This window comes from Malaclemys terrapin, chromosome 16 (genome assembly GCF_027887155.1).
Source record: "Malaclemys terrapin pileata isolate rMalTer1 chromosome 16, rMalTer1.hap1, whole genome shotgun sequence".
Classification (NCBI taxonomy): Eukaryota; Metazoa; Chordata; order Testudines; family Emydidae; genus Malaclemys; species Malaclemys terrapin.
The window spans coordinates 15,699,643-15,771,731 of NC_071520.1; the positions used below are offsets into that span (position 1 = coordinate 15,699,643).

A 72,089-nucleotide genomic window follows, 5' to 3' on the forward strand; every position below is an offset into this window, starting at 1 on the left:
CTCCATGTAGATGGACTTGTGTGCACAAGAAAAGTGCGGCTGACTTCAACGGGGCTTCACCCATACAGAGCCCGAGGCAGGATTGGGGCCTTAGATATCCCAGTGACTGATGCCTTACAGTACACCATTAGTAACCATCTGGCAGCAGCCATGAAGAAACCGTCAGTAAATGGGAACAGCAGCAACAAAAGCAGCCCCCTCAACAAGTGCTGACTATTCACCAAACCAGCAGCTTTCTAATGCGACCAGCTTCAATGCTTCTCTTCTCTCTTCCAGTATCATATTTGCTAATCTGTCATTGAGGTTAACATCCTGGTGCTCCTCCCCCCCCCCCCCCCACCACATCTCTGCTACTACCCTACCTGACTCTCGCCTGTCCCCCATTCAGCTTATCCCCACCTCAGCCTCTTCTCCCTCCACCCTCCTGTTTATTAACTCAGTCCCTCATTTTCCCCCCTTCAAGCCCAACAGCTATAAACAAGAAATATTTTTAAATGGAATCACTGCAATGCATAGACAATCTGAAAAACCCAACGTTCTTGTTGCAATCCTTGCCCTGTACTCCTCCACCTTTGCTTGTGATCATCACTTGTCATGTCTACATCTTGACTGACAACTGTTCAGGGGATAAACTACATCTTTTACTATATGTCTGTAAAGTCCCAGACCCTCGGTAGCATTGAGGAAATGAACAACAATAATTAATAATACAGACCTAGAGTTTTTCCTCATTTTTTGTATTATATTGTTTGCTTAACAATGTTACAAGAAATTAAACAGGGTGAGAGGCTGATTTTATACATTATATTATTTTAATGGAGACTTTTTTCCTTTAAAATCTTGCTGCCTTCAAACGTATAACTCCAGTGCAGGAAAACTACACACACATACAAGGTGCTTGGTTACATCAAGAGCCTCTATAGCATTTTACATACATATTGTTATGTTGTTTTTTCTTTGGTCCTGTGTAATTATTTTTATCTGGGATGTTTCAATTCCTTTATCAGTTTCAGCTTGTTTACTGAATTTTCAATCTCTAGATGAAGAAGTCTCATAAGGAGTCAGTTTCCAGAAGTTAGAAGATCTAGATAACATTAAAGACAAGCAAAACCTTCAACGATATTGAAATTACTCAGATGGTGATTGCAGCTGACTGAGACACTGTGTGCTTTGAGGCTGGGAAATTTCCATTACTGAAGTACAGGACAATGCCTGAATGCTGTTGCTGCGACTGTTGTAAAATAAAAGCAGCTTAATTTCATACAGATGGCAGCACAATATCAGCATATTAATTGCAAGGGTGAGACTTATGCAATAAGCTTTTAAGACTGCATTAAAATGGATCTTTTTAATATTTAAAATATAATTGTAAACCACTCACACACAATTAGGAAATGTATCATTGACTTGCTAATGCAACCAAGCTTCCAAGCTGCAGTTTGATGGCTTATTTGTGAGCAGTGAGTCTGACAAAAATATGACTGTACAAGCTTGCTCCTAGAACCAGGAACGAAAGAATGATATACAGAATTCTATTAGGTAATTAAGAGAAGGTGGCTATTGACCATATAGGCCGAGGATTGGTAATCTTTGATGTTTTCCAACTTCTGTTTAGTCATTCAGTGAAAATAAAAAGAAGCCAGAGTTTAGATACACTGCATTAACGTTCAGCTATGATGAATTTAAATATTTACCAAATTAGGTCCTGATCCTGCCTTCCTTGTACAGCCTACACCTCCACTGAAGTCAATGGGCATTTTGGGTGGGCAAGGAAGACCCAAAAAAAAGGGGTATAATTAAATGCTGGGAAAACAGTGTTTGATTTTTGTTTTCAGTTGGCTAGACTGAGTCAAGTTGCACATTGATATTCACTGAATTACTGTATGAGAAGACAGGCTAGCTATGGGGATTGGCTATATAGAGGACCTGAGTCTCATCTACACTTAGGCCATTTTACACTGTCCTCGTGGTGTAAAGTGGCCTCAGTGTAAACGGAAGTCAGACCCTGGGGTTTCAGCTCTAGATTACCAGTTTAAAGCAAGCCTAGTTGAGTAGTCTCTAGAAGTTGTTAGCATCTGATGCTCTTTAAGAGTCTAAGGATAGGTCCCAGTGGACCAGTGTTCACATCTAATGTAGTTAAGATTTAGATCACATTCATCACCATGGTATCTGAGTGCCTTACAAGTTAAAATATATCTTTTTGAAATACTTCGCATTTCTCTCCCTCCACACCCACACACAGATTTGGGGCTTTTTAAAATTACCAGGGGAAGGCGATGTGAAATGTACGATATTTGCATTTCGTTCTGAAGGTGTGGAGGTTCCTGCTCATTCTGATGTGCTCCCGAAGTACCACACTCTTAGACAAACTCTGTCCCATTGGCTCCCATGGAACTAAAACCTCCTTCACAGTGATGGCAGGCTTAGGAGAGATGGCTACGGTTCTGAATGAGCACAGAGATTAAACTACCTTTCCGTGCTTCCAGGCACATATGCATGTTGTTGTTCAAGCTGCACCTGTTCTGTGGCTAAGCAGACAATTTCAATCTCCAGGGCTCACAGGTACTTTCAATAGTACTGCACTGAACACAAAGTGAGCTGTTAAAATGCACGTGTCACACAGGACAAAGTTAAGGCTTTCCAGACCCAGCTTCTAGGATAAACCCATCCATATGAGCTGTGACATGGATATGGGGGAAAAGTTAGTCCAAACCATAGCATGTTTAACTTCACCATTATAATTATTAACCTTTTCCTAGTGTCTTTTTAAAAAAATACAGCATCTTTGTATGGCTTTACGGTTCTTAATGGTACTTTTGCAGCATATTATTGCATCTGTTCAGGGAGGTATTTTTCCTACTTCCACACACCAATGGAGATTTTGCCATAAGTACCCCCTTTAAACATCTGAGCCCACAAAGATTTAGGCATGTACTTAACTTAAAGCACATGAATAGGCCCACTGACTTCATGGGACTATCCATGTGCTTAAAGCACATATGTAAGTCTTTGCAGGGTCATGGCCTTCATGAAAGGAAAGACCCAATATGAACTATTAGGTAATGAAAATAAATATACACATGAAATGCTAATTATCCCATTTATATATATTGGCCTAGACATGCATATGGTCCAGGCTGACCATAGTTGCACCCTGTCAGGGGGCATGGCTGTCGTTCCACAACTTATTGCTCTGCCTTATTGGTATCGTTTTTGATCTGACAAATCCTAGGGAAGGGGGAAATATATTAGATATACACTAGTTTTTAATCAAATTTTGCATTAAAACTGCAATTACTGGTTGTGTGTTAGATTTTTCCATAAGCATTTGTTTTACACTTGCCAATGACAGATTTATTTATGTATATATTCAGAACTGTAAGCATAATTTTGTTTTTTAAAGCTGTTAAGGGAACATTTTAAATCTTATTTTTATTTACTGAAACATTCACATTTACAGATGTCTAACATTTCTGAGAAAAGTAATGCTGGGTTTCTGAAGGGAAAAAATAGTGTGAAAAACAAAGAGTTTTAGATATAAGGAAAAATAACTCATACAAAGCAATGTTAACTGTTCCACTTAAATACACGTACAATAAACCATATGGCTGAATGAGTATTAAACACAGGCTTTTCATCATTAGATTATTCCAGTCACACAAAATGTTTCTCACTGTACTAAGCTGACTGGAGGATTGTATTGCATCTGAAACCGGGACACCTGCTGTGCATTCTGGCATGGAAGGCGATCCACTAGATTGCTGCTGGGGTAGCAGAGTACGTACAGTTGCAACAGGGATATTCTTTTCCTCTTGACAGCTATTCAAACAGGGAGCTGAATGTTTTGCTTTACGATGAAGTGGCATGGCACGTTAGAATCCAAAGGTTCCGCAGCAGTTGAGAGAGGCTGTGGCCGCTGAGAATAACTGTTGGTTTGGGGGAGCTGATACTGGCTAGTCGGAATGAAAGTTGGTTTGGGGCAATTGGTAACAGAAGGGTTGGACTTGGTATATGCAATGGCATGACGATTTAGGCAGTGGTGGGAGAGAGACAGAATTATAAAACAAGTGCAGTGGCAGAAGCAGGGAGTCCCTTGAGGTGGAGAGGAGAGAGACAGCAATAGACAGGGCAGGAATGCCAATAGGAAGCCAGGCAAAGTGGGTCAGAAACACTATCTCAAAGACTATGTAACCAGCTGAGTCTGTGGTAAAGATGAGACTCCAACTCGCCCATGTGCTGGCAAGCCCTGGCTGAAGGGACGCAGGGGTGGGGAGCGGGTCTGGGCATCAATTATTTGGTTTTCGGGTTTGTATTAAAATGTATGGAAAATAGGGAAGATGTATTGTGGAGCTGAAGTCAGAGGGCCCATGCTCCCTGAAGGGACTGTTAATAATAGGACACCAGGTTACATGGGTGGAGTTGGGCTGGAAGCAACTTGGACAGAGCAGTGCACAGAGTTCCATGTGTTCAGCTTACCCTGCATTCAGCTTCACTCTTTGCAAATGAAACCTGGTGGCAGCACTGAAGCTGTGAGTTCTCCGAAGTGCCGCAGCTGGCTGCGTGAGCCAAGGAACTCGATTTGAAGTTCCCCAGAAACCTGGATTTTGCAGACACACGGGTAGCCCAGTGGTACTCCTGATGGACAGACCTGGCCATGCAGGAGGATAACAACAACAGTCAAGTATAACTATTATCATACCTTACTGGGGAACTGGGTCCTCTGATGGTATCTGATGGTGAGGACCCAACCACATCAGCCACACCATCAAGGGCTCATTCACCTGCATATCCACTAATGTGATATATGCCATCATGTGCCAGCAATGCCCCTCTGCCATGTACATTGGCCAAACCAGACAGTCCCTCCGCAAAAGAATAAATGGACACAAATCGGCCATCAGGAATGGTAACATACAAGAAGCATGTCAAGGATTGGCCAACGGAAGGCCCTGTGTGAGATGCACCATCCTGGACACCGTACTCCCTGACAAGGGACCCCAATTTGCCTCAGAAGAATTCAAGGCCCCAACGTGCTGGGGCGGCCCCTCTGGAGATGCAGCCCAGGGGCACGGAGAAGGCGCGCTGAAGGTGGCGCCCCAGAGCAGCGCAGGCACCGGCCCATTGGCAGGCTGTCCTCGGTCACCTGACGCCTAATGGTGCTCTGCAGCAGCGCTTTCCAAGCGCAGCAGGCACACCGGCCACGTGACCTGTCCGGCCCCGCCCCTCTGTGCTGCTGCGGCTCTGAAGTTACCGCAGTCCCCTTAGCCCCGCCCCTCCTGTCCTTCTCGCGCCTGGTTTCCTCGCTCCTCCTCCTGCTGTGTGCGCGAGCCCTCCTCCCCCTCCCGTCTGTGCGCGCGCGCCCCCCTCAGCCTCTGCCTCCTCACAGCAGCGGCGAGCGGGCCTGGGACCGGGCGGCAGCGGGTCCCTCTGAGCGCAGCGGCCGCGCGGGCACCGGAGGCGACCACATCCCCCTTCCATAGCGGTTCCCGGCACGGAGAACATGGCGGCGGTCTCGGGGGCCGGGGCTGCGGGCGGCTCGGCCAACGCCGGGGGTCCGGAGATGGTGCGGGGCCAGGTGTTCGATGTGGGGCCCCGCTACATCAACCTCTCCTACATCGGGGAGGGGGCCTACGGCATGGTCTGGTGAGTACCGGCCGGGGAGCCGCGCCGAGCCGCGCCGCGCCGGGGCAGCGCCCTACCCCGCCCGCCGAGCCTGGCCCGCAATAGCCTCTCCCGGGGGCTGGGGAACAGCCCGCGGCCCCAGCCTCCTGGCGCTCCCGCAGGGGCCGGGGCTTAAGCATCTCTGCCTCCGGCTCCCCTTCCCTGCCTGCTGCTGCCTCTGCTCCGATTGCTGCCCCTGCCCCGTCTCCTGCCGCTTCCCCTGCCCTCCTCTGCCGCCTAGCCCCAGTCGCTGCCCCTTCCTTCTCCAGTCCTGATTCAAGGCTTGGCTATTCTTTTCCGTTTACTGTCTGTTGGGTTGGTTTAACTTTTTTTTTTTCTCTCATTCTTGGTGGTGTGTGATATGTGTTCAAAATGGAAAAGGTAACCAAAATCCTGACTCTGACTGATTATAAGCGCTAGGGCTCACCTTGTATGCCCCAAGACCACACTGGGTAAACAAAAAAAGAGACTCTGTATGTAGGAATTATTACCCCCAATTCTCTCTTCTTTGGTTGTGATTTGCCACCCCTCCCCTCCAGTAATGGCAAGTCACTTTGTCTAGCCTAGTAAATCTCTCATATTGGTGAAATTTTTCTTTGTTGAAACTGTTTTGTATCACAGAGACTTCCAGTGAAACCCATTAAAACACAAACATGTATGCAATGTGAATGTGTGCGCTCAACTATTTGACATTGTCTGTCTTAATCAGGCTATAAGAATGATGGGAAATGCACAGATGTATCTGAGCAAGTTAAGGTGTTTATCTCCTACTAGTGTAGTGAGATTGCCTTGCTCTGTGACCTTGCTTAAATCATTTATCCTATTTGTCTGTCTTTCCATCTGTAAAATGGATTAAAGAAATTTACCCCCTGAATTGATTTCAAGTCTGCAAATGAAACAGGATAACTTTCCTCCAAACCCTATGCTGATTTTCCTTCGGAATGCACTTTGTCTTTCTATGACATTTCATTTTTAAAAGACAAGGTATGTTTTGAAATAAATTTGGTTTATCACGTTTAGTTATATATTTGTTCAAAACATTTTTTTTACAGCTATAACCTTTAATTCAGGGTTGAATTATGCTGACTTTTGATGGCTCCATGAGAGGCAGTCACCTTGTACTCCAGAATTTAAGCTTTCATTTAGGCCTGGATTCACCAAGGAGCTAATCATATGCTTAAGTGCTTTTACTGGATTGTGACATTAGCCCTTTTAGATGTGGTGATAACTCTCAAAATGTGATTTGAGGTCCTGTTTATACTTGTACCAATTTTTTGTACAAATTATTTGTACCAGTGCAGCTACACTGATGTAAATCATCAAGGTGGATGCACTGTACAGATTTTTAATGAGGTTTGTGTTAGTGCAGAGTACCTCAGAAACCAGAATAAGCCTCACCAGTGCAAGCCTAGTTATACACCTCTTCAGCACATCTACACTGAGGGGTTTGCACCAGTGTAGCTGCACTAGTACAAATACCCTTGGTGTAGATAGACTTGACATATGTCTGAGGTTGAAGATAGCCTGAAATAGTACTTCTAAAAGGCGTATACTGCCCCATTTATCTAAGTGGGAATGGTGACATTTAATTTAGCTTCAAATTTATCTATTTCACTACTGATCAAAGGCTGGAAGAAATGTTACAAAGGGTACGCAGTCTACTGGTAATAATGTCCTATTTTGGCTTCACAGGTGAATGGGGGTGTGGTTTGTGGACAGGACTAGGGAGCATATCACTATTTTCCCCCCTCAACTTGGTCTCTGGTTAGTGGCTTGAGATAAAACTATAAGTTTTCCATTTCACCTCAAACAATGTCTGTATAAGGTAGCCTTTTTATCTTAAAACTCAACACATTAATAATTTTATCTACAATTAATGACAGGTGTTTTTGGACTAAAATAAAAATGTTAAACCCTACTGATCCAAAGGCACTATGGTTTGTTGAGCTGCTGTATTCCCCTTATGGAGTTAAGAAGTTAAAGCATTCACTGTATCAGGTATTAATTTCTTAATTGCTGTTGTTCAATACAGTCTCAAGTGTGAAAGGACACGAAACAAACATAAATTTGTATTGCATATTTGATAAGGAAAGTGTTGGATTGCATGTGTCCTAGTGAGATGTCATAGCAACTAATGTTTGTTAGCATGTAGGACACAAACTACTATGATTACATAAGATTACTTACAAGCAACTAGAAGTATATTCATTATGCAGATTGACACTTGATGTTTCATGCTTTGCTTGGCAAGCTGTGTGTGCAATTGTTACAGTGTGGAGGCATTTTCATGGGGGTAGGGAGAAGATGTCTTTTGCAAGCTTCAGAAGTAGATTTACTAATTTTAGCTCATTGAAAAAATTATAAAGCTATGGTACTAAAGTTTTGTGACTCTAGACTAAGTTAATATATAACATTTGAGAGATCATATACATCAGTATATAGTGTCATGGCTTCATAATGCGGAAATGTAAAGGACTGGAGAGTTGTGAAAGCTACCTGGTGTGTTTTTCATAACCTCTCTTATTATATTTGTAAATTATCCAAGCTGTGAGTTCAATTAAACCAGCACTCTCTCATGGCCCACGTTAGTCTCTTATTTGATCCTGTAGCAAAGTTAAATTGAAGCAACAGTCACTTTAACCTTCCATGACAAGACAGTGATATTGTAAACAGATGACTATGACTTCACAGCTGGGTCAAGCAGAGAGTTGAGTATGTTCGGAAGCAAAGCCTTAATCAATAAAAATCTGAAACAATAGTTAAGGAAAGAAAGGAAAATACTGGTCAAGTAAGTTGCTTGTATAAATGTTCTCACGTTCAAACTTTCTCTACTATGAAAAACTCTAGAGATAATAGTTAAATTCTTTCCTTTAACTCAGTCATCCATAGCCAGGTCAGGATTTTGAGTAAAAACAGAGTTATTAGAGCTATATGTCAAATAATATTTTATTGAAAAAGCACACCTATATTTTAGAGAGTAAAGGAGGATAAATTATGTATTGATTTGAGGGGTAATTTTAGAGGAACCTGTGTCTTAATCTTATGCCCCTAAATTTAAACTCTGTAATTTTCAAAGGTTATATTTTTGCCAACATAACACATTCTGTTCCAATTGTCTCCAAGGGCTAGATTCTGTCCTTTTGCCTGTTTGATTCATGTTCAGATTGTGCTATCGGAGAACAGGACCGGAGCTTGACTGGCTCAGCCTGAGCATAGGGGAAATGTTTACCGAAGGATGGTTCTCCTTCCCAACAGTCAACCAGGGAAGTCAAGAGGGGAAGAAAGCTGAAAACTAGTCCAGTTACAGCTCCCTGATTCTCTGCCCTGATCCTGGCACAGGTTACAGGAGACTAGGGGCTGCCTCACTCATGCCTGCTGGCTGTGGTCCCTGAGGGGCTGACTATAAACTACTTGGAGATAACTAGAAACACTCCCACCGCTCCCCCACTGTGGCTCCATGGGGTTTGCTCTCCTTCCTCTGCGTAGTCCTCCATGCTGAGGGAATACTCAGCAGGAAAACTTGCAGGAGTTTTCTGTTCCCTTTGTGCCACCTACGTAGCACACAGGATAGAAGGTGTATCCTAAACAATTGATTGTGGCCCCTTGACTGTTCTGAGATTAGTTTGACCCTCTGGCTGAACAGGATGGACATCATCTGTCACTCTACAGACACTGTCTTATGTCTAAGGCTATGTCTTACAGCAGCACAGCTGCGCTGCTGTAAGGTCTTCTGTGTAGCCACTCTGTGCCGGTGGGAGAGAGCTCTCCCGCCAGCATAATTAAACCACCTCTAATGAACGGCGGTGGCTATGTCAGGTGGGAGACAGAAGCACAAAAGTGCTAGTGTAGACAGAGCCTAAGTTGACTTAAAGCTTCACTCAGTCATAAAAGGAAAAATATACTAGTATCAATCCATTTTCATCTTTTTAGAGAAAATACTTCTAATATAAATCTTAGAAAGTGGGCTCTCTCTAATCTTAAATCCCTTTATGAATCAACTTCTTCAAGAAAGAGGATAGATGTTTTAAATTAAATGTATAACAATTCTTCACATAAAATTTCCCAGTGGGTCAATTCTAGTGGGATTAATAGGAAACATTTGTTCTAAACTGAGATTGTTGATAATAATTACTTCTCAACTAGAATAGCTATGTTTTAAACATTCAACTTAATAGTTGTTCCAACAGTTTATATGGTACTTAGACTATATGGTATCAGCGACTCAAAGATATACATAGCAGTTGCAATCACAACATGCTGTTCCCAAGCTATTTGAACCAACAGATATGGGATTTGGTCATTCTTTTAAATATTTATCTTTTATTCTCAATTACAAATATTTATATTTTAACTGACATAAAATATTTGTGGTTGTGACAATACTTCATGCACACAGATGCTGGGGTAAATTTTGATGAGATGTAGAGGGCTTCCAAAAAACAAAACACACAACCCTACACGCATTGCCACTAAACATTCCTTTCCAAAAATTAAAAAAAAGTTAAACATTCAGTTAAATGATTATCTTGTCAGTTCCCATTGACAAAGTGGATAATGTGTAGTTCATATTCAGAAATTAAAAAAAGATACATTACAGTGATCTGTCTTCACCAGAGTGTCTAGGTGCTTGCAAAATCAGGGCCTATGTGGGTAACAGTGAAACATTATAAATTTGACAATCATTTGTATAAACTAGGAAAGATTTTCAGTAAAACTTTCATTTTCAGTAAACTTAGGTAAAAAGAGTCAGACAAAAGTGTGACTTACATTGACAGTGTCCCTTTATTAAAATTTAAAAGGACTATTAACTGGGGTTGTTTTTTGTTTAAGATGAAGGGAATGAGGGAAAAATGGACATAAAACACTTCCATGTATGTTAATTGAACTAATTAATGGTAACAATCATGAGTATGTATGACTAATATACTCAAGGTTGTTTGAGAGTTACAGTCCTGAGAATTTATTGTATAGAATTTTAGTTAATTGTTGCACTTTGGTGATTTGCACACTGTATTCGTTTGCAATATTATCTTTGATTTTGGACCTTTTAGATATGAAACAGCAAAAAACAAATCAAACAAGAAAATTGAAGTGGTACTCTGTTCTTACAGACCATTTCAAGAGCAGTAGAGTATAACATTTACCAGTATGTGCCATTCTAGAAATATGAGGACAAATTCTGTTGTCCCTGGAGTTCCCTCAGCTTGGCAGGGAAGCAGGCAAAGTTTCTACGAGAACTACTGTCCTCTCTCCCTTGTGTTGCAGCAGATGGACAGTGGGGAGCTGCTAAGGTAGGTGTAGCAGGGAAGGGACAGTAGCTATCTTTATCCACCCCAGCACTCTCTATCCATATCAGTGCTGCCCCCTAATACTGCAGGAGAGGTGGTGGAAAGTAGCACCCCCTTCCACCTGTCCACAGTAAGAGAACAGTTCAAGCTCTTGAGTTTAAAAGTCAGGAGTGCAGCTCAGGGAATATATTCTTGTTTCATAATCAAATATACATTTTCTGAATACACTTGCCCATGAGGGCCACCGGCTATCCTGCTGCTGTAGACAATTGTGCCTTTTTCAAGGTGAGGAAGTGAAGCTTGTATAGAAAGAATTCATACCTCCTACTTATTTGAGTAGGAGTATAATTTTAATGTCAATTGGAAAATAGCGTCTTATCAATTTAGCACATAATGACACTTGTATACTGGTGCGCGGTCTCGGATTCTTCGACTGTGCTTTGTTGCAACTAGAATTCATTGATTATTTTCATAAAATTCTTTGTCACTACATCTTGCGGGTCAGCATTAAAGTTGGATGTTGCTGTCTTTAATTAGAAAATACTTGTTATTGAATATTGTCATTGAAAGGTGTCTTTATATCAAACATATTTGAATGGAGGGTATCTAAAATAACTTATCTAAAAAGATTGTGCTAGTAAATGGTTATAGTGCTATTTATAGCAGCATTGTTCCTTCTAAGCTACTCAGTTAAAGAAAATGGAGAAACAAGATTTTTGTTAGAGAATAAAACTTTTTTTTTTTAAACTCACATCAACTCAAACTTGAACTATACCTGAAATGTAGTAGATGGCCGTTACAGTCCCAGGCAATTTCAACTTAGAATTTATATGAAAGCCACCAGTGAGTAGTAGTAGTCTATTGTTTTATTTGTCAAGAATGGAAGTTTATTATTTGTTTTACCACAATCATTATTGGTGTTTCATTGCTCTCAGTGCTGTATAAATACAGAGTGAAAAGTAAACCCTCTTCCAAAGAGGTTGCCATCTAAATAGACCAGATTCCACCCCAAAGAGAGTAACTGATAGTCAAACAAAACTTAGGTAACATATAACGGATACAGAACTTGTTGGTTATATTTCACACACCCTTTTCTTCTGTAGCTTATTTTGAAGGAGAAATTGAAACTTTTATTGTGAATTCCATTTTTACTCTTCCACTGTGGCCCTTCTATTTGTTGTCCTCCTGTACCATTATTACCTCTGTCTTCCTCTTATAGCTGGCAATGCACTAATTACCTTTGCCCAAGTGAGCATTGTGTAGTATTTTTTTATATCAGTGAGCTGCCTTATGGGTCAGCCAACAAAGAGCACTTTGCAAGATGTGGCCCACACACCCTTGTTCCCAATTCCTGACTTTTCTTAAGCAAAGACATGCTGTCATTTGTTTCTCCAGTATCACAGCAAGCCAAAGATGTTGAATCAAATGCTTTTTGGTTTCTGCAGTTCTGTGATATTTATTTTTCTGGTTATTTTAAAAATCAATTTCAGTGCAAGTTTTTTTGTTAACTATTGATAGGTAACTTTCTCAGTATATACTTGATCTTTTTTACATTCCATGGTCCAATTTGCAAGCATTTTGTCTTTTTGCTTATCAAGTCATACAGCAAGTCATACACATTAACATATGTACTTAATGGATATTGCTGATAGTAGAACTAAAATTGGAAGATGTTTGCTGGTGCAGGTTGTATTTTAAAGACAGAATCCAACATGTATGTTGTAGACAGCTTTGTAAAAACCTAGCCGTTGTGTAGTTTGGGTATTAGTATTTGCTATTTCTGAAATACCATTATAGTTCTGGGCACAGCTTGAGTTTTAGATTTAAAAAATAAAAAACCTCCCAAAAGACTATGTCAGGTATGCTACCTTGCATTCCCATATAATCTACAGTAAGCTTGGGAAAACCTAGCCAGTAGGTCAAATGGGAGGAGAGTGCAGAAACTACACCTGGTGGAAAAATTAGATGCATGTATCTATCACCTTCTTCTAAATGAGGTCAAGTTCAGGCTCAGGTGTATCTTTTACTGGACTGAATCCCAGGGTCAAGTGCTTTCTATTGAGAATTACCTGCCTCCAGATCTTGTTTGATAGAGCAACAGAGGGTCCTGTGGCACCTTTGAGACTAACAGAAGTTAGTCTCTGTTAGTCTCAAAGGTGCCACAGGACCCTCTGTTGCTTTTTACAGATTCAGACTAACATGGCTACCCCTCTGATGTTTGATAGAGGTGAAACTTACAACTAAAGTGGTGTAGTCATTGTGGCTAGATATAGGAAAGATTAAGGTTTGTAGATGTTGTTGTAGAAGATGGTAATGTGCTCTGTTAGCTGAAACTTCTGAGTGATAGTCAAGATTATCTCTGGGTTCATTGCAGTATTCTGGCCTAAAGATAATGGGCGTGAAAGAATGTGTGAATACAACATCTGACAGTAGAGTATGTTTTGGGGGTTTGGGCTGATATTTAGTGTGTTTTAGTCACTGCATATGTTTACAGTCTAGTAGCAGCCAGGAATCTCTCTCTAAGATACAGCTACTCTCAGTAGTAGGTAGGGCCGTATTTAAGAGAATAGTCATGGACCCTTAAATTCTCAAAATGCTTCCTCTTCTGCTCAGCTTCACTTCTATTATCCAAGGTGAGCATAAGCCAACTGTCTTTCATTCAGGTTTCTATCTCTGACATCCAAAGAGCAAGGGAACCGCTTAGTGTGGTTGAGGTGAAAAGAAGATATAGAGCTGAGCCATCAGCATATTGATCCTCTTACATCTCTCAAGCTCTAGTTATATACAGGTTTCAGAGTAGCAGCCGTAGTCTCTAAGGTGTCACAAGTACTCCTGTTCTTTCTCTTAGTTATATACAAGCATTGTAGAAAGGAGGTTTCAAGACTGATTCTTGAGGTACATCATAACTTTCAGCCTTCAGGCAGGAAGGCCAGTTTTCCGCTCAGCAGTCGCTGGTATGAATGGAACAACTTTTAAAGCTGTTCTGTCCTTTGTCTCCTCCCCCGTACACCTCCCCCTCCCCCCCCCCCCCCGACGGTCTCATGGTCGTCAGTGAATCTCATGTTCAATGATAAAGGTAGGCTTGGCAGAATTTGTGAGGTTGATTTTGTTGTTGTTTTGTTGTTTTTTGGGGGGGTGTTTTTTGTAATTTCAATGGTTGATATCAATGTTTGTTTGTTTATATCAATTCAAATTTTTACAGTTGAAGGAAATTATGGTAGACACTGAGATTCAAAAAATTAAAGCATTAAAACACACATTAACGTCACATGTTAAAATACACAAACTCCTAAATTCTCAAGCAGCATTTTTCTTACTTCACCAATCTGTAAATTTCTATTATCATCGATGGAAATATTTTTTTCATCAGTTTGTTTTTGTATGGTGAAATCAACATTTACCAATAAAAATCTAATCCTTCCAAATGTCTAAGTGACATAGGTGAGTAAGTCTCATTGTAAGTCAGCATGACTTGTGTTTCTGCATCACTTAGGCCCTTTTGAAAATCCCATCAATAAAAAGCAGCTGAAAGATCTAGTGGGATGTGTAAAGAAGCCTGTTGTTTGCCACTAAAACTGATGCTGTTTCTGTGCTGTAGCCAGATCTAAAGCCTGTCTAGGATCCAAAAGCTTGGAAGATTAAGATCTGTTGGATTTGGTCTGCCATCGCTTTTTCAGTGACCAATTCCAGAAAGAATAGGTCAGATCTTTGGTGATAATTGGTAAGAACATTAATATCAAAGAATAGTTCTTTGAGTACATGCCAGATGAAAGCATGTTTATTCACTGGAAACTTTATCTCCCCTAGGGAGACCATAATTATCCCCCACAATAATAAGTTCAAACGTTCTTCACTGGCTTTCTCTGGCCTAGCAGGCTATATCTCTAACTCAAATGTCTGGGTGGACTTTAGTGCCTCCACAATTTCAAAGTTGGATGATAGTACGGGATGGAAAGTGGTTTGTTTTTGTTTCCCTTTCCTTTGACATCGTTTCCCAGCTGTGGAGAGACTGTCCTTAAACAAATTGTTCTTGTTTCTGAGATATATTCAAAGCCCCTTGCTGTGAGATACTTTCAACTTGGACCTGGTGAAGACAATTGGAGTTAATCAGACTAATCACATGGAATAGTTTCTTTTGACAAGAATTTGTGGATGCTGTAATGGAGAAGCAAGACATCTTGTTCCTTGCAGCTCTGGCATAAGAATGTTCTGTTTCAGTTATTCATATTCCATGTGTGTACATCTGTCTACAACATTCCAGCGTCCTCCCCTCTTATTTCTGTCTCAAGCTGCTGGTTAATAATGGTGGCCTGTGAGGCAGATGCGGAGAGAGGAGGTGCCTAAAGAATAAGAGCATGGATGGTTTTGTGCAATAGATGCTTGTAGTGCTCTACTATGCTGTTCCTACTGATCTAGAGGCAGTGTCATAAAACAGTTGCTGGTTCCTCCTTAGAGCTTGCTGCACTTCAATGGCAGACAAAATTATTTGTGTGTGTAGGTATAGCTTGTAATAGGACATTACTAGAACTTTCTTTTAGCAGATTTCAGATAGCTTAAGATTATCTTCTTGTTCATTTGGAAACAAATAAAAAACTTACTCAGGTTTCTAAACTCAGCTGTTCAGTAGTACCTAAATCATATACAAATAATGCTTTTTCTAGAATTTGTTAAATTCAGTCGACTTATTTTGATATTTTTCACAAAATATTGAAATTTACTTTGTTGCTGGTAAAGTAAATAGAATTGAGTTAGAATCTCTGCTGCATGGTAAAGTAATTCATCTGGGGTTTTTTTGTGGGTATATTTTAAGTACTGGCAACTTGTAATTAGATTTGCAGTGTATAATATGTAATTAGTTCATCTCCCAGTTTTCCCTTTTCTCTAAATTAGCAGCTGTCATTGCAGCACCTTGCTTCCTGCTTAGTTGGGGGTAAATAGCTCCCTTTATGGCAGATACTGATGTAGTATCCTGAATTAAGCGCCATGAAGTAGATTGGGCATGCTGATTTGCAGTACTCAGTCTTCTCTGGAATTTAACAGCCCTGAATGTACCATATGACACAGTAAAACATTTCTTAAATATTGTATTTTGAATGTCTCTGCATATATGACTGCTTTGAAACGGTGAAATATATAGTAAAAGGAAATAAGTTTTCTGCCAAAGATGAATGCTGAGATACATTTTAAATACTGAAGACATTCTTGATTTTTGCAGGTGGAAGATTAGTGGCAGTTATTTCACAGTTAATTCAGTAATGCACGGTTTTCTTTCTTGTCAGTGTGAATATGGCAGACTCATTCTTAGGCTGCACTCACTGATGTCTGGCCTCTTACTCTGCAATAATGATAATGGGGTGAGGGGAAAGCCCAAGTACTCTTGTAAATTAAATTACTGAATGGAATTTTTTCATTATTCACGCAACACATATACTTGTGCTATTATGTCATTTTGTACTGAATTGCTGTGAATATTTTTACACATAAATGTAAAAAGATTGTGTAATTATATAATTTTAAAAATTGCTATAGTAAGACTTTCTTGGATTTTAAATAGCACAATTCAGTTACGAGACCTAAATAAAATAGAATATACAAATTAATTTTGTCCCCTTTTTCTTTTGGAAGCTCCAAAATGCTACCCCAAGGAGATGTTACAGTTGAAAAGTTTAGTAGACATATCAGCTGAAGAACTTTGCCTGCTAGCTGAAGGTAGATAGAAAAGATGATGGGGATTGTGCAAGAGGTGAAGAGCTCTACTACTCTAACCCTTTTGAAGTGTGTGATCATCCTTCAAGTAACTTCAGTGCCTGCTGTTGATTCTGCTCGCAGCTTTCCTATGCAGCTTTTCCAAGAGTATGGAATCACTGTTATGAAACTGATCAGTGTCTTGATATCACTTTGCTGCTATTTGGCCGATCTAAGAAAAGCAGCAGAGGACTGGAACAATCTTTCTGCAGACTGAGGAAGTCAGCACTGCATTTCACATTTGGAAGGTTGTCTTCACAACCGTAATGGTTAGAAACTTAATTTCATTTGTTTTAAATGGAAGCTTAATTTCTGCAGAAACTGATCGGCTTTCATTGAGGGATGAAATATAGTATGGTTATGTTTAACTTAATAAAGGGGACTTAAAAAAGAGGAAGCTAGGCAAAAGGCCCTAAAATCAAATGTAAAGAAGTTGAAATCCTTAGGTTTGGCATAGATACTACTCTAAGGAAACAGTAATAGTGTCAGAAGGCATGTAAACCTCTAAACAAGAAAGGGAATCAGAAAGCAGTAAGTAAATCAGTATGACTAAATAGAAAGGTTCAGAAAGTTAAAGCCAGATATCCTTCAGAAAATGGAAAGCCTAATGAAGTCAATTAAAAGGAGTATAAGCTACAGCAGGCAAAAAGTAAGAAGGAACTTGGGAGAGTAAAGATGGAATTTTAATAGCAAATAGCTAAAGGTATAGAAACAAATAAGAAATTATTTATGTATGATGCTGGAAGTTTGCATGAGAATTTGATAGGTCTCCTGGAGAAAGGAGATCAACTAAGAAAGGCAAACATTCTAGAGAAGCTAACTGATTTCTTTGCATCAGTCTTCATCACAGAATGGTGAGGTGATGTAACTCTTTTCTGGTAGCACTGATAAGGCACATTCAGAGATTGAGATCAAAAAAGGAGTTTCTGGAACAAATAAACTGAAAGCAACGAGTCACCTGGTCCCAACCACCCAATGTTAAGAAGGAAATTAAGAAGTAAATGCTTGAGCTACTAGTAAAAATGACTTCTCATTGAAATGAACTGCTATCTCGGATGGTAGCCAGTATTGCACTTCTATTTTTAAAAAGTGCTAGGGGCAGTCTGAGGAATTAGACCAGTATGCTTTTCTTCTGTACTTGATAAATTGGTTAAAATAATCATAAATAGAATTATAACAGCTAGAAGAGCCAGCTCTGATGGAGCCCAACAAGCACAGCGTCTGTAAAGGAAAACCTTGTCTCCTGAATTTAGAATTCTTAGACTTCTTTGAACAGGACAATAAAATAGTGGATAAAAGACAACTTACTGACCCAACTTATATGGACTTTCAAAGGGGTTTTAATAAAATCCCTCACAAGAGGGTAAAGCAACTAAGTAGACATGGTGTGAAAGACAATATACAATAACGAATCAGAAACTGCCTAAGAGATCGAAAACGGAGTAAGGATAATTGGTCAATTTTATCATGAGAAAATGTCAGCAGAAGGGTGTCAGAAGTTTCTGTACTAGAATTGGTGTTTAATGATCTGAAAAAAGGGATGACCAATGAGGTGGCAAAATTTGCAGATTATTTAGGTTAGTCCAGACTGAGAGAATACTGTGGAACTTCAGAAGGACCTAACAGAGCTAGATGAATGATCAGCATAATGGCAGATGATATTCAAAGTTGAGAAATTCAGGGTAATGCCCATTGGGGGGAAACTATATTTGAACTGCTCACCTTAGTGGATTCTGAATTATGTGCATCAGCTCGGAGGAAAAACAGGAATCATGCATCATCAGTAATCAATAAAATGAACAAAATGTTAGAATGTATAAGGAATGGGACTAAGAATAATACAAAAATATTATAATGCTGTTCTACAATTCAGGGGTAAATCACCTGGAATACTGTGTTCAGTTCTGGTCACCCCACCTCAAAAAGGATGTTTCAGAAATTGAGGGGTTTTAGAGATGAACAACAAAAAGAATTAGAGGTATGGGAAAACTCATGTGAAGAGAGTAAAAAATATTGGTACTGTTCTTGAGGAGACAAGAGGGGACATGCTAAAAGGATACAAAATAATGAATGGTATAGAGAAGGTTTATCTGGGAACTTCTGTTTACCCTTTCTCCCTGTATAGGAACAGGTGGGCATCAATGAAATTAGAAAGTGGCAAATTCAAAACTGATAAAAGGAAATACTGTTGCACATAATGCACAATCAGACTGGAATTCCTTGCTTCAAGAAATCATTGAGGCCAAGAGCTTAGCGGATTTCTTTTTAAAGGATTAGACATTTTTATAGATAATTCTAGTTATTGCTGTTGTAAGAGTAAATATTAAAGAGAGATCTTTGGAAGGGATATAAGCCCTCAAGCTTTGGGGAGTAACCCAATCTCTAATTATCGGCAATAACTCTCCCTGGGGGCAGGTTATCACATAACAGCCTGCTTCAGAGTTTCTTCCTCTGAAGAAGTTGATACTGGTCACTGTTGGAGATAAAATATTTGAATACATAGGCCACTTGTCTGATCCAGCATGGTAACTCCTACGCTCTCCATTGCCAGGGAAAGCTTCACATTCACCACTGGCAAGTATCTTACAGTAGGTGACAACTGGATGCCATAAGTGGATGAAAGAAACTGAGGGGAGGACAGGTGAGGGGCAAGGTAACAGTAAAACAACCATATCTTAGCACAGCGAACATCAGTTATGGCTTGCCACCTACCTAGCCATTGTCAGCTAGTACTGTTTTGTCCAGACAAATCCAGGGTAGAAGACACCTTTTCCTCAAAGGCGCCTAAGTTGTCTTTGGCAAAGACCTTGCCTACTCTGGAGGTAGGAGAGGAATCTTCTACTGAGTCATATATTTCTTCTTTCTCTTAATTTTGTAGGGATGCCTTATGGCAAAAGACTGCACCAACTTTCAGATCTGAGCTGTCTCTGGGGAAAGCAGAGAGGCATGCCCAGAATTTGACAGCTGAGACCAACTACCCTAATGCCTCAAGAGGCAGGTCTCTTCCTACTCAGTCTGACTGTGACACCTGGTGCAGAGGTTATGGGGGATGCTTGACAAACACTGCTGTGGGAGTAGTAGGCCCCACTACCTGCCTAAAATCACAGTAGTTTTGGAGCTTGGAAGAGGGGTGAGAAGGGCCTGGTCACTCTCTCCTAAACTCCAGGTCAGAATTCAGCAACTGAGTCAGGGTTAAGTCAGGCGCAAAGTGTGACTATACCTCTACCCCGTTATAATGCGACCTGATATAACACGAATTTGGATATAACGTGGTAAAGCAGTGCTCCGGGCGGGGGAGGGGGGGCTGCACACTCCGGTGGATCAAAGCAAGTTCAATATAACGTGGTTTCACCTATAACACTGTAAGATTTTTTTTTTTGGCTCCCAAGGACAGCGTTATATCGAGGTAGAGGTGTACTTGTTTCTCCACTCCTCCCTCCCCAAATCTGAGGATACTCTCTTCTTGATCACTTTGCTCAGCCTCTGGTGGTACTTTGTAGGATAGGCTGCTTGTCTGGGGAGAAGGGCTTTTCTTCTGGGCATGTTCCATGATTTTTGAGGCCTGAAAGTTATACGGGACAAGTGGGGCCAGATCTGCTTTGCAGTTATTTTGAAGGTCTGTGTGCTACGGATTTCCTTTGCTGCCATCATTGCAGCCAAAGTTCCTGTTTCACCCTGAGATAGCAGAAGATGAGTGGACCGCTGAATACCCAAAGACTAGAAATCTTCTCTGGGGTAGAGCTACCAGTGTAGTGAGAAACATTGGCCCTAGTTGGACTCCTTGTAGGATGAAAGAGTTAAAATAAATCCTTGGCCCTTATCTTATTAAAATGTAAATAGTTATTGTATTACTTCAAGTAGTGCATGTTAATTTGTATTTGTAGTAATGCAAAATTGCACAAAGACAAATATTTGAATTAATAGATATGCTCAGGAGGGCCCGTGGAATGTGCATTCATGTTTGTGCTGGCTCAGTATTGAAAACTTTACTGCTGCAGGGCAGAAAATCTTACATACTTCATGATTGTGTGATTAAAAGCGAACTTTTTCTTCTCCTCAAACACTCTTTCATTTTAGATATTCAAAAAATATAATCACTCCTGTTAAAAAAGTACGGGGTTTGATCGTAGTCTGAATTTTAAGTACTCTCATGTTTCTAGTGTTTTTTTCCTCCAGTAAGTGCTAGTAAATGTTAAGTATACATTTTTCACTGTAATTACAAAATCCAGTTTATATACTATTGGCTTTCAGTAACCTATGCGGAAGATGGTGGAAGGAGGAGCTGCAATAATTACACACATCAATAGATGATTAAAATATGCTGAATTCTAATTTTTTTGATTTTTGTATCCTCTGGGGGAAAAGTAAAGTTATGTGAGATGTGTGTTCCTATGGCTATGTAATATGTATACGTAATTGGAATAACAACTGGAGCCTCAAGCCTCAGACTTTTTTAGAAGCTAGTACTCTTCAACAGCTCTGTTTTCAGAGTTATTGATACACCTATTAGTATTTCCACGTGGCATGCATAGATCTCAGTTTCAAAGAGAGGAAAAAGCAGAACTGTATCAAATAACCAGTGCTCCAGTGCTAGAATATTTTTGTTTTTATACTTTCATATTTGCAATAAAAACATCAGCTTTGATGGTGCTCTGTTGTTCTGGAGAAGTGACTGGTGCTAATACTAAATATACTATATTAAAAGTTGCTATTTAATACTAGACTGCTAATGTTTTTATCTTTAGTCCGTTTTATTTTTGCTCTATAGTTACACAATTAGATCCTGTTTCACAGGTGCTGAGCACCTGTTGCTCTTCTTGAAGCTAATGAACTGTGAGTGCTTGGCACCTTTGAAAATTATGCTCCAGATATATTTATGAAATAGTCTTGAAAGTTTTTGCATTATTCTGGAAACAAATGTAAATATCTAAAGGTGAACTTTAAACTTTCTTCTCTAAATATGAATTTGCCAACTTTTCTGTGCTGCTGTCTGTTCCTCTCTTCCCTGTCCTTTCCCAACAGCTTTATATAAGGGATGGGTAAAAAAAAAAATTTTTATTATGAATACACTTAATGTCTCACAGCAACAATTCCTTTTACTTTTTAAAGGTAAAATCTAAACAGGATAGATTAATGTTAACTATATAATTTAGCATTAGTCAATTTCTTTCTGAATGCAAAACTACAGTATTTAATTTCAAAGTTCACAAACAAGCGTAAAGGACTGCTTAATAGCGATCTCTAAAAATAGCCTATTAAGTTCGCATTTTAAAAACTTTAAGTGAACACTGTGGTTTGTCTTATAAACTGAATTCCATTTAAATTATACAAATTTATCTTAAATACAAACATTTTCAGACATTCCCTTCTTCTAAAGCAGGCACTGATTCTACAAAGCAATGCTTATAAAATGGTTTAAGTAGTATAATCCTTCATATCAACTTTGAAGATAAAACTTCAACGTGAACAGGTGGGAAATTAACATTAGACATTTAGGGTTGTGGACAAAAAAGCACATTCAGTGATATAACAAAACTTTATTCAATTTTAGATAGAAAGTTTGCAAAGACTTTTTCAGAAGTGTGAAATATTTTTTTCCATGACACTTTTGTCATCTTCCATTTATTACTCTTTGAGGAGAAAATATGTATGCAGACAAATAATAAAAACTAGCTCCTTTTATGCAATGAAACCAACTAATACTAGAAAATAAAATATTTTGAATAAGTGTAAAATGGCTGACAAATCTAAATTAAAAATTGAGTAACTTTTGTAGCAAATCCATGAAACAACTCTGTGTGGTACAATGGGTAGAATGCAGTATTTTTTTCTTACAAGCAAAGTCTTAAGTTTAATCTTTTTACAGTGAAAGTTGGCCTAAATGTCAGTGTTGCAGAGATACCTAGGATTGAGTTAAATGCAGACTGAATCAAAAGGATAAATGTATTTGTTAAAGATCAATTTCCATTTTTTTCTGAGATTGGCTTGACCAGCTGGAATTATTTTCTGTTTTCCTATCATAGTTATTAACAGTGTCATTCTATATTTCAGTAAGTTTCTTATCACTGGACATGCCCTTGGACTCTTGTTGTCAAGGTAACACTAGGTTACAGATAAAACAAATCTTGCTCTAAACTCCCAATCAGTCGTTTATTTAGTTTTCTATATACTTATTTAAATAAATGACAGGCTGATTGGGAGTTTAGAACAGTGAGTGTCACCTGTAGTTTTGTAGATTGTGTATGTATATAACTTCTTAACTGTCAGGCTGCAAAACTCCCTGTGGGGGGTGAATATTCTTCCCACACCATCTTCCCTAAGGATCCATGCTGGCCTGGGCGGCAAGGTGAGGTGAAGAAGAAGCTGGGGAAGGAGGACTGAGGGTGCTGACAGACTAGGCAGTTTATCTCTGGTTGTGTGAGGAAACAGCCTTCTCTATGGGTGAGACCACTGCCAGGAATTGGCTTCCTTCCCAGTGGCAGCTGCAACATGCTCTCACTTGTTCCAGTTCTGCTCCATAAGAAACACGTGAGGAGTAGAAATGGGTGGGTGAACATGCTGCCGCTGCTGGTGGTAGAAGGAGCTAAGTTTTAGTAGTAGGCCCATCCTGTACAGAGGAAGACTTTTCCTTCTTGAGCAGGAGTTAATGAGGAACGGGGTACCCGTCAGAGGCCCAGCTTAGTAGTGAGGATGCATTCTGTCGGCTCCGCACGTGGAGCTGTGTATGCTTTTGCTCAGTACGTTGTCAGAAGGGTGCCCTAAGGCTAGGCTTTTAAACAAGAAGTGAAAGTAAAGGTTGTAAAAGGGAGAAAGTCTGTTTTTAAAAATTGCGTTATAAAACTTCTTGGGTTATAAATATTACTTGTCTAACTGAAACTTACTTGCTCAACTGAGATCAATATAGATTAGATATTTGCAAAATATTTAATAGCTCAACTCTTTAAAAAAATTTAAATATTAAGGAATGTAATGTTAAATATATACAGGTATTCAATCCAAAGCAAATCTCTGTTTAATATAATCACCAGAGCTTGAAATTGGAATAACATTATGTATAAAATTAGGAACTTTGTTCAGTAGTTGCAAAATATCTGCATTTAAAATTATCATGGTACAATTAAAGAGCACTCACAGCCATATGCTTGCATCAACTTGTAAAGCTGAACATTAACGGGAAAAAAGGTTTATCTGTCCTCTTTGAATGTGCTTAAAGTATTAGTAACTAGGTTCATTGCAACTATGAATAATACATACAAACCATTACAGGAAGGGAGTTTGCACTACATGTAATGAAGATGAACTGTATGCCAGTTTACTAACAGAATAAGCTATTTTAAGAACTCAAGGGTATGGACTAGCAGTTTCCGCCTGAGAATCCCAAAAGAACTTTGAACACTGATTATTGCTCACAGAACCCTTGTGAGAATTGGTATGCTAAATATTGCCCCCATTTTGCAGGTAGGCATCCTAATTTTTCCTGTGATGAAAGCTAGTGGTGGTCAACAAGTTCTCTTCTTCAGAAGGCAGTCGCAGTAAATCTAGTCTGGAGAAAATGTAAACAGTTGATGATGGTGGTGCTTTCTCACTGAAGAAGTGAGCTGCTCTATGGAATTTTTTTGTCAATTTAATTAATGCTTGTAGACTGTCATTTCTGGAGATGAAGATCATTATCCACTGAAATAGACAGCATGGGTATCATCAGCATAAGTTTCTTCACCAGTTTATGCCTCAGCAATGATCTGAGAAAGGAATGAGGTAGTTGTGGTGAGGGGTAGAGACCATCTGAAGGACTGAAGAGATGTTTCGGTCCTTGGCCTATTTTCTGAGACTCCTAACAAGAATTCCAACTATGATAATTTTGTAATGTTTATGCTAGTCCACTATGTAGTGGACTGAGACCATCTTTTTTCGCATTAAGTATCCATTTCTACTTGAGCCAACCCAGGCTGTGTTTGAATCAGTTTAGAGGTGAAAGTGGCCGGGTGTTCATTCTAATGCCCCAAGATAGAACTTTGTTTACTAGTATTAAGTTAATAACTTAAGTTGCAAGCTTCTTAAGGTAGGGACACTGTCTTCTGTTGTATATGCTGACAAATATGCTGTTGGTGACAACATTAAGGGACTGGAAAATCCATCTACTTATTTCAACAATTTTAATATTAAAGTCCTTCAGTGTCTTAGAATACATGTCTAGTAAAGAGGTGCTGGTATGTTCCTATGTAAGTTCTGTGACTCTTTTGCAATAATCACTCAAAGGGGCCACATTTCTGTGTAAGAGACGTGGTATTAACTTGGTATTCAACAGATTCTCTGTGTAGCTACATTATTCACATTACTACCAATATGCTGCAGAGGCAAATGTGCACCCACTCATACAACTAGAGTAGTGTTATCCTCGGGTTGCCAATGTAAGAAAAAAAAAAAATAAATAAAAAAATCCTCTATTACACTTAATTGCACAGGGATGAAACAAAGTTTGAGAAAATATAACTGATCACAAGTCAGTTTCCTTTATTGCTAGCTTCCATTTCATTTGTGCTTTTGTGAGCTTACACAGGCTGTGTGGCAATAACAGAAATGCATACATAGTAATTACATTAGTGTGATGAGATACTTTGATATGAAGAGAGAAAAGTGACTATGTGCAAGATGTACACTAAAGAGGAAACTGATTACATCTTTACCACATGTACCCTGCTTTTTCCACCCTGCCTTCATACAGTACATGGTAGTACTGTCTAAAAGGGAGAATTGAGTTTTTACTGTTTTGTTTTTGAATCTAATCTAAACTTTTTGCCCAACTTGCTAGGAAAATGTTTCAAGAAATGTAAATGAAATTCTTGAACTACAGCATATCAAAATTTGATATTTTGAATTGATAAAAATTAGTGATTCTGTGAAAGGAAAGAAGGAATTTCTGCTTTCTGGGAGAATAAATACTGTTATCCCACAAATAACTGACTTTGTGTTCATTTGAAAAAGCAAAGACATCAGTATTGTTTATTAAAACTTGAGAATAAAATGTGTTTCATAAATAGAAAATGTTGTTCTATATTTAAGCAACATCAGTTGCCTAATACTGGTCATGAAATATTCCTATAACAATTTGCTTCCTCTTTCTCTGTCATATATCTGCCATCCATGTGCTATGAAATAAGTGTAGGTTCTTTATTGTGAGAGAACAAATACAGAGGGGGAAGTAGGTGGTCTGTGTACAGTGATGAAATGAACCAGGCTAAGATTTCTTCTGTTCATTCCTAAATAGGCTCATTCAGTCTTCAAAATTTCTGGTTCAGTCTGATGTATACACACAAGAGGGCTGAATGAAGGTTATAGTGGTAACCTAAATTGAGTATCTTGTAAGTGCTTGATTTTTTGCAAATATAATGTTCATTTCATTTAGTGTTTTATATGCAGTAGTACTGTAGTGTCTGAAATGTGCCCTCCACCCTTCCAAGTAATCTCTCTTAGGGTAGGAGAGTGGTTCAAATAGACAGCCATTTTCTTGAATTCCTTTTGAGGTCCTTTCTCCTGAGCATCTCTTCTATGTAGCTCTACTCCACCTGATCAGAAGATATTCAGGCCTCTCAGCAGAGTGGGCCTACTGATGAGAACCTCAAGGAACTTTTTGATTGTTTATGAAAAAATTGTTGGGCCTGTTGATTGAGTGGCCTAAATTTTTAGTAGCTCTATCTGATTTAACACAACTTTTTAAACCCCTAATTGTTTTAATTGGAATTAAAAACAAAACAAAAAACCCTACTGTGGAACCATTTCTGTTTTGTCTTAGGGTTTTCAGAGGTTTTTACAAAATTAATTTTTGACCAAATTATGAATTAACTGTCCCCCTTGATTCACATTTTCTTCACACAAAAATAACAATGTAATGAGACACTTCTGTTCTTTGTCATTTTTAATAATAGGAGCATAGAAAGCATCTTGAAGTTCGTAAATTTATATCTTTTTGCAACATAATATAAAACTGGTTTTTAGAAAATCATTAAAGTTTCATTGAGACTTCTTGTTTGCCATCTCAATACATAAAACATAATTTGTTGACATTAGGCACTTTAAAAAGGAATACGGACACTGCTTTATAGATACATCTCAGAATGAAGCTACGTGCTCTCAAAAGCTCAGGGTGGTGTATTTACATCACTGAACCTGCTTAGAAATATAGGTCACTGAACACATTACCTGGGTTCTGTGCTCCATGCTCTGGCTTTCCGTTGAATGAAGTCCAATTCAAGATCTTCTTCCTCATAATCAGAGCCTTGTTTGGGATTGTATCTTTGTGTGTGAAAACATCTCTCTCCTACAATCAAGACCTTTCATGATAGCTGTATTTCACTGGAACACTGAAAATTTTGATCAATGAAGGAGGCTTGTGGGTTTGGGAGACTTTTAGAAGTTGGACCTATGCTGTGAAACTCGTAACTGCTTCAAAAGAGAATTACCATAGGCCTTTCCATGTTCAGAACTCAATGCAAAGCTCAACTCTTTGACAAACCTTTCTTTCAATAATGTTCACAAAGTAAAATAACCCTAAACCTACTTTTCTTACAGGCTGATAAGAAAGATAGATACTTCCTGGTGTTGAGTATGATTTTAAATACATGGGAATAACTCAGATACTCTGGTCAGAGAACCCAGATTTATCTAATAGTTGCTGCAATACAGCCAAGTATTTGTTGAAAAATTAAAATGCATGTCATATTGACCATCATACACTTCATGAACGTAAAAGGGATGTGCAGACCCTAGATTATGCAGAATTCTCATTCTTGCTTTGTGGACTAAGTGGATTTAATATTCTGTACAATCTGATATTGTGAATTCCTCTTCCAGTTCTGCCTATGATAACGTCAACAAAGTTCGAGTAGCTATAAAGAAAATCAGCCCTTTTGAGCACCAGACGTATTGCCAGAGAACTCTGAGAGAGATCAAAATCCTCCTGCGCTTCAGACATGAGAATATTATCGGAATCAATGACATTATCAGAGCTCCGACTATTGAGCAAATGAAAGATGTGTATCCTTTTAAAGGTGTAAGATGGTATAGATTGCACTTTTTTCTCTTTGATAGTTCTAGTTCTCTGCTTTACATGTTGAGGCAGTTACACTTTATTTTTCATTCATCCTTCATCTTGCTAGTAAACTGATAAGAATTTACCTGCTGTGCTCTGGTAAACTGAAAGGAAAGCTTTGTAACATTAGTAAAACTTGAGTTCTGTTTGCAATCTGTAATGACTATCTTATCTAGATCTTATCTATCACCCTACAACCAATATAAAAGTAATTAAATACCTTCTGCTAGTTGACCTATTTATTCCAGTCTGTAATGTTAGTGTGCCTCTGCCAGCTTAGATTGTTTCAGAAAATGTCAAAATATCCAGCATTGCATTTTATATTTAATACTACGCAGTAAGAAGCCTTCAAATAGTCTCTGGTTTGATTCCTGAGGTGAACACCAGCTTTTACAAGAACAGGCCCAAAAATACTGTTCCTATGTTTTTCCTCTAAATCCTAGATCAAGAGATTCTGGCATTGCCTAGATGTCTTTAGTTTATCTAGCGACTTTATCCTAAAACTAAATTGAATGGTTCAACCCTTATTGATCCTAAAATAAAGCATAGTACTCTGGAACAGTAATGGCAGAGTAGCTGTCCACTTTGGGGTTGGGGAGATATAACTGCCCTGAGTCCCCTGGCTTAAATGATCTAGACTGTTTCAAAGGTGAGCTGAATCTAAATCTGCAAAAATCTAGGTGTACTTGATGTATACGGAAAATTCTGCATCTGTTCACAGGCAATTAAACATGCCTGATATGTGCAACTGGATTTTGTTGTTTATACCCAGTTTGCCTTCCACTGGAAAATTTGGCTTAATAATGTGTTTAGCATGAGGTGAAGCCTCAGTTGGAAGACTTACACATTAGTACAAAGTGTCTTCAGTTCTTCTCTAAGCAGTATAGAATGACAGTACTTTGAGTGCAGGTTGTGTTCCATCTGGGTCTGAGAGTTCAAAGGGACATGTTGATTTAGGGAGGGAAAATTAATTACAAGGGGTTATTGCTATTTGATTTCTACCGTGACTAACATTTGTTGTGTAACAGAAGCCAGTTTTTTGCACTGGGATTTTGTGGCTCTGATCTACAAATCCAAATATTTTTCTCCAAGAGGTACCTTAAGGGGGGATGAATTGGGAGCAGGTGAGATGCAATTCAGGTTGGGATGGAAGAATCTGCTTTGAAAATGCAGGCAAGGGTTTGACCAGTACTAGGTGTAAAAGATGTGGTGTTGGTTGATTGGTCCAGCATGACAAATATACAATAGAAGAGGGAACTTGGTTTCTGGACATGAGAAGCCTAGGTCAGAAATTGGTATCTTCTAAGCTTTATTTCTTTCACATTTATTTAATACTGAATACAAACGTGGTTTTTTCCTCATAGTTTTATCATCTGTTAAACTAGAGTATTCACTTTTTGGCAGAGAGAAGAATCCTCTGAAGACACAGTTTCTCATGTTCAGAGCCAAATAAAATAAACTTCTTATATGAAAGGGTTTTATTATGATTAGCTGACACATTACGTACCAGTCTCTTAATCCTGTAACAACTGAATCATTGAACAGATTGATCTGAACCAAATCTTAAAATCAAAAATATCCAAATAGTTTTGTGATTGTTAAAATGAAAATGAAACAAAATTTGTGGCTTGGCAGTAATTTTAAATTCTGAAAATTAAAAATGGGTAGTTCATATTAGCACATTATGTGGATATCTAAAATGAGGTTATGGATTTGTTTGCTGCCTTACATCCAGTGGCTTACAGATACATTGTGCAAGATCTCATGGAAACAGATCTTTACAAGCTCTTAAAGACTCAACACCTCAGCAACGACCACATTTGTTATTTCCTTTATCAGATCCTGAGAGGGTTAAAATATATTCATTCAGCCAATGTGTTGCATCGTGACCTCAAACCCTCCAACTTGCTGCTTAACACCACTTGTGATCTCAAGGTTAGTTGGAGCCTTCTTGCAAATTAGTCATTTTTCAGCTAAATTAAACTCCCTTGTACAATGACTCAATACAGTGGTTCTCAACGAGGAGTCTGAGGCCCCTGGAGTGCTGCGAGCAGGTTTCAGGGGGTCTGCCAATATGTCCAGCATAAGACTCTTTAGGGACCAGGGCAGAAAGCTGAAGTCCTCCTGCACAGGACTGCACCCTGGGGCCCCAAGTTCCACCACATGGGGCTAAAGCCGAAGCCTCAGCAACTTAGCTTTGTGGTGCTCTCTGAGGTGTGGGGCCCCAAGCAGTTGCCCTGCTTGTTACCCCCTAATGCTGGCCCTGGCTTCTATATGCAGAAAAAGAGTTGTGGCACAGTTGGGTTGTGGAGTTTTTTATTGCATGTTGGGGGGGCCTCAGAAAGAGAGGCTGAGAGCTCTCCTGACTTAATAAACTACTTGCCGTAATCATGAAACCAATTTTTGTTGTGAATGTGAGCTTTTCTTGATAACATTGCTAAACTAGCTTTGGTTAATGAACAGTCTCTATAAACTAGTGCTAGACTTGATTTTTGCATAATAGATCGTAACTTTCTCACCTGTGAATCGACTATCCTTTCCATAAACACATTCATTTTACTTTCAAGTAACCCCTATCAATTAGTGTAATCTTGAATGTATCCTGCAGTATATAGACAGAGATGCACTGATTTTTTTTTCTCACCTCCCCTTAAAATTATCAAATGAAAACTGTGACAGCCACTTTCAGTGAACCAAAGCATAGGATAATATAGAACCACAAGTAATGACTATATAGTTAAGGCCAAAAAACTGTTTCCACCTTGAGGCTGATTTTTGACTCTCCCACTAACTTCCTAAGAAACTCTTGTTTTGGCACCTGAAACTCCTTATGAGTAATCTATGCCTAGAATATAACTTCGCGGAAAGAGTTGAATTTAAAATGCCCTTTCCATCAAGAATTATGGGAGTAGAGAAAAAATTAAGCCTCTATTTTGATGTTAAACTGTCGGTCTAATGTTACAAGCTCTGCTCCACCTAATTAAGCTTTCTTTTAAAAAATGTCTCTAGTTGTCTTCTTATAAAGGCAATCTTCAAAATGTAAGCCCAATAGCTAGGCTTGTAAGTTTGTCACTAGTTTTAAGAAAAATCATTCTGCCATTCAGTTGTGTACTTGCTCATCCCAAACACTGATTTCTGGAATACTTACCTTGAGTTCTTGGTTTTGTTAGCCGCCCCCAGTCCCATAATGCATGGGAGGCAAGTGATAGTGGAATATTGGTCATATGCCAGTGTCTTCTGACCCCCTGCTCTGGGGTTTCAGCAGCCTTTGGGGGCACCTTCTCATTTAAGGAAGGAAACAGGCATTGGTAAAAATCTTCAGCCTCCTATAAGCAAGAGGCTGGCAGCAGTAGAATTTCAGAAGAATCTGTGTGTATGTGTATACCCTCGAGGGATAACAGGTGCCATTTTGACCCTAGACAGAAAGTCACAAAAAAGAAAGTCAATAGGCATGAGGCAAGAGAAATACATGGAATGTGAATTTTGTGAGCACTAATCCTCTTTATTCCGAGTGTTACTTCAGGCACTACAGGACTATTTAAGTATGTTATATGCTCTCCAAACACAAAAGACAGTCCCAGTTCCAAAGAGCATGCTTCTGAACTAGAAGGGTGCTTTGATGTTTACAGTTACTACGTATATGGTTGAACAACAGGACTGTGCTAGTCTGCTGCCAAATAGCTGTTTTCTTTCAATGTTCCTAGATCCTAGCACAAGTGGCATGATTATGGGCATACTGTTCAATAGTTTGGTCCTTGGCCTATTTGTGTCTTTATATCTAAACATCTGTAAAATGATAGCTATAGATGGATTTAAATCATGGCTAAAATGAAATTAAATAATTTTGCCTTTAAAAAAAATCAAACCTTTTTAGAGGAACAGTTCCCTCTAGGGTGGAGGTATAAGGCATATAAGATATCACCTTTGCAGATAGCAGTGTTTGGATATTTTTGAATAGCGAAAGGAGGGAGAGGCATCTTTAGTGGTTTCTCTTGGGAACCCGAGTTCTAACAATGTGAAATGAAGCTGTTAGAGCAGCTACCATTTCTTCAGGTTATGCCAGAAAAATAACTTCATTGAGGCCTTAAATATGGTTTTGCTCATGCCATTGAACTGAACGGGGACTTTTTTCTCTTGGAGATCATCCTATTGATTTATACTGTTTGCTCAAGTGTCTTACCAAAGGCCCTCTAATCAATGAAAGTGAGACTTTCAATTGCTGCAGCCATTTCTTTTTTCCTGACTAGTAACTTTTTTACTTGAAAAACTCCTTTCTATTTTTACTGCTGAGAACTTAGGGTCTGTATTGTGGTGCCACAATGCGTACTTTAATTTTCTTTTTGTAACTGACCATATGTGATTCTCCTGACATACTTCATTATTTACTTCCAAATGTCACCAGCCTATTACAAACATTTGATTTAATACTAAAAGGAAAATTTTGGAGGTGATTAGATTAAGAATTACATTTAAAAAAAACTAAATTGTCAAAAATCAGCCTCCAGCAGAAAATGGAAAAGCAGAATAAAGGATAGAAGAAATACTCTTAGGATTATTGTTGATACTTTGCATCTGATGAGGGAAATGTTTCTCCTTGATGAGGCCTCTTGAGTTTCTATGTGATACTACATAATCTATTTTTGACTACAGGATATATGAAGTAAGGAATTGTCATTTCCTTTTCTTGAATTCACAATTAAGTATACAGCATCATTATCCGTTTATAACCATTCTAGGGAAAAATCCCACTTCGTTGTCTATATTTATCTGTGTTTCATTATCCTACACATTCTGTATCTTGGTAGTTTCTCTGGAAGGAAATAGTCTACCCATAGCCATAGTGGTTTTCTGATGGAGAGAAAGTTCCTCTGTGATAAACTTCTTGTGTAGACTGTTCCATATTGTAAACTGTTCCTCATGAAGGAGAAGTGAAAGCTTTCTCATGTGGCTTAATCTCAAGTCACTCAATGAGCCAGCCACTTGCCCAGTGAGATAATAGACATGAGCAGTTGGCCGGTTTCCCAGAGAACGGTCTCTAAATTTTCCATTCTCTCTTACAAAAACAAAAAGTGGCCTGTTCACCATTTTTTTTCTTCTCCTCCCCTGCCTTGGAAAAGGGAAAGTCTGTAGCAAGCACCATCCTTTTCAAAATGTGCCTAGCTTGACCTCCCTCATTCCTAAGGCTTGCCAGTCCCTCCATCAGTTAGAGTTCAACTTTCTACAGTCTCTTCACCAGAGGATAAACAAAAGCGATTTCCTACTTTCTGCTGAATTTGCCAGTGTGGATAAGAGCTGCTTCTCATGGTTGTGATCTAGGTGTGTCTAATACTTAATATATCATGAAAGAGGTGCCGGGGCTCAAGCAATTTTTTTTTCTTTCATAACTGATGTGGCAAGCCCAAAGGTGCTGGGGCTATGAAATGCCAAGTCTAGAGGTACCGGGGCTCAACCCTGGCAAGCCCTGGCACAAATTAAGCCCTGGTGTGTCTGTCCAAAGGGTTGATAAGCTTTTTGCAGCTCTTCTCTCCCTCATCAGTGTACATTCTCCCCAGTCTACTGTTATCTCATGGCTCAGTAGTATGCCTCTGTTGCATTGACTGCATTGTGGTGGCAATAGCTTCTTAAAATAGAAGTACTGAACTGTGCAGAGGAGGTAGTAGCAGTGTGAAGTAGATAGATCATAGAAAACCATTAATGAGCAAGAAGTGGTTCTGCTGATATTCAACTATTTTCTCTCTCTCTCTCTCTCTCTCTCTCTCCCCACCCAGCTACAAGATAATAATAGACCTGCACCTACAATTCTGGAATTAATCAATTTCTGTTCTACAATTCAGGAATTAATCAATTTCTGTTCTATTTATGGCTTTTCCAAAGACTCATTGTGTGACTTGAGCAAGTAGTAATGAACTTTTGTGCCTTGGTTTCCTCATCTGGGGAATACTTGCCTATCTCGTACAAAAGTTATGAAGCGTAACTCATTCTTGATAAATCACTTTGAAATCTTTGAATGACAGGCAGCATGTGAATGCAAAATATTCATAATTTCTTTGTTTAGATTAGTTAAATTAGGTTTTTAATCTACCATATATATTTTTCTAGATATGGAGAAAACAAATTTACATGTTAAAATTACCCTATCATTGCATGGCTTACAGCCTTACAATGGCTTGAGGGAAGATAGTTTGGGTAGTAACTAAGGTGAATTATAACACTAAAATTTGTATTTCTAATACTATTTTTTAATTTAAAACCAGATTTGCGACTTTGGTTTGGCTCGTGTTGCAGATCCAGATCATGATCACACAGGGTTCCTGACAGAATATGTAGCCACACGTTGGTACAGAGCACCTGAAATTATGTTGAATTCTAAGGTAAGGACTGTAGATGGACCAGCAAGAAAAATATGCTACAAAGATATCCTAGATTTGTATTACAGTAGAGTTCCATTTAAATCATATTGTTCATGTCATTGCTGGCTACTGAGCAACTTAAATGGTGGTTAAGATGTCTTCACCAAGAAGGCTGCCAGAAGCAATAGAAGGTTTTAAATTTAAGGGGTTTGACTTGGTTGTTTGTGCAGGCTAGCAAAAGCCTGCATTAATGTATACAGTACTGCTTTATATATGAAGTGCTTATATCATATGTAGTCTAGTATAATTTTTTTCTAGTTTTCCAAGAGAGGAGGTGGGAGTTTGTTAGAATTTTAGTATATCAGCAGCAAGACCGTAAGACTTCAGTTCCTTTTTGTTTTAAGTTTGAAAACCAAATATTTCAAATTATCACTTACTCCTTTTACTCGTTTTACTGCTAGTAGAGGTTTCCCAGAATTATGTTAGCATGTTTCAGCGAGAACTTCGATTTAACAGCAGGAGGATTACCAGATTCCAATTTAAATATGTGTATAGCACTTTTTCTTGGACCTCTCACGTTCCTCATGGAATTTAATTGCTTAGCACATTAGTTCCTTTACACTGTAGACAGAACCATGTTAAGTGAAACATATCAAAGCCTGGTTAATCTGACAAGGTTACAGCTAACATGATTCAATATGTCTGTGCAGGAGGACTTTTCCTGGCACAACTATGTATTAATTATGGTGTACTGCCCACACCACCTATGCTGCATAGCCATGTAACAGTGTAATCTGGGTAAATCTGGGCTATCTCTTGTTGTCCCAGCTGCTTGTGCCAGAGGCAGAGGGTTGTAGGCGGTCTTTCACATTTTGTGGTGTCCTCCTAAGCAGGCACCTGAGAGTTAGATTTAACGAACCTGGTTACGTCCTATATACACAGCAAAAGAAACATAACACAAGCTGGCAGGAGCCTGGAAATCTGTCCGGATCACTAACAAAGTAAACGAATGGTACTCTTCCCTCGTGACTCATAGCAGAAGTGAAGTAGGGATGTGTGAGTGGAACCTGTTCGGTGCCTTTCCCCCATGAGCTGGGGAGACCATGTCCCATATTACCTCTCCCGCACCAGTACTAGCAGCCATCAAGGGCTGGTATTTCAAAACCCAAAATTCTCCAAGTGGCTCATAGAAGCAGGTAGTTCAACTGTAGCAACTTCAGAGCATCTGGACCCTTGCTGCTCACCCTTCTGATATCAGCACCTCACAGGATACTTCAAGGCAGAACAGCTGTGTCTGATTATCTGTTGCCATATCCTCCCAATTTCCTCTTGCCTCTCATGCCTCACCCTCCCAAAAGCCTGCTAATTAATTTTTAAATTGTGTAAGATATCGCACATGATTTCTTTACAAAATTCTATATACCCAAAACATTTATACATGTTTCTTTGTATATATGTAAATATACTATGGCACTTATCCAGATATATGCTCTAAAGTAACCAGGTAAACTTATTCTTGTAACTTTTGTCCTTCCTTATTCTTTTTACCAACTCACATCCCAAAGACTTGTTACTCTGACTATTTTGTGGCCTAATACTTAGATTGTAGAAGCTTTGGGGAAAGGACCATGTGTGTATTTATTTGAAGTGTGTAACATGCTTCTGGGCACTATGGGTCTTACATTTCGATATGTAATGGATTAACTTGCTTACAATTTTGGTAAAATCAAACTTGGTACAATTTACTGATACAAGGTGTTCTATAACAGCTAAATGTTATTAAAATCTATTATGTAGACAGGCCCTGAAATCAGAGAATTCACAAAAATGCATTCACAGCTCTCGACCTGATTTGGCAACAGCTACTTGGATTAAGAAATATTGTGCATTTCTTCTCCAAGTAAAGCATTACTTTCACTCATATTTTTGAGACACAATGCTTGATTATTCCTCGCTGTGCAAGAATGATTATATAACAGTATGATGTCTTAAGCATGACTCATCTAAATCACTAAATTACACTAGTGCCCTATCTTTCAAAACCACAGTACCTTAGCACATATAACCTGTTACTGTGTTAATTATACAATGAAATATCAAAAGGGCTTCTTTTCTCCTCCTCCCCCAGGGTTATACCAAGTCTATTGATATCTGGTCTGTAGGATGTATTCTGGCAGAGATGCTCTCCAACAGACCCATCTTTCCAGGAAAACATTACCTTGATCAGCTGAACCATATCCTTGGTAAGCTTTTTATAAAAAGTAGTTTCTGTTTCCACAGTTGTCTATTACCTCACTGGTGGATCCCTACCAACACCACCAAGCTTGGCCACCCATTTATCCACCTCTCCAACAGCTGTCTCCATGCTTTCTTCCACTGTGTATTATATGTATGGAATACTCTTCCTGAAGTGTTCTGCAAGACCACTACACTCTCCATCTACATACTTCTGTTGTGATGCCTACTAGAAATGACCACCCTAGTTTGAGGGGCAGTTGAGGATAGCTAAATCTTACTTATATCGGAAAACACTTTTAACTGGTTTAGAACCATAAAGTTCTGCATGTTATAGGCCTATGTGAATGTGGGATATTTTTATTGTTATCCTTGTTCCCTCTCTCCCTTCCCTTCCATTATTTGTTATAATCACATTGTGTATCTAGAGTAATGGGCCTTTAGCCTGATTGAATCCCCTCGATGCTATCACATATATAAATTAGTAATAATAGTAATAATAAAGAAGGGTTCATACAGTATCGCTTTACTAAGTGAACAGTCCAAGCCATTTCTTTAAGTCAAATAACTTTTCTGGAGAATGAAGAGATGATCTCTTCTTTATTGTATTGATGATGATATTAAATTGAATATTACAAAATAAAAATTGAGATTAATTTTTAGTTGTTGAGAATCAAATGTAGTTCATTTCATATTTGATAGTACCTATTTTTCTATAAGCTGATCAAAAATCAATTTTTCCATCAGACTGATACAAGTCTAATATAAAAATATGTCTGTGGGTGAAGATGAAACCTGGTCAGAATTGTTTGTGAAAGCTATTTATATCAAATTACTTCATCTATAACTTTTTCTTAAAAGTAATCTGAGCAGTAATAACAGAGTAAAAGTAGAAATCTTTGAGTCTTATCAAAAGCTTGTAATGTGGCTGTTTCAATGTACTTTCCATATGAATGAAATTATTTTGTATTTTTTAGGTATACTTGGATCTCCTTCTCAAGAAGACTTGAATTGTATAATCAATGTAAAGGCCAGAAACTACTTGCTTTCTCTGCCACACAAAAATAAGGTACCATGGAACAGGCTGTTTCCAAATGCAGACCCCAAAGGTATTTTATATTTTTGCTCTGTTACACTTGTCTTGATTTTTAAAGATGGAAAACACAAAAAGCAACCAATGGTGGGATTTTCAGAACTGCTTAGGGATTTGTACACCAGTTCCTAGTAAAGTTAATGAGCATTTGGCATACGGATTGCTTAAACTGCTTTAAAAAAATCTCATTTTAAAATTATAGATAAGCATGACACTTAGTTTTTTTTTATCAACTTTTACCTCCTTTTTAATCCTGGATTAGCAGCATCTATCCTGGCCCCTCTATTTACATCAGTCTGGGAAAGGGAAAAAGTGCAAGATGAGTGGACCAATGAGGTTATAGTGAAGATACCAAATAAAGGAACTCTCAGTGATTGTAACAACTGGTGTGGTATAACACTTTTATCTGTGCCAAGCAAAGTATTGTGTAAGATCATAGTCCAGTGTATATCAGAGGCAGTTGATAGCATTCTCAGAAAAGAGCAATCTGGTTTTCGGAAAGGGCATGGATGCACAGACCAGATATTCACTCTACGAAACATAATAGAACAGAGCTTAGAATGGCAACGGCAACTCTACATAAATTTCATAGACTTTGAGAAGGCGTTTGATAGCATTCACAGGACCAGCCTATGGCACATTCTGCGGGCATATGGAATTCCTTTCCATGTAATCAACATAATCAAAAGCTTCTATTTCAACTTTCCATGCATTGTTGATCACAGTGAGCTCAGTTTTGAAGTCAAAACAGGAGTAGGTCAGGGGTGTGTCATGTCTGCAGTCCTCTTCAACATTGCCATCAACTGGGTAATGTGGCGTATAACAGAAGACATGCCTAGAGGCATTAAATGGACACTCTTCTCCTTCCTTGAAGACCTGGACTTCGCAGATGATGTCGCTCTCCTATCACATACCCAACACCATATACAAGAAAGAACAACTTGACACAACATATTCAGCCAGCAAATTGGACTGAAAATCAACCACAATAAGACAGATATCATGACCTTAACCTCACCATCACCAGTACGGATAGAGGATTATGTTCTCACCAATGTAGAAACATTCACATACTTGGGCAGTACCATCAGCCAGGACGGTGGAACAAAATTAATAAAGCCAGGAACACCTTCAGGAGCTTAAATACAGTCTGGAAATCATCAAAATACAACACCAAAACCAAACTCAAGATTTATCAGACCTGCGTACTTTCAACACTACTTTATAGTGTAGAATACTGGGGAATGAGAAAGTATGACATGTCCAAACTGTCTTCATTCCATACAACCTGCCTCAGAAAAATCCTCCCTATCTTTTGGCCCAGAACAATATCAAATCAAGATCTATTGACACAGTGCAGCCAAGAGGATCTGAGCACCATCATTCCCAGGAGGCATTGGAGATGGATAGGTCATGTGCTTCAGATGGAAACTGATTCCATCACCTGAGTAGCAATAAGATGGACACCTGAAGACAAGCGAAAACAAGGCCACCTGAAAACAACATGGCGAAGAGCTGTGGAAGCCGAGCTGAAAAACCTGGGGCACAGCTGGGGAACCATTGAAAGATTTGCCAGAAACAGACAGGAGTGGAGGAGCTTCGTCACTGCCCTAAACGCCAGAGGCGTAATAGGAACATGATGATGATGATGCCCTTTTTAAACTCATTGGCTGTAGCAGTCCATATTTCTCAAAATTGGTTTCAATGAATTTGACTTAAATATATAAAATGGAAATCCCAATTTTCCATCATCGAGGAGTTAATATGTTAAAAATTGTTAGTTGTCTTAAGTGTTGGAATTGAATTTGAACCCAGAGACCCCAGTTCAATTTTGAACTTACTGGAGGTCACAAATGAAAAGTAATCTCATCTCTGTTCCTGTTGGATGTTTTTGTATATCACAAAATCATTGTACAGTTGGATAAGATTGGCAGATTTTGTCTGACCTAGAACTGCTTAGTTACCAAAGTGATAGGCATCTTAAAAATACCTCAAATATTGTTTTGTGTTTCAAGATAGAGATGCATTGACAGAATGAAGTTTTCTTCTTAGAGTACTTGCTCATGTCCATTCCATATTAGGTGTGTGTGCTCGCCACATGCACCGATGCCGGAAGTTTTTCCCTCAGCATCCGTTGGTGTTTCTTCACTTGAAAAAAACACATTGGTTCATTTTGACCTTTAGGATCCATCTTAAGAGCATCTGGAAAAAGGAATAGCTGCTTCACTGCCAGTACACTCCTCTTCAGACTGGCCATCAGAGCAGCAGATTATGCAGTTTCCACTCCCAAATCTCAGTGAAGGAAACTGTAACAATGGGTGCTAACCTTGCACACAGTTCAAGAGATGTGAAGCCATCACAAGAACAGTAGAATTAGAAACAGGATGGAGCTACTGGCAGCAAGGCTGTATCATGATTTCAGGCATACTTGACAACTTCAGGTATACAAGTAAACAGACAAGAAGAAGAAGTCAGTTTCTAATCCAGGAAGCAGAAGAAATACTTTGTCCTAAAAGGCAGATTAAACTACAGAGCAGATTAGTAGAGCAGGTAATCCACAAATCAAGGGGACTAGGACCTGAATGAGACCTTACAAAGGATAATATCCATTCTAGAGGACCCCAATTTATACTCATTTTGCATCATCCCAAAACAGCAAAGCAAATAAATATTTACTTTAAATGAGGGAACACAGGCTCGGCAGATCTTGGCATAGCAACTGCTATCCAAGTCTCCACCAGTTTAAGAAGTCTTAAAATGAAGAGATGTTACACTCATCCAACAATGACCAGGCAGAGTAGGTTCTGCTCCAAAAAAGTGTTTAATGGTAAACAACTTGATAGTTGTATTTACCACTGCTGAGCCCAATTTGCCATCCAGACTCATTCTACATAAGTTTAGCAGTCCAGCTACTTTAAAGGTAATATTGGAAAGTCAAGGATTTTTGTTTAGGCAGATAACTGACATGATTCTAAAATTTGGAGGGCAAAGTAGGAAATCATCAGTTGCATCCTTGTGGATGTAGCTTCGATTCAACATAAGTTCACAGAGTGCAGAATGAATCTCCGAACCCTCCAGACCACAGATTTAAATTTCTGTGGGATAGTGTCAGCAGACTGGAAACCGAGTTACTGTGGGTTATGGTTAACAGCTCTGAATACAATAATCAGATGGTACAGGAAAGAGCGTTTTGCAGGCATCTGTGTAGGGCTAGGATCCTAAAATGGAACACAGCGCAATAGCTAGTTGAGGTTGTGTCCATTTTAGAATTTAAGTCTGGGTTTACAAAGTACGCGCTAATCCCCTATTTTAACTATAAAGGTGGATTCTAGCTCCCCTAACTTTTGCCAGAAGGGTGTCTGAGTTAAATATTCTTAGTAGTGGATCAGGTATATTTCACAAAGACAATTATGCACAAAGGAACTCTATAAATGTTCTAGCCCAGTGTCCTAGTACAGGTCAGGTGTCTATACGTTGGTCCTGTTAATCACATCCTCCAAAATTTTGGTAACCCGGTGTAGTATGGGCAATTGAACTTCAGTCTATCCAATTCACTCAGTGTAAAGGAAAGAAAGTAGCTAATGACAAAGTGACCAGTTGAACTACAAACTGTATGTATATGAGAGACATTCAATCAACAAGGAACTATCCTTCTCTAGAGCTCAAAGCATTCTTCATAAGATTGCTGACATGCACTAATTATGGAAATAAGCAAAACTGCTACATATTTCAATCCATATGTTTACCAAATATTAAGCTTGCCTTATCTGACTCATTTGGTAAAAGCCCTAAAATGAGTTTTGTAGAAAGAGTACTTGATTCTTTCCCTCCCTATTGTGGAATCCTGCTAGTTACATCCCACATATACATAATTGCCAGAGCAATTATGAGAAAAATTTGGTCATTACATGTACATTTTTCATTGAACCAATGTTAGTCAATTCCTGGTTCACCCTCAGATCAGGACTCAGAACCATAGTTTTGAGAAGAGAACTGGTTAAGTGGAAAGCACGCTGGGTCTGTGTTACCAAAGGACTAGTATTTAGATTATTAACCAGTTTTTATAGTTTCACCGGCTATTTAAATTAGTCTGAAATACAGTTGGTAGGAATTTCTAATGTTGCCTGCCATATAATTCAGTTCTAATTGCCTTAACATTCCTTCAGGGATAGGACCCACTCGCATACAGAATTCAGATGTACTTTTTTACAGAAGAAATTTATAGTTAAAACCCAGGGTTTTTTATCCCTTTGTTTTGCATGTCCCCCACAGTGGTTGTTCTGTGTTCATTGACTTTGCACTCACTTTGAGTGTGACAGAATGTGCTAGGTTTGTAAAGTCCATAAAACCGTTGATCTACGCTTCTAAGACATTGGTGGGCGGAGAGGGTAAGACTTCAAGAATTCAGTGCTGAATAAAGTTGACTTCCTGAATCCCTAGAGACGCATTCCTTATTCTAGTACTGGCCTGTGGTATTATGAATATTGCAAACCTAATGTATTCTGAGACCTCTCAATATGAACAGGAAATCAGTGATCAGCGAATAGGAACTTGAGGATATGGAATGGGTAATAAAATAAAAATTTTGGCATTCCTGTTAACTACATTTGGCTAGTCTTCTGCTCCTATTATGGGTAAACTGAAACATCTTCACACTACAATTAGCATTTAAAACAAAGGGCAATATTTGTGTTAGACCTCAAATACCAGTGATTGTATTATTTTTAATATAATAGAACTTGCAGCATATGTTGACTTTTTGTTTAAAAAATTATTTCTCCTCTTAGCACTTGATTTGTTGGATAAAATGTTGACCTTTAATCCTCACAAGAGAATTGAAGTGGAGCAAGCTTTGGCCCATCCATACCTGGAGCAGTATTATGATCCAAGTGATGAGGTAAAGGATTTCTTTTAACATAAATATTGTAGATGATTGTACAAGAAATCAGAGAAGCCCTTTTAAGGATACAGTTTGTATAGTTGGATCTTGAAAAATTGCCAGTAGTTAAATTATATAAATCAGTTCTATATTAAAAATTGTTATAATTGTGTGTGTACACTGTGTATCTAAAAAAATCACAATGCTTATACCAGGAAATATTTGAATTGCAGTTCCCTTTGGGACTTTAGAACAATCATATTTGGTTGCAGATAAATGGCGAGTAATGTAGTTAAGCTAAAATTTTACAATGTGGGTACTTTAAATTGAGTATTTGTTTAGGGATTTTAGTATGGATTTAGTAGATTAATTCTGGGAACCTAAATTTGAAAGTTTGTCAGAAATCTTTAAATACTATGTGAGTCTGGTCACACTTTAGGCATGACTTTATTAAACAATGGAAAAACACTGTCTGACGAATCAAACCCTAAACTTAAAATTATATTGGGCTTGTGTTAAAGTATAGTTACAGAAACAGAGCCGTAAATGACACTTAACTAAATTCCTTGCTATTTCATTGTTTAGTTGAGTACTTGCAAATTGAGTTTAAAGTTTCCCCTTCAAGGTAGTGTCTGTATTTCTTTCTATCAAAACAAAACAAAAAATTTAAAAGCAACAAAAGGACTGTTAGATTTTTGTTGTTTTCACTCATTTTACTATGAAAGTCTTATTGGATGGTGCCTTGGTAGTGAGCACATTTCATAGTGTTTGTAGTATATTTGCAGGTTTAATCTTGCTATAATGAAAGCAAATTTGCTTGTATTTAGAGAAATGTATTACTAACTTTTCATTATGGAAGATCTACTTAACTTCAATCCTAATTTAGAATTTATATTTAATGCTTGGAAAAAGTTGGATTAACTCTCTCATTTCTGCTATGACTTTCCCACTTTCATTTATTTTAGATTTTTTTCAGTTGTGTTGTCATGTTCTCTAGATGTAATATGAAAAACATATTGGGTAGACAATAGGAAAAAAAAGACCTAAGACCCCTACTATGAACTATTCTCCCATAATGAACTACCATGCCTCCAAGGCGTGGGGGTGGGAAACAAGGTAGCTGAGATTTGCCTGAGACTTTCCAGAAAAAACTCTACCTTGGCATAAGATCTTGCCAGTGAAATTTCAGAAAGATTAGTTTAGTTTTGGTGATGTAGGGGAGAGTGGAAGTCAAAATTAGGTTTATAATGGAAGGTTAAGTGTCTCTCTGTAATTTGTCTTCAGGTAGCTACTCAGCTACAAGCTTTCACTTACTCAGATATTTCAATGTGGTTTAAGTTTTGAATAGCTGTTCACTAAGAAATTTATTTAAATCTTGGTAGAATCTGATATAAAAAATTAATCATGAGACGCTTGTGCTACCAACTTCAGACTATTTGCTGTCTTAACATTTTCTTGACAATTTTTTGTTTTTAAAAAAATACTAATGTCTGTTTTTTGCTTTTTTTGCTTTAAAGCCTGTAGCTGAAGCACCCTTCAAGTTTGACATGGAATTGGATGACTTGCCGAAGGAAAAACTGAAAGAACTAATTTTTGAGGAAACTGCTAGATTCCAGCCAGGATATCGATCTTAAATTGTGCATAGGTACATAATGAACCATGTAAAAGAGATAAAGAGGAATGATAGAACTCCATGTAGTTATTAACGCAAAACTCATAGCTTGTCATTTCGTTACTATTGTAAAGCAACCCCTTAACATCTAGTCATTGCTTTTAGAGTACTGATTTGACCTCAGCCATACTGTGTTAAAGAAATGGGTTTAATTTTCTCTGCAATGTTAAAATGCCTACTGGGAATTCAAGCAATTTCTGACATGCTTTTTATTTAATTTGTAGATTACATTAGAAGAGTGAAATTGGTGCTTGCTTTAACAAAAGCTGTGGCAACACTGATATTCAAATGTTATTCAAAAGATCTCTTAAAACATATCAGTGTAAACTTAAAATATTTCAAAATCTTGTTCTAGGTTGTTTCTATTTTAAAATAAACATATTACAACAATGAAAACATGAAATAACATAGAGGCGAAATATTGACCTAAACACAAGAAGAATGTTTTATTGATAGTCATCCCAGTTTGTTTGAAAATACCTCCAAAATATTTGAGTATGTAATTCACAAAGGCATCTAAAAGATTTTATATTTTCATTTTGATTAAATTAAGACGGTATAAATCATTAAGATTAAAGTCCAAAGTACTTTTGTGCTGATTGCTATTCACTCTCTCCATTGGCAATTTTTAATAACACATTAACCCCCGCAAAAACAAACACAACTGAAATTTGCAGGAACAATCCACCTCATGTATAACTTGCTTATAAAGTCTTGCCCACTCTCCTTTATCTACATCTTTCCTCGCCTGGACTTATTTTGTAATGATCCTCCTTTTTTTTTTTTTAAATAGGTTTAAAGTATATTAATGTAAAACTTTCTTTTGATACCGTGAAATTTACAAGTCTCAACTTCCTGCAGAATTATTCAGATTTACTCAGAGAATCCTTGACTAAAACTTTTCTGTGATGCTGATAATTTAAAGTACTTTTAAATAGGCCATTGAATGAAGATTTGGATTGTTTCATGGAAGTGGAAATGAAACAAACTTTTACCTCTGGATCAAACATGAATACAGCTCAAACTGTCTGTTCTGTGCTCCTATGTAAAATTGAGTGTATTGATCTGAATCCTGTTCAACAGCTGTCCACCACAACTGGCATCCTTGTTGGTAGCCTCAAAAGAAAGGCCAAGGATTTATTGAGCCTGAGCATTATCCTTATCCATAGAGGGAGTTCCTGCTGGTCAGGATTCAGGCAATGTGTCAGGGAAGCGTGTGGACTGTTGGCCTCTCTGCCACAACCAGTGCTTTACCTGCACTGAAAATAGGATTTCAGTTTCCAGCATGGTTGATCCAGATCATTTTCATGAACAGTGTGTGTGTGTGTGTGTGTGTGTGTGTGTGTGTGTGTATTTAGTGACGAAACTTGTGGAAATGCCGACTGTTATACTCCAAACCAACCTAACTTCCACCACGGTCACTAGCTTGAATAGGCAATTATTTGTGTACATTTGTACAACAGAATTTATTTTGAAATTTGTTCTTTTAATGGCTTCTAGTTTTTGTTTACTATATTAACATAGCTAGCATTTATACCTTTAAAATGGTTAAAATAGCCTTATTTAAACCTAGATTTATGTGTCTTCAGATTAACTTATCCTCAATGGGTTGCAGCTCTTATGAAAAGTCAGGCTTCACCACCAATAAAACTAAAGACTTGTGGCTCCAAGACCTTAATGATGCCAGTCTCCCTTCCACATTCCACAACGTTAGTTCTTCCTGAGAGGTAGTCACAATACAGGTCCCTGCTTCTATGGAAAAAGTTTAATTAAAACATTTTCATAGGAAAAATTTAAGAAAAATATTATTGAGCTTTACTGCAGCCTAATACTGCTGGGCCATTCTGTTTATATGGGCAGAAGAGTCAGGCCAACTAATTAGGCTGTCACTGAGAAGCGTACTGAAATAGAGCCTCTTTCAGAGTGTTGTGCAGAGGAGAGTGCTTTAGTGGTAAATTGGGTAATCTAAACACTGAACCATTGATGCTATGAAAAGTAACTCGGAGGAATGTGGTCTCTTGTTCAACCAGTGTCCTGAAACTTCAGATAATGAGGGTTGTCTTTGCTTCCAGGAAATAGCAAGTAGCAAAAACAGCCCTTGTGTAATTCCTATGATAGGAATTGATTTCTATCAGCAAGTTGGGGGAAGGAGGAACAGTGGGGGTTTGGTCACCAAGAATACCCACTGTTGGGAGGAATGCAACTTGATACTTCCGTGGACCAGAAGCACCTATTGGTGCTGAGGACTTGTCACTTAGTAGAGAAGGAGAATCACCTAAGGCTTGTCTTCACTAAAAAATGTTACTGTTTGAATAGCGTTGTGAAGAATGGAGTTGGCTGACATGATAATGAACATCAGCTAGTTTAGTAATATAATCACAATAAGCTTATATAGTGCTGACTGATCACTCAGACCAGTCAGTCATGATCAGCATTGTCAGCAGGTCCAACTCTTCACCATTCTTTTAACACAAGTTTCTAGTGAAGCTCACCCCCTAGCAGTTGGTTTAAACTTTACGATGATACGCCATTCCCTTGGATGTCTCTTTCCTGTCTTCTCTGCTCTGTCAACCAGATGGATTTCTCCCATTTTTAGAGTTTTTACATCCAACCTTAGCACTAAACTACATATTTTGCAGCAAGTATCTGTGGCAATGAGAGAGGCATCTTTCCCTTACAGTTGTTTCTGTGCATCTGTTGCCAAGTAGTAAGGATGATTCAGAAAGACAAATCCAGTCCCATTGCTGTAATGTATGTGGTCTTGATGAATCTAAATTTCTGTCAAGCCTACAGTACTTTCAGAGATTCAAAATCTACTGTCTTGAGCCTGGTCTCTGGCATTGACAGCCTATATAAAAGTAGCTGATATTCTTCAGTCCACAAAAGAATGTACATAGTTAGTTACCTGAAAAAAGCTTCTTCCTGGGTAGTAGTCATTGTCAACTGTTTTCTCTACTATACATACTAGACTTCCTTGAGGAAGATTTACTCAGGTGACTGTCCTGCAAATGTTAGGACATGCCACCAAGGCAATGGCTTGTTGAAAGAACTCCTCAGAACTATAGTTTCCCCATATTTGCCTTTTAACTGAGTACTGCAAGCTGGATAGCTTTGCCTTCAGTTAGGTGATACATTTTAAGAATGTTGGTTCCTGTTTGAACTTCCTCCCTGTTCTGTTTTTAGTACTGATAGTAAGATTCCATCAGTTTGGATTGGTGGATCTGAGGGTACGGAAATATGATTCTCTTAATCTTTCATTATTCGTAAATATTTTTGCATGTCAGTTACAGCAATCTAGAACATCCTCCTGGTAGTTTAGTATGTTTCCTGTGGGTAATCAATTAATATTAGGAGTTCTGAAAATTTTCTATAGAACACGGCCAAAAATGGGTGGGATTTGAAAATCTTACGACTATATTGGTACTGCTGCCTTTGACTTTTGTAATTAGCTGCAACTTATCAGTCCGAATGCATGTATGTGAGATACAAAAACACTGATAATTTTTCTTATCTTTAAATTACAATTTCCTGTTCAGATCTCCTTCATTAAAACATGTTTTGTTTTTTTGTAGGACAAGGACTTAAAGGACTGGGCATGCTCAAACGTTGCTGTTCCTCTTCCCAGTTCTTGTATCCTTGGTCATATCTTATGGCCTATCTCAGCTTATCCACTAACTCCTTTGAGCCATTCAGGAGGGCAGTTACTGGTAGTTTTGGCTTTTTATGCTTTCAATTAATTCTTTAAGTCTGAAGAATTGTTATTGACAGTCCTATCCGTAATGCCCATTGTTGACCTGTTGCAGTACTGTACTATAAGTGCACCCACTGCTGACCATACTTTAACTGCTTGCTTTCTGGTTTGAAAGATGCAGTAGTTCCTTTCACTCCTGTATCATTAACCAAGCAGATAACTCATTAACCCATAGAAGTTTGCACCATGACCTGTGTTTTTCTGATTTTACTGAAGTCACTGGCATTTTTTAGGGAAAGCTACTATTCAGGGCACTTTAAGTCAGTGACATCCCAATTTTTTTGCACTTCGCCTTTATACAGTAACCGTTTACTCACAATGGGAACTCATTCGTATATACGCCATTACAGATTACAGCATAGGCCACATTTGCATTAATCTTGCTTATGCACTTGTTTAGGTTTCTTATTCTGTACATAAAAAATTCTACAAAGCATATTAGTGAATATCTAGGAATCCAACTTAGTTAACAGAATTCATCTACCCATCTAGAACATTTTTTCCTATGTAGTGAAAAAAATCCTACATTTCCTCTGCCTTTTCTAAAAAGATAGTGGATACTTGTACCATTCTGGAGGTATAGTACTTCCAAAGTTCATGCTATATGTAGTGTTTACGAGATTTATGCAAAAAGAATGAAAGTGGCAGCTCACTAATATATTTATTCACTGTGTGTTGAAAGATTAATAAAGAACACAATGGCATATTTACCTAATTATGAATGTTTTCCTTAGTAGAAGGCATCCATATGCATTAGTAAGCAGAGAAACCAAAATGTGCTGTTACTAAACTCAGTCTACTTACTATATATACCAATGAAACACTTCATATGAGGGTGATTAGTTTATATAACATTTGAATTTAATGAATAACATTCAGGGTTCTTCCTGAGAGAAACACTGCATCTTTAAATGAGAAAGTTTGAATTTACTTTTGCTACTACTGCACGTCAGCATCTCAAGTTAATTTCTTGCAACCTACGTTATAATGATTTGTAATCAAGCCTCCGTGAGCTCGTGACGTGAAGTACTGTTCTCTTGTCAAGTACTATCAAACTTTTCTGATAATGCTGAGTTAGGACAGCCAAACAAAGCTAGCACTAAATCATGTTTAAAACTGTATACCTTTTAATGATATTTTCAAGTATTTGTTACTGAAATTGTATAATGTGGAGTTTCCTAGATGTTCTGTTCCAGTGCAGTGCCTCCTTTTCTTTCCCCACTGCTCTCTGTGGTGAGAAACTTGCCTTGTTTAAAATAATTACTGTGCCCTCGCATGACTGTTAAAGCTTTCTGTGCAAAGATGATTGTCTAAGTGCCACATGCCTATGATTGAAAAAAAATCTATTGTTACCTCTGAATTGTGTTCAGCTGAAATGCTATTCAACAAATAACTTAGGAAAACTAGTTTTATTTTTAGCTTTTCATTTCTCTGCTGTCTTTTCTCATTTTATTTTGGCAGCAGTGAAGAACGGATTGTATAAAGACTGCCTGCTAATATGAACAAAATGCACTTGTAATTCATGGAAATAAATTTAAATCTTATATCTTCACATTAATATTAAGAATTAGTTTTTGGTTTCCTTTTGGATAATGTGTTTGAATGGAAATCAGGTTCCGTTTGTTACTGTAGTGTGTATATAAGGATGCTTGCTGGTATGTTATCCCAGGCTTCCTCATAGCACTTCTCTGTCTGCTTTTCAAGATAATTTAGAAAGCCATTAACTTAGATTCTCAGTTTATAAGGGTGCTTACCAGATATAAAATTCTGAATTTTCATTTGTTGTAGGTGTTAGTCTGCCAAAACTAATTTTTAATAAACAAGGATTCCTCTTCAAAGGGCATTTTCTGCTAGAAAAATCCTGTGGTCCATGAATATCTTTGTTGCATACAATATATATTAAGAGCATTATCAGAACACTGCAAAGTTGATCATTTAATTGCTGGTATAGAGCCTATGCTAACAACTTTTCTACAATACTGCACTTGACTGTTGATACTAGTGTAAAAATCTCTTTTGACGTTTCTACGCATTATATCTTTACCAAAATACTTTCCTTGCTCGGTTTCTAAAACCTAAACTATATCTAGGTGCCTGGACGCTTGCATGATCATGGTCACTACAGGAGTTGATTTGGAAAAATATGGAAAGAAGACTGTTATTGAAACATTTAGTTTGTAACAACTCAACTTTAATTTATTAAGGAAGAGCTTTGGCAGCTTATTTCATGCACCCCTTTTCCCATTCATCTTTTAACCTTTTTCTTTTAAATATTAGATTTTTTAGTATTACGAATTTACTGTCAAGTTGCATCTCTAAAAAAGAGAAGCCATGGGTTTGATTTACTAACATCTGGTGCTTTGGCGCTTTCTTCCTTAGCTATTATTGCTGAATCAGATTGGCATGAAACCACTAACTGCTTTCATCAAAGTGTCATTGGATGATGTTGAGTTGAACTCATTGTCTCAACTGCAAAAGCATGATTTTGTCAGGTTGGAGAATATTTTAAAAGAAGGTGCCTATAATAACAACACTGTTTTGTGAATTATTTCATCACTTCATGCTTGATTTTCCTTGCCTATTCTGTGTATTTGTAGATTATATTTCTGGAAATTCCCATAGACTAGCAGAGAACCGAAAGGCATATTGTTATTGATGTGACACATATGATATGCCTATTAATAGTAAAGACATTTTTCGTATAAGGAATGTAAACGGAACTATCAAAAACATTCCAACCTTTATAGATAAAGAAATGCAAATACATAAACATGTAATACAAGGAAATTCTGTTTTGGTGGCTCTGGTGATAAGCTTTTTGAGCTCTGCTTTCATGACTTTGGCATCAAAATTCCTCATATCAATATTTTAGATCGTATATAAAATTTGGAGTGTGCAATCCACAATACAGGGTGAACAGTGTAATGCACTATTTGCTTTCAGGAATTGGGTATGATTACATGGCCAAATGAAACCGTAGATGAGTTAAGCATGGTTATCCTTAATGAACAAATGAGAGGAAAACCTGTTATTGCTGCCACTGTAATGTGCTACAATATATTTATACCATGTCACACACAATCTGCTGAATAACTATACCGTAGATATAAACTTTTATTAATATATTTGCTTATGTTAGTGCAGTTTATGTAGCCCCCTGATTATTGATAAACTTATTGATTGATTTTACAGCCAGTGATATGGTATAAATATATGTCCCTGCAGACATACAGATACGCACATGATTTGGGTCCCTTGCATAGTACTTTTATATTTGTACAGCAATGTCTTCAAGCAATCCCAAATTTTAGGGGAAATATTTTTGTAAATGCAGTGGCTTAAAAAAGGCACTGAACAATCCTTTTGCGTAAGTTTTGAACACATTGGTCTTTCAAATGGTTTAGTTGGTGATGATTGAAATATATCACACTAAGTGTACATTTAGTAAAATGAAGCTTACAATGATACTTGTAGCATGTGCTGGATCAAAACTATGTGATGCATTGGAAGACATTTAAAAGTTGGAATATCTTTGTAAATCCAGAACAAATTTGTAAAGGTTCGAGGGGATTTACTTATATTGTTGCCTTTTCTTGTGTTGTATCAGTGTGTAGAACACTCTTTTTAAAAAAAAAAAAAAAAAAAATACTCGAACTGCTTTGTATTTGCGTTGTACTGTTGGTGCCTTCTTAGTCATGTACCCCAAAAGTCCTGCATAGCTAACTTAGTTACAATGGTAGGTTTAAAAGACAAAACAAAGGAAAATTTTATAAAAATCATTTTCTGTATGTTCTTATTCATTATATTGTAACAATTAAACATTTATATTGTGACAGAGTTGTGATTTGGTTAATCTGTATAGAACAATTGTAAGTAGCAAAGGTTTATATTTTGTCTTGATTCTTTTGATGTTGTAAAGGTACATAATTTTTTTTCAAAATCAGTTAACTGAATGTTCTGTTTGTTTCTGGCATCTGACTCTTGTAAAAACAAATGCAAAGAAAATCATTAAATTGCGTTCCTGTATTACCAGTGTAGCATAGTATTGTGCATATATAGAATGACTGGAATTTCACTTTTTAATACTAATTGCAACCTTTTTACAAATCACCAATACATATTAGCTTATTACAATTTTATTTAAAAATTGACTTTATCAGTTTAACCTTTTAATTGGTGACTATAACATACATTAATCAAAATATTCTTTAAAAATATACAGGAAACTGATGTTTGGGGTTTTTGGGTCCTCCCTCCCTTCTCCCCCTCTCCCCATACATAAGTACTGTATACCTGGTTGAAATAAGAACTTGTGGTCATCCAAAAGTTGATAGGATAAATTCCCCACCAGTAGGCAGACCTTTGTTTAATGTTTGCAGCAATAACGTTAAAAAGGCATCAGGGGCTTTCAAGTAAATGCTGAATACATTGTAGTGCAAATAAATTCCAATGTATGAGGATTCTTTAGTCCTTTTGATACTTGATATTAATACATGATTTACACTTGTATAAGAAACTCTGAGGAATTCGTTGTTACATTCAACAACTAGCATTTTGGGGTGCTAGTTATTCAAACTAACTTTAGTTACAAGAAAAACAGATGCAAGTTACTTTTGCATCCCACTCTTTGGCTTCCTTGTGGAATTAGAGCCAGGCTTGTAATTCTGCTTGTGATCATGGACATGTTGCAAAGGAGTTGTAATTACATTCCTATTCCATTTGCCTTCGGATCTCTTATCTTTAGCCTTTTTTGGTTAACCTAATGCCTACTGCTTTATTTTTTAATCTTTCTTTGTTAATCATACTGTTTAACTTTATTAACATTAAAAAATATCAATGTTTTGCCTGTGTAAAAGGGAGTTGAGTCAGGGTTATGGTTTGAAATTGGTGAGGGCAGTGTGAACTTAGCTGCTTTTCGTCGACATAACTCTGTAGTGCAGACCTGACCTGCTGTAATGGCACAGTGTATTTTGTGATTACATAGCAAAAGAATCTGCATGGAAGCTGCTCCTGGATCCCAGCTTTCACTTGAACAGTTTCTTGTTTTTTAGTTTGTGCAAATAACTTAGAAAACATGAGTATAAATATGCAGTGGTGCCTGTCAGCAGAGAGCCTGAAACAAGACAATCTCCGTAAGTAGTATTTAGCAGAATTACCGTGCATTCTCCCTGTGCTGTTCCGTGGAGCCAGGGAGCGAGAAGTAAAGTCCCATTTGCAGTCAGGCAATGGGAAGAATTAGAAGTGTAGGCTGGTGAAATAGGCAGTAAATTAATTAAATCAAATCTTAATGTATTGCTCTTTTCTGTATTAGCAAGATAATTAGATGGAAGACCCAAAGAAGTGTTTAAGATTCAGAGGTGCTGTATCTTTTCTGTAAATCTGATGTCTCTAATCAGCACTTCAGATGGTTGAAATACCTAGAAGGGATTTCCTTCAGGACTGTTCAGCTTGCACAAGTTTTACTCATCAGGCATGCAGTAAGTGAGCTAACAAGCTCAGTTATCCTCTGAGGAAGCTTCATTGATTACTTTTTGATATTAGTAGGATCAGGGTCTTCAGTACAGTCGGATTCTGAACTGAAATCAAAGTATTTGAATTTGGTTATTTCCATTAAACCTCAAATTTTCTCTATGGTTGTCCTCTTTATTAAAAATAGTATTTTGAAGTCTTTAGGCCATTTGATGGAGCATTCATTATCCTGATCCATACATACAGAATCTCTTCATTATATGAAAAGGATTATAGACTCATCCTGACACACCCTAATGCGCAGACAAACCCCTCAATGGGAAAGTTTGATGCAAAGAGCCTCCCTGAATTCTAAGTAATTCAGATCCACAGGTCAGTATTGGCATACGTATTGACTCAATAAGTTCAGGTAGGACACTTGGATCCAAAATCCATCTCTGTTCTGATAGAGAAGCCAACTCAACAGATGAAGGTGATGTTTTGTAGGAATATTATGGAATCTTCTAACATTTCTTGAATTCGGAGCAGTTCTTGTATTCAGCACTCCTATTCACTGGGGGATTCCCCCACTGCTCTTGGGAACTTTAGCCTCTGAGGAACTAGTCTCTGGATCAGATTCTGAAAAGGCCTTCTACTTCAAATGCTCCCCTTCTAGGTATTTAAAATCTTTGTCGCCTGTGTGTAATGGACAACTATGTAAATGGTTATGGCTGCTCACTTCCTAACCACTTCCCTGCATTTTCAAGACCCATCTTATCCCCCTTGCTTTTCCCCCTTCCGTGTGAGGTACTGGTATGACAAGTCAATTTACATGCAGTCATTGTAGCTTTGCAAACAGTCCTTGTAGCTTCACATGCCAAGATGTGCAGAATTAGTTCGTGGTCACAAGAAGGTTGTATTTCCTTTTGGGGAAGAGTGTTCTCCCCCCACCCCAAATAAGGTGCCAGTAGCACCTAACAATCATAGTGACTGACATTACATGCATATCTTCATAGCTAAAGCTGTGCTAATAAAAATTAACATATTTATTGGGGCATTTTTACAGCTGCCACCTTACCTACCAAAGGTAGGACTTTTAGATCATTCCAGAACAGGGTGAGCTTTCCCACTGGCATCCATCCAGAGCAAGAACTTCAGTACTGTCATGACAAAGGACAAATCTACTAATTAGGATTTGTGAACATGGCCTTTGTGTCACCTTGGACTAAAGAGGGGAGGATATTTAACTAGTCATCTGGAAAGCCTTAGCATCTTCAGAAGGAAAAGACCATGAAGACCACGTGTAAGAAACTTTTGCTTATGTTCTTCTCACTCAAGCTCTTTCAGATGAAAAAATTCTGAAGAGCTCTCAGCCACCTTTCTGGAGGGGACTTCGGGTTGGGGCAGAACTCCCTTCCCCAAAAGGATTTGGCAGGAGGCTCTTTTACATTTCTCTTAATGTTGGAGCCAGATTGGGGGCATATTTTGGAAGGGTAGTCCTGTTTCTATTCAGTTAAACTCACCAGCTCTTCTTCAAAGGATTTTGAGAGCTTACCAATCTTCTACAGCAGAGGTCAGTAGAGATAATTATATGGAAAAGAAAAGGTTACTTTGCATAACTAGTTCTGAGTTCTCCGCAATGAGTTTTGTGAAGGTTCTCTGCAGAGCCACACTGACCTATCTACTGACCTCCATGCTCTTTCAGCATTTTAAGATTAAGGGTGAAAACCTGTCCTCACTAAAGTAGATGGAAAGACTCTCTGTCTTCAGTGGGACTAGAATTTCACCCTAGACATCAAACAGACAAAGAGAAACTGAGGACGTTTGGGGCCACAGGCTATTATTGCCTCAGAATACTATGATCTGCAGTTAGGACCCACAAGTGTATTGAATGATTCCAAGACTTGAGAGATGGCACTCAATTCCTACAGTGGGGATCTGCAGAGATTTCGCATTCAGAGAACTCTAGCTAGACTGTTGGTAAGTAGTTTTCCTTTCTCTAAGTGCTAGAATAGCCTTCGCTGTAACACTTATAACCCCTGAATAGGGGTGAATTGTTTTCCACTGTTTGTCTATTAAAGATATTTTGATGGATTCCCACTTCTGTTAAAGGGGGAGTTTGTTATTTGATGGTTTGGGACTCATTTTGGTAAAGATGGTGGCTAAAGCTTTTACAAAATAGCTTTTCAGATTCCTGCTACATCAAACACTATGTAGCTGAAGATCATAGTTAAAAACAGCATAACGTTCCTCAAGGTGTTGCAAAGCTCTGAAATGGAGGCTTTGGGAAGCAAAGAATGCTTTGTGATCCATCAATAATGTGAAGAGACACAGCAGCTTGCATGCTGAGTGACATTTGGGAACTTTCTATGTTTGAAATTCTTCACGTGGTTAACATTCAAACTCTTAACATGCCCCACCATGCAAAAAGATACAATTGGCCCCAAGATCACTATTGTGTGTGTTTGTATGTATACAAATACATTTTTAAAAATGTCTCTCCTACACTATTAGTCTGTTTTGATCACTCTTGAGAAATCACAACACTAGCATGGTCCAGGCTGTCTCAGACACACAAAGTAAATTGTTTATCTTGTTTGTATAAATGGTAGATCCTTTGACCACCACACTTGGTGAAGCTAGTCCTGGCAGATGTCAACTGTAGGCTGGGCTGTCAAAGGGCAACTTTTAGTAGATGTGACGCCACTGCAGACCGTGCAATCACAGCTGCTTTAACTGGCACTGTTGTAAAATTATTGTGCAGGTGAAAGTGAATAGCAATAGAAACTTAAACAGCTTAAAGCTACTGCACTGAAAACTTGTCCCAGATAGAGGCAGTTTGATCTAGTGGACAGATCATAGAGATGGGAACATAGAATTTTGATTCTAGCTCTGCTCATAGAACTTGATGTGTGGGTTTGAGCAACTCACCTGCCCTCTGTTCCTCATCTCTAAAATGGAAATAAATATTACTAGTTCCAAGTATTACTGACAGTTATTTCCACTGTACATCTGGTAGGTTGCCCTTTCTTTTGATGGTAGGTAGCTTAGTCTCTGTCTCAGATGGCAGGGGATTCCTTTAGCATAGACATCTAATTGTATCTTATTTACTTGGTAGGGAATATGAACTGCAGTTATCATTAATTTTATTAGAGCTAATGCTAGACTTGAATACAAGTCTGAGAGGAGAAAGGTCAGAGCATTTCCTATCTAGCCACAGTGCTTGTTATAGAACCTTTGAAAACTATACTTCTGCGGTAAAAAGGGAATATAAAAGCATCCAAAATATGTTAAAACTTGAATTTATGATCACTTAAAGATTTGGCATATGCCTTTTTTGGTTCGTTGTGATGTCTTAAGGCCTGAAAGACTTTTTTTCCTACCTTTTTAAAAAAAAAAAAAAATTAGAAAGTCACTCTGTCTAGGCTGGAATACTGACTTGAGAACTAGTGAAATAGACGCATCACAAAAATGAGTTGAACAATCAGGTGAAGGATTTTTAGTCACTGTTTTTAAAACTTTTTTTTTCTGACTCTTGTTTCACTTCAGTGACTGACACGTTTGGTAAAGGAAGTGTTGGTTAAAGCTCTAACTTATTTGCCTCTTCAGTTGAAAGTATTAAAACTAGCAAACATCTCTGAGACCTCTTGGGTGTTCACCAGCAAAACAAAGGAAGACCAAACTTGACACTCCTAATGTTTCTAGGGTTTTTTAAGCAAAAACTTCAGCCTTTTTATTAAAACATAAAAGCCTTTCAGGCCTTCTTTAAATAAAGAAAAACTCATAAGCCAATTTTTTTTAAATCCTTTGTAGGCCACTTTTTAAGCTTAAATATTCGGATGAGTTTTGCTAAATTCTGCTAGTATAAGTGGTATAGCTTTCTGTTTTTACTTCAAGAAACTTGGCTATATGTAGGTTGTTATGGAAAACATTATGAAGCTAAACATGAGGTCACAAGATGCTCCATATGGGGAAAGGGGAACTGTGGTCAAATGTGGGGGAATAGTCAGGTCATAACTTAAATTAAAGTTCAGCTGTAAAAGAGAGGGTTTTTTTTCTGTCATTGAAAATAGTAGCTTGGGGAAGGTGGTATTTTAGGAGAACTGTATTAGACTATTTACAGTTAAATTGCTGACATGTTTCACTGCACATTCCTTCAAGCATAATGTAGTGTTCTAGTGTTCCAAAGGTCTGCATGATTCAAGTGTGATAAACTTAATCACTGGTTTTCTCTTTGTGACAATAAGTGGTATGGTACCAAAAGCAAAAGCACAAAGATATTCTGTATGCAGTTAGTAGTGGAAATAATAATTACTGTGCAAATTCTGTTTTAAAAGTTGCCTTCCCATTGTTTTGTTGGTTGTCACCAGAGCAGACTATGTTGGTTTGACAGTCTCTCCAGGCTATTACAGCTGTGGGAGAGTGTGTCCTGACTGTCATTTTTTGTTTGGTTTTAGGGAGCTGCTACTTCCATTTAATAGCGTTTAACAGCACACAATGGTGGCTTCTGGTGCTATTTTAAATTTGTTTCTCCTGGTATAACTGTCTTAAGGTAGCTACCAAACTTTATTAATGGGTCTGTAGAGTTTCTCCAGACCCGGACCTACCCATCTTTCCTCTGCAAGAAGGCCAGGCCCAGCACTGGTGGGCCTTGGATTTACCTTAAGAGGGGGGGAATCTGCTCTTCTTTGGTTTGGGATTCCACTTGCATTAAACCTAGACTCCAAACTTATAGGTAGTGGGGCTGTAAAAGGTCATGGGACATTGTAACAAGCTGGCAAACAAGCTCAGTTGGACTGATAGTGGAGGAGAATGCACAGGCAATATGGAGTGCCTAGGAATTATCTCATGTTCTGAGAGCCTAGAATTACCCAAAGGAATAATTGTACACAGTAGTTGAGTATTTATTTCAGTGATTAATGCCTGCACTTCTCTTTGTTTGAACCAATAAATAGCCCCTCGCACAAACAGCTTGAGCATCTGGTTTCCTGCTAATATGGAACATGACTCTCCATCACAGAGGTGATGTTCTTTCAGCCAGGTAACTATTTGATTGTGTTTGTGAATTCTCTGTTGCTATATAATTCCACCCCTTTGTTTCCAGTTATTCCTGACTTGCTTCTGGCCATGTAGCAAGGCAGTCCTGTGTAATTTTACTACGTGATGGGTGTTTTTGTTTTCACTTTATGTCCTGCTCTAAAGGGAGAAGAAAAGAGATTGTATCTTCTCCCCACTTCCTACATCTTGTAATTCTGCTGTTTCTATCAAAGGGTCAGTTCATGATAATTTCTTTGCTGTAGCAGTTCCTACTGTGTGGAAATTGCTCCCCCTAGACACCTGCCTCCGCACATCCTTCCTCACTACTTTTAAATGCATCTGAAAACTATTTTTCTAGAGAAATTTTTAGTTTTAACCTGTTAGCTTCCATAGAATCCACCCTGAGCCTACCTCCATCCATCCATCCCTCCTTCCCCCTTTCCACCCCCACTTTTTTCGTATTTGCTGCTAATAGCATTTTAAATAGTGTAGTATTCCAAGTGCCTTGGAGTAGAGTTGTAAACCAAATTACCATGTACTTATCTGGCCAAGTTATCGGTACTGTCAGTGAGACAATAAAGTCTGTAACAAAGTAGAGTGTTTTTTGGGGACCCTGTTCCTATCTGTCATTGCTGGGACACTCCTAGCTCTACACCACACTGTACCCTCTTGTTTGGGACGTGTACCTTGCTCTAAGAGATTTATATGAAGCATGAGGTCTGTGCTCTTACCAAAAAAAAATCTTTCTATGACTGCTGCCTATACAGCAGTCCAGTGCCAGTAATAGATTCCAGGCAGTCATCACACTGAAAACAATCACTCCTGTAGCCAGTAATTTTGTAACGTAATTTGCTAGATGACGATGAAACACATCAACACTAATGTCAAACTGGCCATCGATGTAGCAATTGTACTTCTTTATTATTTATCTCCAGCTTTCTGTATAGAAAGAGAATATACTTCAACGTAATTTATGGATGGAGGCTGGGGTTAGAAATCTGTTGCTGTGGTAGCATTTTGTCCTTGGAACCTGGCAGCTGCAGCAGGGTATTGTTAGTTTTCTACACAGTTGAGGGATCAGCAGAAAAGAGAGAGGGGATGACCTGCGTAAAGAATTCAGAAAAATAAAACACTCCATTTTAGTTCAAATATAGCAGTACTATTTTCCTTGTATCCTCTTCAGGGCTGCTATTGTGTACCCACAAGGGGACCCAGCCAGTGGAAGGTCTGGCTGCTGCTGGAGATACGGTAGCAGGAAAAAAGTTGGGACGTGCAGAGAGATGTCTAAGGTCAAGATCACCTCTAACTCCCGGAAAAAAAAATGCATTAAGTAGTAGCATAAGCCTAAACAAGATTTTAGTCTCTTTGGGGCAGAGACTGCCTTCTGCATGTTTGCATAAGGCCTACTACAATAGCGGCCTTTCAGCACTACCACAATACTAATCATTAATAATTCTAAGTTTCTGAGGCTGGTGCTTTGATGAGGCAGGATTGCCTTGAGGAAGCTATGGAATAGCTTAAATATGGTATTAGGCTAGGCTGAATTGGCTGTAGATTATCCACAGTGATGGGGGAGGGATAAATTGCATCCCATCCAAAGCTACCTGGATCTGGGACTCCATGTGTGCATATATAGGGAGCACACTGACCCTCTGAACAGAAGCAGGTTCTCTTCACCATGGATTCATGAGACCAGGGTGGGGAGGCTGTACTATTCAAAATATGCAGTCCTTAAAACCTGACATAGACACTTGCTAGGGTGGCTTGATAGTCTTCGCCTCCATGCCAATGCCACTACTTCCCATTGGTTTTTGTTTTGATGGGGAAAATTGCATCCTGTTTGACCAGAAGCAATCCCAATCAAAGTGAGATTTTTCTTAAGTCTTGACCCACTACCCACAAATTCCCTTGGAGGTAGCCCCTCCTCCCACTGTAGTTTTCAATTTAGGCTAGACTGGATAGAGGACTATGCAGCGGCAATGAAGTTTGTGACGCTTGTATAAATATATCTGCAAATTGTCATACTCTTCCTTGAAGAAAGATAGCAGCAATTAACGAGTGGTGTCCATTTCAGCCTCTAAGGTGCTTTACTCAAAACATGCCAGTATTGCCTTGGTATTCACTTCCTCTGAAGTTGGATTCATGACTACATTTTTCTGTTAACTGAAAGTTTGAATGTATGTACTTTTTTACTTAAACCTATGAATCTAGGGTTACCATCCGTCCGTATTTCTCCGGACATGTCCGGCTTTTGCATCTCTAAATAGCCATCCGGGAGGAATTGGTAACAAGATTGAAATGTCGGGGGTTTTTTTCTCCCTCGCCTCCCTTCCATGCAGAGTGCGGCTGCTGATTGGGCGGCTTGGCCGATTAAGCTGCTCCCATTGGCCTCCAGCAGCCAGAGCCCTCCCCTGCTCCCCCCCTCCCTCTGTCTGCAGCCCTGTGTAACACACAAACCAACCCACCGGGCAGCGTGTTTTGCAAACACGTGGAGCCAGAATGGTAAAGGGAGTCTGGTGGGGGGGCAGTCAGGGAGTGTTGGATGGGTCCCCGGCCTCCACCTGCCACCCCCCCTCCATGCGTCCTCTCCCCCCATGGGTCCCCCCCATCTGCCTCTCCCTTGTCTGCTGCCCCTGGGTCCTAGTGTCCCCGATCTACTAATGGGAAGACAGGCTGCCCTTACCCTGCCCTTCCACCCTAGCCCTGAGCCTCTCCAACTCCCCAAACCCCTCAGCCCCAGCCCTCATCCCCCCACACCCTAATCCTCTGCTCCATCCCTGAGCCCCCTCCTGCATCATGAACCCCTCATCCTCAAACCCACAGTCCTCACCCCTGCATCCCCTCCTGCCCTCAAACTCCCTCCCGAAGCCTGCAACCTCTCCCTTTGCACCGCCTCCCACCCCCAAACTCCATCCCAGAGCCTGCACCCCTCACCCGCTCCTGCACACCCACACCCTGCCCCAGCCCGGAGCCTGCACCCAGCACCCAACTCTATCCCAGAACCTGCACCCTAATCCCCAGCCCAGGACCTGCACCCCAGACCTCCTCCCCCCACCCAACCCCCCTCCCAGAGCCTTAGGCAGGTGTGTGTGGGGGGAGGGGGTCTGGGCACCACCAAAATTTCTATAACCCTGACACCCATGTGAGTGGATAAGGGTTGGGGCAGTCAGGGGGTGGGAAGTGGGAGGGAGTGGATGGGGGCAGGGCGGGACTAGGGTGGGGCTCCCCCCTCCCGTGTTCTCTCTTTTGATTGTGGAAATATGGTAACCCTAATGAATCACTCGAATAGCTAGTACTTTTCACAGTGAAAAGGAGCATGACTTGGTTTTGGTGAAAGTACTTTGCACCTACTTGCCACCTCTACTTGCACTCTAGAGAAATAGTGTTTAATTAAATTGATTTGCTCATGTTTGCGCTTCTTTTTTTTTTTTTTTTTAAGTTCCCCCTCCAGTGTTCTGGGCACATGTCTTAAGAACAATAGATCTGTCAAATAAACTAATAACAAATGATATTCTCCCCTCCCCAATAGCTTATCAGGTGTAATAAATATCTCTCACCCCTTGAACCCACGTATGTTCTCCATACCCCTTTCCTGTCTCAAAAGCCTGGGAAAATAAGTCTTGCAGTGTGCCTCTAAGGACAACAGTCTTGGTCTCTGTGCTGGACCAAGGAAGGAAGCAGGTTTCAAAATGGAAGAACCTTTCTTGAAAACATCCTGAGAGCCTATTGCAGCTAAACCAAGGGCCTCTCAGCTTGTGTTTTTAAGATGATATCAACAGTAGTATTGCTACATCAAGAGAGAAGCAGTCCTTCATTTTAGCAAGAAGATGATGAAGATCCTTGATTCCAATTTGCTTCTCCACCTCCCACAGGTGGTCTTCAGAGGCCTGAAGCAAAAGGAGCTTGTATGGGAACTGGAGTTTCCTCAGAAACAAGGCAACTGAAAGTCTCAGAAGGTTGGTAATAGGCTCTATTATAGACCCTTTCACTTCACTTCAAGAAAGCCTAGAGCTGCAGTGAGCAAAATTTGTTTCTATATGGTAGCTAATCAGTGGCCGAGGTAGAGTGAATATGGTGGGTTCATTTTAGTTCACATGGACAAATGACCATATAAAAGTAGGCTAGGAAGGATTAGATTTTTGAGTGTCAATAAACATTGATTTTGCCAGACACCCACAAACCAATGAAAAAATATTTCCATCAATGATAAAAATTTAGAGATAGGCAAAATGAGAAAAATGCTGTTTGAATGCTTCATAAAGGTTATCATTAAATAATTGTCTGGCACCCCTATAATACCCTGCAACTATTAAAATATAATAATAATATTAAAATGGGGGGAAATGCATAACACCCAAAATTTCATGCAACTGTGGAAAATGTACATTGATAAAAATAAAAAATGCTTAAAAATAAACTTAAAAAAAAATCCAATTCTGCTAATCCTACATCAAAATCATCATTGCTCATTGGCACTCTGGTTAACAGTCTTGGCAGAGGGCCAGGGCCTGGATGGGCTGGGAGCCTGAACTATTTTCTTCCTTTGTTTTGATCCCTGAACATATTTTCTTCCCTTCTGATTGGTTGTTTTCTCCCACCTTTCCTCACACTTTCTTTGCTGCAACTTCATTCTTGCAGTCCTCCACCCATTCCATCTATCTTGTCATCCCTTCCAACTCTACATTGCCCTTCTCTTTCCTGTGCCCATTGTTCTATTAACTCATCTCCCCTCTTTTCCCCCTCTGCATCTGATCTCCCACTACGTAATCACATTTCTTCTTTTTAATGTGGAACTAACATGATAGTTGCCACCCATCATGCTGATCATTCTGATTACATGTTGTGTCCTCCCCCCTTCTCTCTCACACCCCCTTTCTTTTGTCTGTGCAGATTGTAAGCTTTTGGGGACAAGACTGTATTTTATTGTATGTACAGTGTCTAGAGACAATGGGGCCCTGGTCCCAATGTGAGGCATTTGGGTACAAGTGAAATACAAATACTATATGGTACGTACTCCCATCTGTATAGGTAGTCCCTCAAGGAGTCAAGAATACAGTGGAGAAGCTGACACTGCCTCTGCTTATACTGTAGCTGCTCTGTGGCTAAGAGGATTTTCATTCTTCCAAGATTGTCCATCTACCACCTTTCACAAGCACTAAATTTCACATGCACTATAAAAAGAAACCAAGAAAATATATGAAGACTGAGAGGTGCTTCATGTAGCATTTGCTGTTAGTTAATTTTGCCTGTAGGTGATATTTTTCATCAACCAATTCATGCAGCCCTCCAAGGGCAAAAGAACCCAGATTGGACCAGCTAAGCATATAATGAAGCCTTTTATTTAACCTCCCCCAAAAAATCTGAATAAACCTGTCAAAGGAAGGAAAATACTGTGGCCTACAGCTGTGATCAACAAATCTCTAGTGTATTTCAGTGATGTCAGAACTATTAGGAGAATTCATCTTAGTGTAGGTTGTAGCCTGTTACTATGCCATCTGCTGGTGAAAAGTTATAATTCATGTAATTTATTTAAACAATAAAATGGCTGAATTAACTAATTAACAAAAATCACTTACATTTTTATAGCACATTTCATGGAAATATCTCCCAAAGGGTTTTTCAAAATGTTCTACAAACTAGGGCTCATCACTGAAATGCCACCACAACAATTTAGTGCAGGAAGTGAAGGATGCCATATTGAAACTTCAGGAAAAAGATTTGTTTACATTATTGTACTGAATTTAGGAAGCAGACTAAATGCACTTTGCACGTATGAAGTAGGAGTAGCCAAGCTAGAAAGAAAGAAGAATTGTCCCCAACTTAAGTCTTTGTTGGGTTTGGATTAGTTTCACTATGTGCCCCCTTTCCTTGCCCCAATCACCGTTGCTGAGATCTTAAATGGGTCTTGACAATTCTAATAGTCCCTGAGTACAGCACCCCACATGTTCTTCAAACCTTGCAAATTCACACCGTCTAATAGCATCAGGGGCTACTCTGTGGCAGAGCATGAGATCTGGCACATAGCCAAATTTAACTGCAGAGCTAAATGATTCTATTCTCACCATACCCCTAAATGTATGTGGATCAAAGAGGCTAAATTCAGGACTGAAGAGACTATTTGAACTAGGGGAAAGGAATTAAGTCTCGGGGCGGGGGCAAAGAGAGAGTTGGAGATCAGAGGGAAGAAACATTACTATATCTAACAGCAATGTGAAAGTTGGGGCAAATATTTAAAGAACTCGTAGAAAGTGAATAAAGATGCAGAGCTAACTTTAAATCTCGGAATCTCCCACAGGCAAGTGCATTGACAAAATGAGGAGGTGAAGAAAACAGAGGAGTGAGATAGCAGTTCTAGATGTATAAATATTCTACCACCTACTGTATTCGGGAGAGAACATGATTAGAGCTGGGGAATGTCAGGTAGGAGACCTGGGTTCTGTTCCTGGCTCTACCCCTGACTAGTGGGTTGTTGAGCAAGTTCAGGGCATCAGCTTCCTTATCTGTAAAACAAGGCAGATAATAATGCCAACTCTTTGTGAAGTGCTTTGAGATTGTTGGGTGGAAGTAGTATCGAAGTGTAAAGTATTATTGTGTTCTATACATTCAGACATTTTTGCTTTAACTTTAGCAATATTTAATCATATGACTACTTTAATTTAAAAAAACTGCAAAAATGTATATGCACAGTGGCTGTGTTATGCTCCAAATGTGGACCCATATCTATGGGGAAATATGTATAGGCCTGCCTGAGCCAGCCTGTCATAGAATCCAGGATATGGGCTCTCTTGTGTGATTTCTGCAAATTTGCAGTGACTTCTTCCTTTCCAGGCTGAGATCATGTTTTGGTTTGTGGAGCTTTGGAATAGGAAGGCTGGTGATGGTACTTCTCAGAGTATGTCGGGGGGGGGGGGGGGGGGGAGTTCTACAGCTGAAAGGGTTTTCTTTTTATTCTGTGAAGCTTGATACTTTTCAGCATGATTTATACCTGTTCTATAACTTCCCAGAATTTTGTTTTTAGAGAAACAAATAAGCATTACCAAAATCAACCCTAGATCACTGTTCAGATTTGACAATGTGTGACAATTTTCTTGATGTTAAAGCAGATGCCTTAGGCTCAATTCATTGGTGATATCAAGCCCCAAATTGGAACACTGGGCTTTTTGCAGGTTGGGATTTAGATACATTGACAGATCTGCCTTTGACTGCTTCCCTACACTATGCTCATCTTAGCTTGTTCAGCAATGACGGGGGTGTGATGTGACTGAGGTAAAATTGATAGTGGTGTGTGGGTGATTTGCACTAGGTTTGTCTTTAGCCAGTGTTGTCATCCCTTATTTACCAATAAAAATGCATGCAATTTTTTTTAAAAGCAAGGAATTTTATTTATTTAATATTACTAATGTCTATAGTGACTATAATAAGAATGTAAGGATCAGATCTAGTACTGAAAAGAGATTACAGATTCAGCCACAAGATGGAGCCAGAATAATGTTGGACACACCTTGCTAGAGGTGTTTCATTGACAAAACATTTTACTATTGCATTTCTTTCTCTCTCTCTCTCTGGCATCCTCAAAAGGGATAGGGGTTTTGTGCTGATCACTTGTTTCTCCCTATTTACTAGGTCACATTCCCAAACCTACCTGAGACGAAGTATAGGCTAAAGCACCAAGGACAAAGAAATACAGAGGAAATATACTCTTACATTTGGAAATCCATTTTTCCTACAACTTATGTATATAGATCACACTATCCTACAAATGAAAACCTCTCAGATAATCTGATTGCAAAGCTACTGTCCAGAGATGGTTCTTTCATAGCCTAGTATGTTTAGCTGGGTTGTTGGCTCTGCCCTGCTCACCAAGTTAAAAGTAGGCTGAGTGGTCAAATTTGGAAGCAGAAGGGAAAGAGGAGGAGAGAAAAGAAAAGGGCTAATAATTAGGAAGGTTTGATCAGTCTTAGACTCAAGTGGATCAGTATAAATGGGAGAGAACAGTAAAGAATTTGGTAGCAGTCTCAGAGGACAAAGTCAACAGAAATTATTGCCAGTGTCAAAGTCAAAGAGAAATCTCTCAGGGCACCGGTACAGAGAGGAGTTGCTGTGGTCCCTTCAGATGACAAAATGAAATTTAAAAAACCTGCCATTTGTGGGCTGCCTGAGTATCAAGTCACATTTCTACCATTCAGTGTCTAGACTGCTACAGAGTGCTTATGTGTGTTTTCCTGTTGTGCTTTGCTTAACTCAGAGTAATTGCACAAAGATCTTATTTCTGCCTGTTCCTGCCAAAAGAAGGATCGGGAATGAGGAACTGGCAGAACATTCCACTTGCTAGCACCTTCTCTGGCCATGCCACACCAAGGTGGGAAATGATTATCATTACTATTATTATTTTTAACATAATCCTAGCACAGACAGGGCACATTGTAGTTTTACCTTGATGTAACTGGTCAAGATGAACCCATCAAAGTAAAACTACAATGTGCCTTGTCTGCACTAGTGAATACATTGTAAAATCCTATTCTGTTAGCTATCTCTTTGTAAAACTACCTCTCATCTCTTTTTCCTGGTATAGAAGTTGTCTACAGCTTTGCTAAGGAAACACATGCATAAGCTAGCTCCAGTAAATAAACTACCTTCCTGAAAAGAAATCCACATGACCTGTTGGACATTCGTGGAGGCTTGTCACTCATCGACTGGTTTGAAAAGCCAAAGCTGCTTTTGATGCCTATAGATGATGGATGAGCTTTTGACTGGTGTATTACGCCAGGTGTAGGCATATCTAGTAAGAGAGACATTTTTTGATGGCCAGCCAAATATCTGGTTTTTTTCTTTTCCCTTTATCAAATTCTCAGTAGCAGTCGCCAGGATGAAAGTATTTGTGAATTTAGGAACAGACCAATCACAGCATGTACACTTTTCACTGAGCTGGGAATGTATTCATTCCCTTTTTACATGTAATCTTACTGCATAACTGGTAACACTCAGGAAAAAGAATCGCTAAACCGCTTCTCTGAGGGTGGTTATATCTTTCCAATACAGTTTGTTCCTAATATTATTCAATTAGAAACCATGTAAACACATTTTATTTAAAATAAATACTGCCTGTGGGGTAAGTAGACTAAAGGAAAATAAATTTACTTAAACATTAGTGTCCTTCCAAATCTAACCTTTAATGTTTATGCAGCCAAAGAGAACCTTGTGCATGTTTCATACATGACATCAATAGAGACAGCATAACAATTCTTTAAAAACCTAGCATGGCTTCTCTGACTTAAAAGATATGCTTGAGCCAGGGGAGGCAACTCAGTCTCTCCAAGATTTCATTTTCATCTCCATTAACTTCTTCACAATGCGCTCTCTCGTCTCTCCAATCCTTTAACTTTGGAGGTCTATTTACTCAGACATAAAGGCAGGGAGATGAAAATATTCAACTCCTACAATATGAGTCTCATGTAAAATACTTCAATGTTTCCTCCTGGCCAGGACAGAATGTAGGGAAAGGTTACAAGTGTTTTGTTCTAGGTTTTAAAATGACCAAGAAACACCCCTCTTTCTGAATAACTATTGCACAAAGCTTGACTCCCCTGCCTTTAGCTTGTTGCTGTTTATACCAGATATCTACCTGTACACATATACTTAAGGCATGTTTATACAAGACACATGTCAACAGAAAATGAATACCAGATTTGTTCCATGTCTCTCAAACTACAGGCCTAATTCTTTTAGCAAGCAATGGCAGGCTAACAATAGCCAGGGTCTGACTAAAGCTGGAGAAAGAGAAGAGGAAGTGTAATATTGATTATATAATGTGCATGTGTCTATTGAGTTTTTTCCTTTTGAACTAAAGTGCTTTGTTTCTGCTTTATTATTACTAAATACATTGTTAGTTCTGATACAGTGCATGCTATAATCTACTTGCATGCATTAAATATCATGGTCTTGCTAAGGCCCAATTAGTGTGCATGTGTTGTTGCTCTAGTTAATTGCATGTTATCACTCAGTTGACACACTACAGTGAGGTCCAAATGCTCTTCTATACGGTGAAATCATACACTCTATAAGGGAATAATTGGAAAACTGGTGAGATTTTGTCCATTCTTGTCACGGTGAAGGAAGTCCTGATCCTTGCAGTGCCAGGGTTAGCTCATCATGGGGTTACAGAAAAAAAAATCTCCTTCCTCATTCTGAAGTTACACAGCCACTCCCAGGGCTTCAAAGCAACACTGCAGCTGGGAACATCATCCTTAAGTTCTGTATGAAGCTACTCCTCCAGGCGTGAAGGCACACAACCAGTGCAAGCGAAATTCCCTGAATTGCATGACATGGACTCTAGCTCTGACAGATTAACCAAATCTGCACCTTTCAGTTAGTCCGACTCCTTTAGGAGAGAGGAACTCCATTTTAAGCACAAATTTGCTCCAATTCCAATATTGTACTAACCCACTTTCGCAATCAAAATATTTAGTTCCAAATGCTGAATTCTGAAATTAAGACCACAGAAAATGTGTTAAAAGTGCTTAGCACTTACATGATGCTGTCCATCTTTAATCTACTTTTAAAAAAAAAATCTAATTAATCTTCACAACAATCCTGTAGTTGGTAGATAAATATTTTTATTCTCATTTTATGGAAGGGGAAACCTAGGCAGAGAATGTGAGTGATTTGCCCAAGGATAGTCAGGATTAGAACTCCTGAGTTCCTGACTCCCAGTCCTATGTTCAGACTAGATCTCATGCTAAATCTATAATGCCAATTAAGATTGAAAAGATTGTCAACTCTTAATGATAGCTTTGACAACTATTTTTGTTTCTGTACCTTATTTGCTAGCATTCTGAAGTGTATTAGAACATTTAAACTTATTGCACTATGCTAACTTTAGGCCTTTACCTTTATCATGACTTACATTTTTATCCTAGCTTTTTGTCGTCTATGAAAGTGAATCCTATAGTACACGTGGGTTTTAATCATACAAGGTTATGGGATACATTTGAGACAAGCTGAGTCCCGTCATAGCTTCTCTTCTAGGAAAACAATTGCTGATAGCTTTCTTTTGTAAGTAATGTCTGAATTATTCCTGTGTCCCTCGAAAGAATATCTGGAGTGCCAATGCCAACCACCAGGGAGGGCAGAAAAATGATCAGCTACAGGCCTTCCCCACTTCTTCTGCTCAGCCAGCCAGCTGCTTGTGGCTTCTGCAGCTGTCCCTGATTTTGAGGACAATTAGATCTTTATGTATCCATACTTTCCAAAGATCAGATACTAAAAGAGGCAAGTGCCCACACCTCACAGATGAACTCTAGGAACTAAGGCTGTCACCTGTCCTAATGCTAGTACCCTCTCATTAACGTATTTAGATCAAAAAGACACATGGAGACTATTATTGCTGATATAAAGGTTTGTTTGTTTGCTTAAAGAAAGGCAACTACAGTATGTGTCACAGTTCAGGGTAACTGCACCTGGATTCCTCCTCTGTGATTCTTCAAAGGCACCCACTCTTGATTCCTGGCTCTTTATCCATTACTGCTTTTGGGCAGAGACCACTGTCTCTCTCCCTCTTCACTAGAGGTCTTCCAGGCTGCACAGTTCCTTACTTACACAGTGATATTCTCAGCAAGCCAAACCACCTAAAAGGCAGGCACCTGCACTTTGCTTTCTCTCCAGAGGCTATGAATAGCATAAATATCCCATAGTTAAAAGTTAGCACCTAGTTCTTAACAAGCAAGCACATTTATTCTTAAGGTGAAAGCATTATAGAGAAAACATATTAAAAACATTAGAAAAACCTGTGTGCATGTTAAAAATCTTACCAGAGGTCACTCCACCTCCAACCCTGGGCTCTGGTAGATGTCAGTCCTTCAAAACCTACAAATGGATTTTTACCAAGTTCACAACTATCTCATATTTAGAACCAGAACAAACATGAATAGTTCAGTCTTTCCTTTATACAGCTTGGATCTTTGATCTTAGCCTTGTGATCAGCAGACAAAAGCCCATTCCTCAGGGTGTAGCTTCAAAAAGCTAGGTTTTCATTCATCACCCCCTAGATATATTTCCCACAAAAGCCACTTAACACTTTTTGGGCTCATCTACACTACCACACGTGGTCAATCTAAGATATGCAACTTCAGCTACATGAATAGCATAGCTGAAGTCAAGGTACTTAGATTTACTTACTGCAGTGTCTTCACTGCGGTAAATTGACGGCTGACAGTCTCCCGTTGACTTCGCTTGCGCTCCTCGTTCTGGTGGAGTACCGGAGTTGATGGGAGAGCACTCAGCGGTTGATTTATCACATCTATATTAGATGCAATAAATTGACCCCTGCTGGATCCATCGCTGCCTGCCGATCTGGTCGGTAGTGCAGACAAGCCCTTAGTTCCAAAAGTCCATTCTTAGCTGCTATGTGGTTCAATATAGTCCTTTAAACCCCCAGGTCTCACATCTGTCACATCTTCCACCCTTGGAGGTTACATACAATACCAGCCCACAATAATATATAAACCATTCATTTAATACAATGGACCCCAAAGATACTTAAATTTAATTCACTAAGGTCTCACAAAGATATTGCAGGAAGCTGTCATTTCCCATTGTATATAACAAACATTCAGCTCTAATAAGTTGTTACCGTTATCAGTCAGTGCAATGTCTAGATTTTTCTAGTTAAACTAGACATTTGATAAGTGCTACAAAAACAAATCCAAGAGCCAAATTAGTTGATGTACGAAAAAAAAATATAGCTAATAAGCCTTTAAGCTGTCAACACATCTCTTTGTACAGGGCTGGTTAACTCTGGTGAACTTCTTTGCTTTAGGTGGGACGTTTTCTTTTGCCAAAATTATTTTACGTGTGCATGTATTTGTCAATTTGAATATCAAGAAAATACAGTTTAAAATATGTTCTTGGTACTTTCATAGCCTCAGACAGAGATTAAAAGTAAAGTTACCAAATAGTCACTTCATTGCAATGAAAAGCAAAACATTCAGTCAACATTCAGCAGCATTTTAGTATACATAGTGTGCGTGTAAGGGCAGATGTGTATGTGTGCCCATTTAAAAGTCACCTTACAACATTCATTTGCTAGTTTTATAGCCAGCAAATGGATTTCTCTGCAAATATCTCACTACTCCATTTCAGGATAGCTGTGAGAACCCATCATATTTTCAGGACAAATTAGAATGACATTTAATTTTGCATTATGTTCTAAAAACAGTTGCCCTTTTTCTGGTCATATTCCCGTTATGTAATGGCACCATTGTGTGTGTTGGGGTAAAGTCTTTATTCAGTATTATACAGTGCATTTTAAGATTTCTTCCTGATACACCAAGCTGAGGAAGGACTTGTTAAAAAATCATTGCTATCTAACATGCTAAAATGTTGATCTACTGCGTCACCCTTAACATTACTTTACACACATTTCCAACTGCATAAAATGTGAGAGATGCTACCCTGTTTCCCCGAAAATAAGACAGTGTCTTATATTAATTTTTGCTCCCAAAGATGCGCTAGGTCTTATTTTCAGGGGATGTCTTATTTTTCAGAAATGAAAAATGCCTTATTATCGGTGGATGCCTTATTATCGGGGAGGTCTTATTATCGGGGGGATGCCTTATATTACAACGAGAGGCAAAACTGTAAGTAGGCCTTATTTTCGGAGGATGTCTTATTTTCGGGGAAACAGGGTATTTCAATTCATTTTATCATTTATCCGCTTCAAGGGAGAATAAACAGCTTTACAATGAATGTACAAAGCCATTTTTTCTTTGGGATGTAATAAACAGTTTGATAACTCATTAGCTTCCTTCCCTACATGACCATTACCACTGTGAAGAACCAATTGGTTT

The 72,089-nt window shown here is 38.7% G+C and overlaps 1 protein-coding gene across 1 annotated transcript; it reads left to right on the forward strand.

The window, feature by feature from the left end:
- The first annotated feature begins 5,302 nt into the window (after positions 1-5,302).
- On the forward strand, positions 5,303-51,786 carry MAPK1 (mitogen-activated protein kinase 1). Its single transcript, XM_054006107.1, has 9 exons — positions 5,303-5,643; positions 27,543-27,725; positions 29,526-29,715; positions 34,035-34,151; positions 36,259-36,373; positions 37,343-37,474; positions 42,246-42,355; positions 43,855-43,982; positions 47,582-51,786. Exons 1-8 carry the CDS (start codon positions 5,501-5,503, stop codon positions 43,969-43,971), a joined length of 1,107 nt encoding a protein of 368 aa, XP_053862082.1. The 5' UTR covers positions 5,303-5,500; the 3' UTR covers positions 43,972-43,982; positions 47,582-51,786.
- Positions 51,787-72,089: the final 20,303 nt, after the last annotated feature.

Coding starts and splice junctions, on each gene's coding strand:
- MAPK1 (XM_054006107.1), top strand. CDS start 5,501: ATGGCGGCGGTCTCGGGGGCCGGGGCTGCGGGCGGCTCGGCCAACGCC. Junction 29,716..34,034: donor ACACCACTTGTGATCTCAAG/GTTAGTTGGAGC, acceptor ATTTAAAACCAG/ATTTGCGACTTTGGTTTGGC. Junction 36,374..37,342: donor TCAGCTGAACCATATCCTTG/GTAAGCTTTTTA, acceptor TGTATTTTTTAG/GTATACTTGGATCTCCTTCT.